At 44.3% G+C, this 71,480-nt stretch overlaps 1 protein-coding gene and 2 non-coding genes across 4 annotated transcripts; 1 reads left to right on the top strand and 2 right to left on the bottom strand.

Annotated features, from left to right (window-relative positions):
• Positions 1–5,350: 5,350 nt before the first annotated feature.
• On the bottom strand, positions 5,351–5,488 carry LOC119948537. Its single transcript, XR_005456927.1, has one exon. It is a non-coding gene; the product is annotated as a small nucleolar RNA SNORA7 (small nucleolar RNA).
• Positions 5,489–11,305: 5,817 nt separating this feature from the next.
• Positions 11,306–69,219, top strand: SMC5 (structural maintenance of chromosomes 5). Of its 2 annotated transcripts, XM_038769900.1 has the most exons (24): positions 11,306–11,454; positions 15,276–15,417; positions 19,142–19,194; positions 21,020–21,182; positions 24,209–24,343; positions 25,394–25,534; positions 26,719–26,880; positions 28,108–28,179; positions 30,747–31,002; positions 32,176–32,330; positions 34,303–34,416; positions 36,574–36,668; positions 37,147–37,279; positions 41,880–42,053; positions 42,189–42,358; positions 47,013–47,136; positions 48,046–48,168; positions 54,435–54,560; positions 60,758–60,853; positions 61,390–61,494; positions 61,743–61,862; positions 66,465–66,644; positions 66,745–66,840; positions 67,754–69,219. In XM_038769900.1, exons 1-24 carry the CDS (start codon positions 11,441–11,443, stop codon positions 67,895–67,897), a joined length of 3,093 nt encoding a protein of 1,030 aa, XP_038625828.1. In that variant the 5' UTR covers positions 11,306–11,440; the 3' UTR covers positions 67,898–69,219. The 2 variants fall into 2 exon arrangements, with proteins under 2 accessions (XP_038625828.1, XP_038625827.1); XM_038769899.1 differs by lacking the exons at positions 11,306–11,454; positions 15,276–15,417; positions 19,142–19,194; positions 21,020–21,182 and adding an exon at positions 22,061–22,210.
• LOC119948385 lies at positions 53,548–53,685 on the bottom strand. Its single transcript, XR_005456784.1, has one exon. It is a non-coding gene; the product is annotated as a small nucleolar RNA SNORA7 (small nucleolar RNA).
• Positions 69,220–71,480: the final 2,261 nt, after the last annotated feature.

Genomic DNA, 71,480 nt, shown 5'->3' with positions numbered 1-71,480 from the left:
GATGGCGTTATGTCTGAAAACTCCCTTTCCCTCTGCCTCCCACCTCTTCCTCATTCTCCACCTTGTCCTTCTCCTCCTCTTCATTCTTTTCCTTCTTCTCCACCTCCCCCACCTCCTCTTGTTCTCCTCCTCCTCCTCCTTTTCCTTCACCTCCCTCCTTTCCCCAAGCTGAAGTCCACTTACTACAAGCCATCCCTATAGAAAGGCTGGAGAGGAAAACACATTCAGAACCAAATTCAGAAAATTAACATAATGACAACTTTGGCTGAAAATTTTGAAGTGAGCCTTACTCCAAGCATCTGTCGCTTCAAGAACAAACAGTTGAGTAGGTGGATTCTTCAGGAATATCTTTCGCTAAAGTTAGAGACTCCAAACGAAAGGTAGGACAACCTCCACCATCATTCTGGAGAACTATCTTGCTGCAGTAATATGTTATTTTGTAGTTTGATATATTTTACATCTTTAAAATGCTTTTCAAAATGCCTACCTAAATTGACCCCTCCATCTGTGACACTGATAGTAGGGATTAGAGGTGGGAAATAAACCACAGAGGTCCTTTTCAGACCTGCAGTGAGAAAGATGAATAGAGGAATATGTTTGCCTTTTATTTTCAAAGTAGTCTTGCACACATTCATTGCCTGAACCTAACACCAGTTCTGTGTGGTCGATAGATGCAATCAATAATCATGCCTATTTTAAAAATGTAGAAACTGAGGCAGGCTGGCTGACCTGTCCAAGGTCCCAGAAACCATAATTATCAGAACTGAGGCTAGTAGTAGCAACAATAGGATTTGCTGAAAGCTTACTATATGCTGAAAACTGTACTATGTCCTGGGAGAAATACAAAATAAACCAATTCAGACCTGGTCCCTGTCTCAAAAGTGCTCACAATCTAGGGGCGGGAAGACAGTTACAAAATAAAGAGAAATAAAGTATAGACATCAAGTGACAGACAATGGGAGCATTTCAAATACCGGAATTGATAAGAAAAAGAAGAGATTGGAAGAAAAACTGATAACAGTTCTCTGAGGGGGTAGTCGTACTGCCGAGAAGCAGCATAGCCTAAGTGGAAAGAGCATGGGCCAGGGAGTCAGAGGACCTGGTTTCTAATCCAGACTCTGCCACTTGTCTGCTGTGTGACCTTGGGCAAGTCATTTCACTTTTCTGTGCCTCAGTTTCCTCCTCGGTGAAATGGGGATTAAATGGCCTGTTCTGCCTCCTACTTAGACTGTGAGTACCATGTGGGACACGGACAAGGTTTGATCTAATTACAAATTGTATCTACTATCCCAGTGTTTAGTACAGCGCTCGGCACAAAGCAAATGCTTAATAAATACCACAATTATGATTATTAGTATGTTCCTAGCTCCAGGGAACATATGTGGTTTCCAGAGTGTAACAGCCCAGTCAGTGTTTCAACAATTTTAAAGGCAGACAAGTTGAATGTAAGTTCTGGCTGTTTCTGGCCTCTGTCTCCTGTGGGGAAGGCGGGGTCCATACTAAACTACAGCTGAAGTCTCCTGCTTTCTAATTCTCTACTCAAAAGAATCTGGTCTATTATCTATATTTATCTGAAACTATAGCATTAGACTCATAGAGCAAGAGAAAGAACGTAATGCAGCTTCCAGTGGCTTCTTCACTGTCCTCCTTTGTGTCTCTGATGGAGAAATTTCTGAGCCCGAAAATGTGACAAAATAAAACTTAATCTATAACCATGGTTTTCAATAAACCTTCTTTAAAAAGTTTTCCCTTTCTTAAGATCAGTGAAATTTCCTGATATTGTAGGTCTGGGGAGGCATTAATAAAACCACATTATTGACTTCCAGTAGCGAGTTGCTGAATCGAACCTAAGTAAATATCGCTCACTTTTTCAGCAAGTTTGATCTTGAACCAAGGCTCACTTCCCCTTCCAGGTAAGTAAGGAGAACTTCCTCTGGCTCATTCCCATATTCTTCCCTGTCACCCTGATGTCTGTCCAAGTGAAGAGGTGAATCAGCTGGCTACCTCTGGCTGCCACCAGCTGGCTGCGGTCAAGCCCCCAGAAGAACCTTAGGCGGGTTCGGTGGTAGGCCTATGGGTGGCACCTAGTGTTTGGTTTGTTTGCCGAGTTCAGGTGAGGTGACCAAATGGTCCAATTTGGGGAGACAGGACAGTCACACATTTAGGCAGGACCATCATTAGCGCTTTAGGCCAGGGTGACATGACAGAACCCCTCTGCTGCGGTCATGATGGTGGTGGCCGCAATAGCTCCATTTGCAGCCACCTTGTAGAAGGAGCAGTAATTGTCTGTAGTAATCATCATCAATTGTATTTATTGAGCGCTTACTATGTGCAGAGCACTGTACTAAGCACTAAGTACTAATGCCAGCAGTGATTCCCCCCTCCCCTGCCTCCTCCTGCCACCACAACTGAACTGGCCCATCTGGACTGCTGATGGAAGTTTCCGCTCCAGCCAGAAACATATCTGGCCATGTCATGACTTGGAGAGCTGTGATTGCAGCCCATAGCAGCGCTGGTAGGCAGTGCCATCCCTAATGTTCCCCTCCCGAAATTGAACCCACAAAAGCCACAACCTACCCCAGCATAGTTAAACAAAAAAAATGAACCAATATGCTAGGAGGTCCAAAGCAATGTGATTTACTGGATACAAATGCACCAGGCCACCCCACAGACAAACCAACCAATGGTTCCCATCCATTAATAATTGTGGCATTTGTTAAGCGCTATGTGCTAAGCACTGTACTGAGTGCTGGGGTAGATACAAGGTAATTGGGTTGGACAGAGTCCCTGTCCCACGTGGGGCTCACAGCCCTAATCCCCATTTTACAGATGTGGCAACTGAGGCCCAGAGAAATGAATTGACTTGCCCAAGGTCACACAGCAGACAAGTGGCGGAGCTGGGAGTAGAACCCAGGTCCTTTTGACTCCCAGGCCTGCGATCTATCCACTAGGCCACACTGCTTCTTACTAGAGTAGAGCTCAGCAGAGCAGAACAAAGATTACTGTTCAACAGGCTTCTTTCACCCCTGCCAACATCCCTCATTCCTCCCAGGGTAGGCTTTTTTGCCTCTGACATGTTTCAGAGTTGCTGGTGTAATAACTGTGGTATTTGTTAAGTGCTTACTATGTGCCAAGCACTGTACTAAGCCTGAGGTAAGCCCCCCTCTAGACTGTAAGGCCCCCTGCCTCGACTGTAAGCTCCTTATGGGCAGCGACTGCGTCTGTTATATTGTTATATTGTACTCTCCCAAGCATCTATTACCGTGCTCTGCAGCAGGTCCATGATAAAGCCGGGATTAGAACCCAGGTCCTCTGACTCCCAGACCCATGCTCTTTCTACTAGGCTTTGACGCTTCCCTATGGTATGATTTCATTTTCCCCCCTCCCTCTCTTCATGGATTCAATCAATTAATCAATCAATGGTATTTTTCAGCCATATCAGGAATAGGTGATGAGATCCTTTGATCCTGGAGTCTTTGAGGTTAAGCTGAAGCTACTTTCTCTTTTCACCTGCTCTGGTTGTTGCTGCTGCTCTCCACTTCATTGTAAGGATGACATGGGTGGAGTGTGCGTGTGTGTGTGTGTGTGTGTGTGTGTGTGTGTGTGTGTAGGGATCTTGGGTGGGTGGTCTAGGTAAGAAAGAGCTGAGTGCATGGGGTAGTGAAGGGGTCGGAGTGATACTTCAGGTCCCTCAGGTGAAACCTTGAACCATAGGGGTTGTTGCTGTCTTCTTGTCTTATGCTATCGAGTCATATCCGACCCATAGCGACACATCTCTCCCAGAACGCCCCACTTCCATCTGCAATCATTCTAAAATAGACAGTAGGTGGGAAGGAAGTGATTCTTCTGCCCCACAAGGAAAAGCCCCATTGAGCAGGCCAGGGGAGTTTTAAGAGAGCTCAGTTTCCACACTTATACAGAGAGAAGTATTGAGCAGGCCTTTGTAAGTTCCCCGGGGCCCACTCATATGTTCTGCACATCGTCGGCCACTCATCCTGATTTATGATGATGATGATGATGATACCTGACTCCCAATCCAATCCTCCTGCATAAAATTATCCTGCCCCATATTACATATTGAGAGTTTTATTCCCGTAGCATTTTTTCAGAGTTGCTGATATTTTCAACAAGTGCATTTCCAAAGGCTTTTCTGTCCTAGACAGATTGCTCATTTTCGTTTCCAGCCTTTACCTAAAGGACTGTGAGTTTATACTGCCATCTTTAGGATAAAACAGTAATGCTCTCCCTTCCATAAGCTTTTCATCCCCTCCCCTTCATTATTATTCAATACTCAGTACAATGAAGTCAGCCTTGCAGGTAATTTTGAAAAATAATTAGGCCTGCAAAAAATTCTATATGACTTCAAATTTCCATTGCCCACCCACACCTGCCAACAGTTTTATCCCCTCATCCAGCACTTAGAACAGTGCTTGGCACATAGCAAGTGCTTAACAAATACCATCATTATTATTATCATTATTATTGCCATTATGAATAGAGAAATTAAGTAGCATCATGACTACCTACTCTATTGGACTGGACTCTTCCAAGCACTTAGTACAGTGCTCTGTATTCAGTAAATACTCAATAAATGCCAATGATTGTTGAAGTACTGAATAAATACAGTAGTTTCTACATAGGCAGAAATGATGTAAGAAACAGTTTCTTTTATCTTTGAATGGTACACTATTTCATATCAATCAGTAGTGTTGATTGGACACCTACTGTGTGCAGAGTGCTGTAGTAAATGCTTGAGAGAGTACAATAGAATAAGAAGACATGGTTCCTGTCATAAATATTAGAGGAAAAATTAGAGGAATTTATATCTGAGGCTCTTTGTGCTCATCTGGAATAAAGAATGATAGGATATAAAATTATTATTTAGAACAAGCTATATTTACAGGGTAGTAATTAAAAATAACATTAATATATGAATTACATTTTTTAACATTTGCATTCAAATTTACAAGCTATGAGCTATGAGTTATTTACGTGCTGTCCAATGCCCATACAATTTTAAGGGGAAAAAATGGAAAGTAAAAGTATGTCACAAATATGACTGAGGGACTGGTGTTTCCCAAACTTAACCTTTTCTCCCCAAAATAGTAACAATGGCAATCTTGTCTTGTCTTATGCCGTCAAGTCGTTTCTGATCCATAGAGACATCATGGACACGTCTCTCCCAGAATGCCCCCGCTCTCCATCTGCAATCGTTCTGGTAGTGTATCCGTAGAGTTCTCTTGGTAAAAATACAGAATTGGTTTACAATTGCCACCTTCTGCACAGTAAACTCGAGTCTCTACTCTCATTTCTCTCCCATGCTGCTGCTGCCCAGCACAGGTGAGTTTTGACTTGTAGCAGATTGCCTTCCACTCGCTAGTCACTGCCCAAGCTAGGAATGGAATGGGTAGGCCTCTGCTTGACTCTCCCTCTCATAGCCGAGGCTGGTAGAGTACTGGAAACTATCTAGGTGTGACTCTGAGAGAGGTAACAATAGTTGAGAAGCAGCGTGGCATAGTGGAAAGGGCACAGGCTTGGGAGTCAGAGGTTGTGGGTTCTAAACCCGGCTCTGCCACTGACCAGCTGTGTGACTTTGGGCAAGTCACTTGACTTCTCTGTGTCTCAGCTCCCTCATCTGTAAAATGGGGATTAAGACTGTGAGCCCCATGTGGGACAACCTAATTACCTTGTATCTACTCCAGTGCTTAGAACAGTGCTTGGCACATAGTAAGCGCTTAAAAAATGCCATCATTATTAATAGTAATACTACTACTACTAATAATAGCACTATAACTCAAGCACTTACTATGTACCAAGCACTGTATTAAGCACTGGGTTAGATACAAGATATCAGGTCAGACACAGTCCCTGTCCCACATGGGGCTCACAGGCTACATGGGGGGAGAACAGGTACTGAATCCCCATTTTACATAAGAGGAAACCGAGGTACAAAGGAGTGAGATGACTTGCCTAAGGTCACACAGCAGGTAAATGGCAGAGCCAATATTAGAATTCAGGTGATCTGAATCCCAGGCCTGTGTTCATTCCAATAGGCCATGCTGCTTCTCTAAAAATTTAAAATCCAGAGTTTGGATGTCAGAATATAATTGATGATATCTCATTACAAAAACAAACCAAAAACCACACAGGAATAGCTACAGTTTTGTATTACTGACTAGGGATGACTATGTAAATTGTACATAATATGGTAACTCTCTCCTTTATTATTGCATATTGCAGATTTAAAATCTCATTCTCCAAATTATGACCCATTGGCCAAAAGATTTATCATGGCTCTGATGTGTTCTCATCCTTTCCCTGACTTTGTTTTCTCCCTATCTTCTGTACCCTTCTAGGGTAGGAGATTATGGGTCAATGATAGCAGGTGGGTGAGAAGAAAGAAAGAAGAGAAAAATCAAGAAATACTTTCACCTTGAAAATTACCTGTGAAGAAACTGCCCAGTTTAGGATGGTTCCGAATATACAAATCAGAACACTGAGCACCGTAGGTGATCTTGGCTAATCCCCTGGGACAGTGGAATAACTAAACCATTCCGTCTCCACATGGAAACTCCATAACGTCCCTTGGAAGTCTATTCCAATAATTTCTTCACACTCACAATGAAAGCATTCTTTATAATATCGAATTGAACTCTCTCCTGCTTCAATTTAAACACATTTTCTTTCATTTGTCCAACCTGATTAACTTGCATATCTACTCCAGCGCTCAGAACAGCGCTTGACGCAGTAAGTGCTTAACAAATATAATAACTATGATCTGTGGAAATGGAGGACAAATGGGGTTACGGCCTCATAAAAACTTTTCCTATATTTGAAGACAGTATTGTTACTTAGGTTGTGAGCCCTCATGGGGGGCTGCAGAGCACGGGCTTGGGAGTCCGAGGACGTGGGTTCTAATTCCGGCTCCGCCACTTGTCTGCTATGTGACCTTGGGCAAATCACTTAACTTCTTTGTGCCTCAGTTACCTCATCTGTAAAATGGGGATGAAGACTGTGAGCCCCACGTGGGGCAACCAGATTACCTTGCATCTACTCTGGTGCTTAGAGCAGTGCTTGGCATATAGTAATACTATATTGTAATAGTACAGTAATAGTATAGAAATATAGTAATAATAGAGAAGCAGCGTGGTTCAGTGGAAAGAGCCTGGGTTTGGGAGCCAGAGGTCATGGATTCTAATCCCAGCTCTGCCACTTGTCAGCTGTGTGACTTTGGGCAAGTCACTTAACTTCTCTGGGCCTCAATTACCTCATCTGTAAAATGGGGATTAAGACTGTGAGCCCCAGGTGGGACAACCTGATCACCTTGTATCCCCCCCAGCGCTTAGAACAGTGCTTCGCACATAGCGCTTAACAAATGCCATCATTGTTATTAATACCATAATTATTATAAAACAAGCAGACTGAGGAAAGTGTCGGGGGGTGGGTTGGTATAAGGGTGGGGGTTAGGAGAGTGAAAGAGACAGGGGGCAAGCGATTTTAGTAGTTAGGATAGTGTTCCACACTTGGACCTTTGTGCCTAGGAGCAGAAGGGTTGTTAGAGAATCCAGAAGAAGCATAATAACTTGGGACAGGTAGAGAGAGGGTCCAGAGACTGTAGGTCTCTGTGCTAGCAGAGGACAGATTTGGGGAGTGAAGGGATGTGGTTGAGGTAGCAGGTCAGAAGGTTATAGACAGAGAATGGAATTTCAGAGTTGGTAAAGGTGAGGTCCAGGATGGGACCATGTGGATGTGTAGCTGATGTGAGGTGACACTGGAGGTCAGCAAAATTGAGTGCAGCGTGGAAGTGTTTCAGCAGGATCAACTATGTAGATGTTGAAGTCCGCAAGGATCAGTGTGCCATGAGTAGGTGAGAGGGGCATCCAATTCTTGCAGAAATGCAGAGGGAGGTGCTAGAGAGCAGTAATAGCTCTACTTGGTGGTAGAGGTGGAAGATGTGGATTTTGAATGATGTAAAGGTAAAAGAAATTGAGGGGCAAAATGGTCTGGAAGGGAAATTGGGAGACAAATGGCAATCCATCAGTGGTATTTATTGAGCACTTATTGTGTGCAGAGCATTGTACTAAGCACTTGTGAGACACTTTCCCTGGCCAAGAGAAAGTTGAGTTAGGGGTAACAAGAGGTGAGGCTACCTCTGGAGAGAGTAGCAAGGTACGGTCTAGTGGAAAGAGCACAGACCTGGGAGTCAGACGACCTGGGTTCTAATCCCGGCTCTGCCATTTGTCTGCAATGTGACCATGGGCAAATCACTCACCTCACTTTCCTCACCTGTAAAATGGGGATTCACTATCTGTTCTCCCTCCTACTTCATTCATTCAATCATATTTATTGAGTGCTTAATGTGTGCAGAACACTGTATACTAAGCGCTTGGGAAGTACAAGTCAGCAACGTATGGAGACGGTCCCTACCCAACAACGGGGTCACAGTCTAGAAGGGGGAGACAGACAACAAAACAAAACATGTAGACAGGTGTCAAAATTGTCAGAACAAATAGAATTAAGGCTATATGCACATCATTAACAAAATAGAATAGTAAATATGTACAGGTAAAATAGAGTAATAAATCTGTACAAATATATACAAGTGCTGTGGGGAGGGGAAGGAGGGAGGGCGGGGGGGATGGGGAGGAGGAGAGGAAAAAAGGGGCTCAGTCTGGGAAGGCCTCCTGGAGGAGGTGAGCTCTCAGTAGGGCTTTGAAGGGACCTACTTAGAATGTGAGCCCCCATGTGGGACTAGGACTGTGTCTGACCTGATTATCTTGCATCTACTCCAGCACTTAGTACAGTGCTTGACACATAGTAAGTGCTTAAATACTACTATTATTAATAAATGAAGTTAAAAGGGCAGGAATAGGTCCAAGATCAAGGGGAGTTTGCCCGTGACAGTGAGGTGATACTGAATGCCAGAAGGCATAGAAAAACAGAGTTCTAGGGGGTGTGTGGGCAGGTAGTAACCCACTGACTAGGAATCAGATAATAATAATGATAGTATTTGTTAAGCGTTTACTATGTGCCAAGCACTGTTCTAAGCACTGGGTTAGATACAAGGTTAGCCGGTTGTCCCACTTGGGGTTCACAATCTTCATCCCCATTTTACAGATGAGGTAACTGAGGCACAGAGAAGTGAAGTGATTTGCCCAGAGTCACACAGCTGACGTGTCAGAGCGGGATTAAAACCCACCACCCCTGACTCCCAAGCTCAGGCGCTTTCCACTAAGCCATGCTGCTTAGGGGGATGTGTTCGGGGTGTTTGTGAGAGAAAATAGGGATATGTTATAAATGATTTATTTACATTAATGTCTGTCTCCCCCTCTAGGCTGTAAGCTCGTTTTGGGCGGGGAACGTATCTGCGAATTCTGTTTGTACCATACACTCTCAGGCGCTTTCAACAGTGCTCTACACATAGTAAGCGCTCAATAAACACTATTGACTGGTGGACTGCTATGTTGAAAGGGTGCCTAGGAGGGTGGAGTGAGTTTGCAAAGTAGTTGAGAAGGACTGGACCACTGATTAGGGATATCTACCAACTCTGTCCATTTGTTCGGTGGAATTTATTGAGCATTGGGTATTTATCTACTAAGCATTTGGGAGAGTACGATGTAACAATGAGCAGACACATTCCCTGCCGTAATAATAATGATAGCATTTATGAAGCGCTATGTGCAAAGCACTACCGTACTCTCCCGAGTGCTTAGAAGAGTGCTCTGCACACAGTAAGTGCTCAGTCAATATGACCGATTTATAATTGGGGGAGGGCCAGGATGACATAATAATAGTAATGAAGGCATTTCTTAAGCGCTTACTATGAGCCAAGCGCTGTAGTGAGCACTGGGGTGGACATAGTCAAATCGGGTTGGACCCAATCCCTGTCCCCCGTGGGGCTCACAATCTCCACCCCCATTGTGGCTCAGTGGAAAGGGTCCGGGGTTGGGAGTCTGAGGTCATGGGTTCTAATCCCGCCTCTGCCACATATCTGCTGTGTGACCTGGGGCAAGTCACTTAACTTCTCTGAGCCTCATCTGTAAAATTGAGGCTTAAGACTGTGAGCCCAACCTGATCATCTTGTATCCCTCCCCAGCGCTTCGCACCTAGTAAACGCTGAACAAATGCCATCATTAGTATTATTTTACAGACGAGGGAACCGAGGCCCAGAGAAGTGAAGCGACTCGCCCAAGGCCACACAGCAGAGAACTGTTAGAACCCATGAGCTCAACAAGTACCATTATTATTAGAAGCAGCTAAGCTGCTTCTCAGCAGTTGGTAGGCACGTTCCCTGCCCACGGGGAGCTTATTAGACCCCTTTGAGCAGAATCTGGCTGGTGGCAGTTGAGAACCGGCGAGATCCTTAAGTCAACTCGGCCTTCCCCACATGTCCTAATCCTCTCGGCTTTCTGTGGGATTTAGTCCAAGGCACTTGGGCTTTCCTGACCTTTGTCTTCAGGTATTTAGGGACCCTGTTGCTATTCCCAAATAAGAACGCTCCCCCTCCATTTCCCCCGGGAAGGTGGAGTTTTGTACGTCAACAACCCTTTGGCACCTGTATATATGTATATATGTTTATACATATTTATTACTCTATTTATTTATTTAAATTATTTATTTACTTATTTTACTTGTACATATCTATTCTCTTTATTTTATTTTGTTAGCATGTTTGGTTTTGTTCTCTGTCTCCCCCTTTTAGACTGTGAGCCCACTGTTGGGTAGGGACTGTCTCTATATGTTGCCAACTTGTACTTCCCAAGCGCTTAGTGCAGTGCTCTGCCCACAGTAAGCGCTCAATAAATACGATTGATGATGATGATTTTGTTAGTATGTTTGGTTTTGTTCTCTGTCTCCCCCTTTTAGACTGTGAGCCCACTGTTGGGTAGGGACTGTCTCTATATGTTGCCAACTTGTACTTCCCAAGCGCTTAGTGCAGTGCTCTGCCCACAGTAAGCGCTCAATAAATACGATTGATGATGACAGATGGGCAAGGCGAGTCCTCCCACCCTCCCCGGGTCGGGTCCGGCCCGCCTCAGCTCCCTCCCCCTCCGTCGCGTCGCCCCGGGAGGCCGTCGTAGTTCCGACGAAAGCGAAAGCGGGCCGGACAATGGAGCCAGGGCGGGGCGGCGCAGGCGCACGGCGAGCCCCGGGGCCGCGCTTTTTCTGCGCGGGACGGAGTGGCGCGGGCGGGAGCGCTCACGGGCCGGTAACCATTGGCGGGCGGGCGGGCCGGCTGATGGCGACTCCGGGCAAGAGGAAGCGCGGCGCCGGGCAAAGGGCCGCGGAGGAGCCTCGCGCCCACCCGAGCTCCCGCAAGCAGCAGGCCCCCGAAGTCGTCGACTCATCTTCGTCGTCGTCGGGATGGGGCCAGTTCTCCAGGGCCCAGCGCCCCCTGCCCCCGAAGTGGCTCGTGGATGGCTCCATCGTCCGCATTGCCATGGAGAACTTCTTGTAAGTGTGAGGGGGACGATAATGAGAATAGTGATTGTCGCTAGGGCATTGGGTAAGCGCGCTTACCGTGTACCGGGCACTGTTAGCACTGGGGTAGGTACAAGCCAAACGGGGGTGGGGGGGTGGGCGGGGACCCTGGCCCAAGTGGGCTCACAGGCTCCATCCCCGTTTTACAGATGAAGAAACTGAGGCCCAGAGAAGGGAAGTGACTCGCCCAAGGTCACGCAGCAGACAAGTGGCAGAGGCGGGCTTAGAACCCGTGACTTTCTGACTCCCAGGCCCGGGCTCTGTCCACTACCTCATGCTATTCAGGTGACACAAACCACTCTCCCGTCTCTCAGTCCATTTCCTCATCGAGATGGGCCAAATCCTCTTAAACCACGACATCCCTCCCTCTTAATTGGTCACTACCCCTCTTCACAGAGAGATCTGGCCGCTTCACTCAAACTGTGCTGCCCTAGGGGTCCTGGTTTTCCCCCATTTCTTCTCACTCACGGGGAAAGGGAGAGGAACCGCCCCGCCCCTTGTCTTCCTGGGGCACTTTTAAACCATTTTACCCCCAAATCCGATCAGTGGTATTTATTGAGCGCTTACCGTGTGCAGAGCACTGAACTGAGGGCTCGGGAGAGTAAGGTCTACCAGAGTTGGTAGACACATTCCCTGCCCACGAGGAGCTCATAGTCTAGAGGGAGCCCCAACTGCAAAGCACTATGGTAAGTAAGGGGATAAATACAAGATGATTTGAACCACCGGAGGTCCTGAACCCCACAGGCTCCTAGTCCAATTGGGTGAAGACAGATACAAACAATACCAAGAGTGAAGTTCCAAAATAAAAAAGTTACAGATTAAAGACTGAGATCGCAGTGGTACAATAAAACAACTGACAGTTATTCCAATAAGTAAAATAACAAGTCCTGCTAGGGAGGATTCAGTCCTTAGCTGCTCCAGGCAAGAGGTTTTAGTTCCAGCTCATGCAGGCTCTCCAGAGTTTTGCCCACCATAAACGCCCAATAAATACGATCGATTGATTGAAAAGGTCCGAAGGTATGTCCTCCAGTTGATGATCATAACGTTACTTGGTAGGCGCTTACTATGTGCCAGCACTGCTCAGAGCGCTGGAGTAGATACAAGGTAATCAGGTTGTCCCACGTCAGGCTCACGGTCTTAATCCCCATTTTCCAGATGAGGTAACTGAAGCACAGAGAAGTTAAGTGCTTTGACCAAAGTCACATAGCTGATAAGTGACAGAGCCAGGATTAGAACCCATGACCTCTGACTCCCAAGCCTGGATTCTTTCCACTAAGCCACGCTGCTTCTCCAGTTGTGCTGGTCTGCAGCCGGGTGACTGGTTTGGGCATGGGGCAGACCTGGCTGGCCTTGCGACCTGCAGATTTTAGCAAGGGGCCAGACTATTTGAGTCCCTTGCCCTTTCTGTCCATCCACCACTTTTCAAGGGCCAGGGCTTCCATTGTAGTGGTCTTCGCAGTAGCCCTGGAGCTCCTGATCTTGTAGGACCTTTGGCCTGATGCGGTTAACTCGATATCTGCACCATCTGTTTCTAAATGATTGTCAGCGCAGGGGGCTCTTTAGTGCCGTGGGAATCTGGCATCCTGTTGATGGAGTTTTCCTCCAAAATCTCCCCGTCTAGACTGTAAGCTCGTTGTGGGCAGGGAAGGTGCCTACTAACTCTGCCGTAGAGAAGCAGCGTGGCTCAGTGGAAAGAGCCCGGGCTTGGTAGTCAGAGGTCATGGGTTCTAATCCCTGCTCCACCCAATGTCTGCTGTGTGACCTTGGGCAAGTCACTTAACTTCTCTGGGCCTCAGTTATCGGTAAAATGGAGATTAAGTCTGAGCCCCACGACGGACAACCTGATCACCTTGTATCCCCCCCCCAGCGCTTAGAACAATGCTTCGCACATAGTAAGCGCTTAACAAACGCCATCATTATTATTATTACTCTCCCCAGTGCTCAGTACAGTGCTCTGCACACAGTAAGTGCTCAAGAAATAACATTGATGATGGTGACTCGTTCATTTTGCATTGCTTACTCTCTGCCCCAGTGGAGGGGTGGTTAAGGGAGGGATTTAGCAAACTGAAGGGCTTGATTGGACTGTCGGGCCCAGTTGGGTGTATGAGTCGGGGGGCAAGGTATTAAATGATACATGTTGTTTTTTGGGGAGGTTGTAACCCCGGTATGTCTGTTTACCCCAAGGACTACTATATGATTCCTGTTATGCAGTTGATGTTCATCTCTTCCAGGAGCTCTGGGTAATGTTAAATGTCAGAGTAGTGGCATTTATTGAGCACCCAACTGGGTACCGTCCACTGCACTAAGTGCTCAGAAAGTACAAAACAAAATGATATTTTCCCTGCACAGAAAGAGCTTACATTCAAACTGGGGAGGCAGCCGTAAACAAAGGGGAGGCAGCTGTAAACAAAGTTTCAGAATAATCAAAATGATCAGATATACCATTGAATAATGATATGTACCGAAGTGCCAAGGGTGGGTGTAAATCAGGGATTTCCAGTTTCCTTGAGTGCATTCTGTGTTACAATCATGTTCCTCTTCTGTCCGCATTCAAATCCCTTTATACCATAAGACGTTAAACTCTTTAGAAACCCATTTTCCACTTCCTCCCAGAATCCTTTATGGCCTATGTCCTTTGCTTGTGGCATCTGTATTCCTGTCAGCAAAGTGTGAGATCATTGTGACATTAAATGTGTAGGATGTGTCGCATCTTAAAGAATTGATGTCACAATTTTTTTATCAGTAGCCCTCTGTCTGTCTTTATAATAAAACAAACCCCTCTGGGTCTACCTCAGTTGTTGTCCTTGTTCCTCCGAATTGATTGTTGTTCCCCTGGGCAAGAAGATGTTTGGAACCCTTTGTTTTGTATATTCCAACCGTGTTTGCTTTACCCTAGTCCATATCTACCGGGACATTCATTCATTCATTCAATCGTATTTATTGAGCGCTTACTGTGTGCATAGCAGTGGACCAAGCGCTTGGAAAGCCCAAGTTGGCAACGTATAGAGATGGTCCCTACCCAACAATCAATCAATCAATCGTATTTATTGAGCGCTTACTGTGTGCACAGCACTGCACTAAGCGCTTGGGAAGTCCAAGTTGGCAGCATATAGAGACGTCTGATGAAAGAGTTGTGTATTATGATTCGCCTTGAACAGTTTGATTTCTTTGGCTTTATTCATTGCTTCAGTGCTGCCCAGGTGGTAGGCTTTGCTTGGGCCCTTGTTTATGCCATTTTGAGCAAACTTTGTGGCTGCTATACCCCCTCCATTTCAGCCAGGTTGGTCCTTGAATGACAGGGGCATTATCAAATGCCCCTTCTACCCTGGTCTCTACGTAAACACCTTCAGAGGTGGTCAGGCCCTACCAGAGAATGCACTTAATAATTGTGGTATTAAGCACTTACTATATGTCAAGCACTGTTCTAAGTGCTGGGGAAGAGGTAATTAGGTCAGACACAGTCCCTGTCCCACACAGGGCTCACAGTCTAAATAGGAAGGAGAGCAGGTGTTGAATCCCCATTTTACAGATGAAGTAACTGAAGCACAGAGAAGTCAAGTGACTTGCCCAGGGCCACACAGCAGGCAAGTGGTAGAGCCGGGATTAGAACCCTTGGCCTCTGACTCCTGAGCCTATGCGCTTTCCATTAGGCCACATTGTCTCACCTTCACTTGGAGGGTGAAAATGTTGCATGTCGCTGTGGCACTTTTTGGTGCCATCTAGGACGTGGTCATTGAATCACGTCTGTTTTGTTTCATAATGGCTGAAAATGATCTTGGGATGTTGTTTTTCAGAACATATGATATTTGTGAAGTATCTCCAGGGCCTCACTTGAATATGATAGTTGGAGCTAATGGAACAGGAAAATCCAGCATTGTTTGTGCTATTTGTCTTGGATTGGGAGGAAAACCATCTTTCATAGGACGAGCAGATAAGGTAAATTGACATCATCATGTACTTTTAACATCATATCGGTTTCTGATTATTTTTCCTATGGGTCAGGCGCACATATTGAACAGATATAAAAGTCTTCTGAGTACTACAAGCCCTTAAATTGCCCTTTTGGATTAAGAAGTTACTAGATCACTTATAGGCAATAGAAGTCTGGAGAACATTGAACTTGTGTTTACAAACATCAGGATTTTGAAAGTTAGTTTCCATGTTTACATAGCTAAGCGCATAATATTTACCCAACCTGTATTTAGAGTGTCTATTGAGATTAATACCTGCCCTTGCTTTCTCTGCCTTTAGCCTGCTCACCTCAAACTTCCAGGTAAACCCCAGGTTCAGGGTGGGAGGGTGGGCTACTGCGCTTGGGACTGAACTTGCTGGTTTGGGGGCCCAACAACAGCCTTGTCACGGATCTAATGAGGCTAGATTGCTTCCCTGCTGCAGTCACTCATTCAGTCAGTGGTATTTACTGAGCCCTTACTGGGTGCAGAGCACTATATTAAGGGCTTGGGGAGAGTACAGAGTAAGTAGACATGATCCCTCCCCTCAAGGAGACTCCCATTCGGGAATCCATCAGTGGTATTTATTGAGTGCTTACTGTGTGTACAGCACTGCACTAAGTGCATGGGAGAGTACAAACCAACAGAATTAGCAGACGGGTTCCCCGTCCATAATGAGCTTATGGGAGGCTTAAATAGGTTTGGGAATCTGGGGTACATGGCTCTGTGTCAGTGCTGGGCTGGGGTTTCTCTTGCTCCTGGCTTATTGAGCGGCCTTACCCCCAAATTTGATAGAGTGACATGAGTGTGCAGCAGCAGCAGCCATGCATACCCAAGCTCTGGTTTGGGGCTAGGCTGCATCTGGATGCAGAAGTTTGGGAGTGGAGCCAGGAACAGAGCCCAGTCTGAAACCAGTTGGGAGCCAGACCACAATCAACATGCAGGGCTCCCAGACTTCGGTTTGTACTTCAGGGGGTTCTCTGACTTAGAGTAGGCCGATCCACGTTGGATGCTTCATGGGGGCAGGGATGGTGTCTTCATTGTTAGTCTGTAAGCTTGTTGTGAGCAGGAAATGTCTGCCAACTCTGTTGTGTTGTACTCTGCCAAGTTCTTAGTACAGTGCCCCACACATAGTAAGCATGCAGTAATTACTGTCGGTGAGGATGATACCCTCCCAAGCACCTAGGAAGACGCTCTGCACCGAGGGGCTCAAGAAACTGTGATGATCGACTGACCTGTCTTTTAGCTGATTGTACAGTTCCCCACTCATGGAGAGACTGGTGTGGTTCTCAGCCAGTCCTTGGAGGGCAGGGCTGGTGGAGGCGGGACTGTGGAGCTCTGCTCTGCCCCATTCTTGACATCAGAACAACCTGGCCTGTTCCACACATGGAGCATAGCCCCTCATAAGTGGTTGAAGCAGCTGAGAGAGAACTGTTTCCGCATGCCAGCCTCGTTGAGTGTGCCAGGTACCTTTCAGCAGAAGTGAAACTCGTCGTTTGCCCGTGAAACTGTTTGCTCATTAGCAAGCTCAAGATCTATTTCAGTATTTTTTTATTCTGTCCCAAGCCCACTTGTGGTTTTATTTTTCTGATGGAAATAGTTGCAAGCACTAGATATAGTGGGGGGCCCAGACTGAGCTCCCTCCTTCCTCTCCCCCTCCTCCCCATCCCCCTGCCGTACCTCCTTCCCCTCCCCACAGCAGCTGTATATATGTTTGTACATATTTATTACTCTATCTATTTTACTTGTACATATTTAGTATTCTGTTTATTTTGTTAATATGTTTTGTTTTGTTGTCTGTCTCCCCCTTCTAGACTGTGAGCCCGCTGTTAGGTAGGGACTGTCTCTATATGTTGCCAACTTGTACTTCCCAAGCGCTTAGTACAGTGCTCTGCACACAGTAAGCGCTCAATAAATACGATTGAATGAATATATTTTTGGATACTGAGGTTGACAGGATTCTTGTCTTTGCCACTTTATTCACTGTGAGACCTTAGGTAAGCCTCTGCTTCCTCATCTTGCAAACCTCAAGTGAATGAGAACATCTGATATGTGCTTAGTACAGTGCTCTGCACACAGTAAGCGCTCAATACGATTGAATGAATGAATGAATCTGATAGTGTCATTCATTCATTCAGTCGTGTTTATTGAGCACTTACTGTGGGCAGAGCATTATGCTAAGCGCTTAGAAAGTACAATTCCTCAGTAAAGGCAGTCCCTGCCCACACCGGGCTTACAGTCTACAAGGGGGAGGCAGATGTCAAAACAAGTAAACAGGTGTCAATATAAATAGAATTATAGATATATATACACATCAAAACAAACAGGCATCAATATAAATAGAATTATAGATATATACATGCGTGCTGTGGGGCAGGGAGAGAGTGTCAGTAGTGCAGATGTTCAAGTAGAGCCATACTGAATTTTCCCTCACCTCACTTTTCCTATATATGTGATTTCCCAGTGTCCCAATAATAGGGTTAAAACAAATGTCATTTGGTCACAGTCTGATTCCCTTACCTAGGTCCTACCTAATTTCTTTCAAATGCCAGACCAGTGCGTCCATCCTAATTGGCGTGTACATGTATTTAGTTTTAGAAAATAGGCATTTTGAATTAGTTTAGACACTAGAAAAAAATGTTATTCTTTAAAACAGTAGCTCAATCTTTTCTCCCCTCAAGATATTGGGTTTTTTTCCCCTTTTAAGGCACATCTATGAATTTTAGTAATGTCTAGTGATTTTTCAGGTTCGAATCACATTTTCCATAATGAACATTCAGGATCATCAAATTTTAAAAGAAAGTTAAAGTCCATTTGTAAGTAGTACTTCAGTTGAATGAGTAACTTGAGCTTGAAGGCCCTGTTAGGGTGGGAGAGAGATAGAAACACTGAACCAAGAAATAAGGAAAGGGTAGATGCCTTCATCCAGTCTGTGTCACGCTTGATGGATGTTGCAGAACACTAGTTGAGGAACTCTGCTGCTTTGAAGGATAAGAAGCTCACTGTTGGGGATAATCTGAACCAAATGGCAGGCTACCAAAACTGCTTAACTAACAGCTAGTCCTTATGGAGGGAGCTTATCAATTTGTGGGGCCTTTGAAAACCTTTGTTTACTTTATTATGGTATTTAAGTGCTTACTGTGTCAAGCACTGTTCTAAACACTGAGGTAGCTACAAGTTAATCAGGTTGGACAGTCAAAGTAGGAGGGAGAACAGGTGTTGAATCCTCATTTTACACTTGAGGAAATGGAGGCACAGAGAAGTTGAGTGACTTGCCCAAGGTCACACAGCAGACAGCTGGCAGAGCTGGGATTAGAACCCAGCTATGAAGCCTTGTCGTAGCTCTCTTGCTTGATATTTGAGCCCGTTGCTGGGTAGAGACAGTCTCTATATGTCCCAAGCACTTAGTACAGTGCTCTGCACACAGTAAGTGCTCAATAAATACGATTGAATGAATGAATGATATCCTAAAAAAATAAAGATTTCCTATGTCCAACCCTTCTCCACCCTCTGCCCCAGGAACCATCAGTGTCAGGGTGTAGTACCTTTGTGGGATCCTAGAGCACCTGGAGCATGGTGCCTGTGAAAGCATTTTTGTCCATTTGGGTACATCCCTGTAAAATAATGGTAATAATTTCTGAATTTATTTGCCTTTCAATTGACCCATTGGACCTGATTTAACCACTCATTTGACATTTTTGGTTCCATAGGTTTCCTCCTTTGTGAAGCGGGGATGTATCAAAGGCCTGATTGAAATTGAATTGTGAGTATTGAAAAGGTCCAAAGTACACTTTTCCATTCAACCTCTTAATTTATGTTCATGGACTGCAGTGCACTACAGGTGTTGGCTTTAGCGAGGGCTAGCAATGTGGATCATATTTTGACGGTAACAGTTTAAAATAGTATGTCAGTATATAGATCATTTTTCTTTATGATTGATTACACCACTTACTTCTCAAGAAATACCAATTGAAAGCTTCGGTTTTTGCCCCAGTGAGTCAAGGAGTATTTTGTTAGAGGAAAAGCATATTTTAAAAAAGGGTACATCATCTCCTTTGGCAAGCATAATTTCAGCTGCCGTTGCTATTGCCGACGTCTTTTCTTTCCACTAGGTAAGCTTCCAGAGAAGATAACAAGTAAAACATTCCATCATTGTTAAATATTTGAGAATTTGCAGTTTGTGTGGTGATGTGCCACCCAAAGAAATAGACATGATCTTCAGTGCTGACCTTACAAAATAGGTAGTGTATAGACTGGACATGAAGAAGCAGTGTGGTCTAATGGAAAGAGCACAGTCCTGGGAGTGAGGAGACCGGGGTTCCAATCCCAGCTTTGCAGCTTGCTTGCTCTGTGACCTTGGGCAAGTCATTTAATTTCTCTATGCCTCCCTTTCCTCCTCTATCAAATGGGAATTCCTCAGCAGTTCTCCCTCCCCTTGGACTCTGAGTCCCCTGTGGGATAGGGAAGGTGCTTGGCATATAGTGAGTACTTAATAAATACCCCCCTCATTATTAGTTTGCTCTGTCAATCTGTGGGGAAGCCCTGAGGCAACTGGGCAGGTTCATAGCCTGGGCTTCCAAAGGAAGCCATTGCTCTAATGCCTGTACACCTGCAACCTGCCACTCTTGGGGAGATCTCCAAAGGGAGTTCCAGGTAGGAGGAGGGATGTGGAAAAGGGGTCTGCAGTGAGATCGAGGTAGCTGTTAGAGGAGTGAAGATGAGCAGGGCAGCAGAGTGAAATGTGGACTGGAATGGGGAGAGACAGGAGGTGGGGAGGCTGACGCAGTAGTCAACGCGTGACAAGATAAACGCTTGGATCAGCATGGTAGCAATTTGGATGGAGAGGAAAGGGCAGATTTTAGCAGTGTTGTGAAGGTAGAAAGGAAAGAATTCGGTGACAGATTGAAAATGTAGGTTGAATGGGACTCAGTCTTCATCCTCATTTTACAGATGAGGGAACTGAGGCCTAGGGAAGTGACTTACCCAAGGTCAGTTCGGCAGAGAAGTGGCAGAGCTGGGATTAGAACCCAGGCCCATGCTCTAGCCACTAGGCCATGCTGCTTCTCATGGCCTATGTGTTCCAGCTCCTTCCTTGGCCAGAGCTCCACCTTTGGATCAGCCTCGCTTTGTCTGTTGGCAGCAAGGGGCCTGGCCTCGGGCGGGTTGGTGGGGGGTGGGGTACTGGGCTGGGGGCCACCCTCTGGCCCGCTCCCACCTCATGGTGGAATCAAAGAGCTGCGTCGAGTAATGCCAAGGTTATGGGCTTGTGAGTCGGGGAAATGGTGGTGTTATCTACAGTGATGGGAAAGCCTGGGGGAGGACTGAGCCTGGGGAGATGAGGAGTTCTGTTCTGTTTTAGGTCATGTTAAGTATAGAAATATGGTCTTAAATTAGTTAAATTGAAGTTTTCTCAGTTCATGTAAATATAATTAAGGTAATTGTATAAAAATAATCTTGCAAGTAAACTTTTTAAAATATCAAAATAATCAAAACTAAGGTAACTGGAAAGAGTGAAAATTGAGTTAAATTCTGTTGAGTCTTTTCTGTGGTTTCTGGCCCTTGTAACTAATTACTTTTTTGTTAACTAGGTTCAGGGCTTCCGGGAATGTTATCATCAAACGGGAAATTCACAAGGCAGCCAATCAGTCTTTCTGGTTCATTGATACAAAGTCCGCAACTCAAAAAGTAGTAGAAGAGCTGATTGCAGGCCTAAATATCCAAGTGGGCAATCTTTGCCAATTTCTACCTCAGGTATGAAGTAATTGTAAAGATTGAAAAATGATTTATGTAAGAAAAAAATGCGTATAGTTTTGTAGTAGAATATTTGTTAATCGGATAGGATAGTATAAAATGTGTTCTTATTGAAATTTGGTAGATATTGCTAATAATTCTTACAACTGTCTAGTTTTTAGGCTATGATTTTAAATTACAGCTGCTATCGTTAAAAATTAAAAACTGTTCGTTTGCTACTTTCATTTTTACTAACTTCATAGATTTTAAAAATAATGAAGACTATCTTTTTTTATTTTTATGGTATTTAAGTGGTTACTATGTGGCAGATAGACACTGTACTAAGCAGTGAGGTAGAAACAAGAGCATCAGGTTGGATGCAGTCCCTGTTCCACATGGGGCTCAGTCTTCACCCTCATTTTACAGATGAGGGAACTGAGGCCTAGGGAAGTGACTTACCCAAGGTCAGTTTGGCAGACAAGTGGCAGAGCTGGGATTAGAACTCAGGTCCCTCTGACTCCCAGGCCCATGTTCTAGCCACTAGGCCATGCTGCTTCTCATGGCCTATGTGTTCCAGCTCCTTCCTTGGCCAGAGCTCCATCCTCGGATCAGCCTCGCTTTGTCTGTTGGCAGCGAGGGGCCTGGCCCCGGGGGGGGATTGGGGGTGGGGCGGGGTACTGGGCGGGGGGGCACCCTCTGGCCCGCTCCCACCTAATGGTGGAATCAAAGAGCTTTAAGAGCTTATTCCTCTGCTCCTCCCCTGATGCTAGTAGTTTCAATGGGGGAGGGGGGAAGGGGGACAGATTTGCATAATCTCTTAAAAGAAATTTTCCAATGTTTTTATTTTTAAAGATGGTGATACAAAGATTATAAGAAAAATTCAAATTCTTTTACAGTGGATTAAATATTTCAGGAAACAATCATAATTGAAAGGTATAGTGAGAGACTTTGAGTCGGATGAAAATCCTCCCCTTATAAGAAAGAGGCTCAGAGGAAAGTGCAGCGAACTCTAATTCATCCAAAGATAATGAGGAGTCAATAATAACTGGGTAATTGAATTCGCACATAATCCTTAAAATTCTCAAAAATGTATTCTAGTTTTTCAACTGCTTTTCTCTTTTTTTTTTTTAATACCCGAATATCTTGCCAGTAATGAAATTGACTGATGCGAGTTTCGGTTTGAACTTCCTGCCTCTGTTCAACCTCTGGTGGAGGAGCAAAGCGTAACTGCCACCAGGTGGACAACAGGAGCAACCCACAGACTGTAGTTGAAACAGTGCTACTTGCTTTTCTCAGTGATTACAATATTTGCTTGTAGCATTTATCGTGACTTGTATTAGGCTTAAATTTGAATATTATAGAAATATACATTTTAAATTGTTACTTTTTGGTTTTTGTAATTGATAGTAAAAGGCAAATAAGTCTTCCAGGGTAATGAAAATGTATGTGGTGAGCTACATAATTCGGTCCGATTTATTGAGCGCTTAATGTGCAAAGCACTGTACTAAGCGTTTTTACATAAGTAAAATGTGAGCTGGTTGTTACACTGAGTGATTTGACTTTGCCATTAAAATAGCATATTAATTACATGTGGTAAGCACCGAATACCTGAGAGGCCTAGAGAACTCATCAGAAGAAAAGCTTTTAATTTAATCTTCAAGCTACTGATTTTTTTAGGGTATTTGTTAAGCTCTTACTATGGGACTCACAGCTTATGTAGGCAGGAGAGTAGATATTTAATCCCCATTTTACAGTTGAGGAAACTGAGGCGCAGAAAAGTGAAGTTACTTGCCCAAGGTCACACAGCAAGCAACCGGCAGAGCCAGGATGAGAACCCAGGTCCTCTGACTCCCAGGCCCAGGCTCTTGCCATTAGTTTGCGCAACGTAGTGGAAGTATAAATATATAGTGTTCTGTGACCATGGGGTTTTTTTAAAGGAACATTTTAGACAGGTTTAACTTTCAAATATAACAGTTTGTTTTTAGTAGCTTCTTATGTTCAAAGCTTTCCACCTACTAGGCTCATTTTGTCCTTCTACTTCTAGCACAACTAATATTCATTCACAGATTGACCTGAACGAAGCAAGTGTGGGTGGCTCAGTGGTCGAGCAAAGTCCACTGTCCATTGCAATTTAGTTGGTTTATGGTTTTTCTTGCTTTGCCCTCTTTCTTCCTTCGTACTATTTTCCTTTAAGCAATTTCACTCATTACTTGCGTCTCCCCCAGAGCTCCGCTTCACGTTAGCAGCTCTGATAACGTGTTTGGTGGGAAGGGTACCAAGTGACTCTTAACTAAAAATGACTGTCCATTTCATTTCTCTGTCCTTACGTGTTGTGTCCTAGTTGACAGCTTAGGCTTCATAAGAATTCTTAAATTGCTCCATGTTCTTAACCCAACCTCAGGCAAATTTCCAAGAGCGCTAAGTGATGAAACACCTTTACATCTGCAGTGCCGTGTTTCAGAGCTCCTTTACAGAAAGTGGCAGAACGCAGCAAAATAAAAAGGATGGAGTTTGGAAAGGGGATTGCCTTATCGGCGTCCTTCTTTACTTTCTGAGGAGAACTGTGGGGCAGGAAGCAGTTGGCCTTAGTCTCAGGGAGTGTTGGGGACGATGCAGGTTGGGAAAACGTTGATTCTGATTCAAAGTAATAATAATTATGGTATTTGTAAGCGCTTACTATATGCTAAGCACTGTTTCAGCACTGGGGTAGATATACATTAGCATAGACATTTGATTGAATATATGACCACTTGTCTCCTTGACTTAGTTTCAGTCTAAAACTTAGGTGTTTTAGTTAGGTAGTCAGAGTGGTTAAATCTTGGACTAAGTGGTTCTGTATTTGGAACTTCTTTTTCTGGATTAACTGTTGTGCTCTGCCCCTTAGAAAGTATCTATTTCTTTGTCCCCATTTTCGCTTTTGAAAGTCATGAAAAATCTCTCTGTGATCCTTGGAGGGAAAAACGGTAGAAGGGGTGACGTGTGATGTTCATGTGTGCTGTGATGTTATATTCAAGTAATCATACAGATGTTTAATTCTGATCTTCTAGGACAAAGTTGGGGAGTTTGCAAAACTCAGCAAGATTGAGCTTCTTGAAGCTACAGAGAAGTCAATTGGCCCTCCGGAAATGTATAAATTTCACTGTGAACTCAAAAACTTCAGAGAGAGAGAAAAAGAACTGGAGGTATTTAATACTAGTAGTACAGAGAAAGCTATCATTTTCAGTTTCTGGGATTGATCTTGCAGATGGGTGTGTCTGTCATTGAGAACATGGCTCAATTGGTACAGCTGTGGGCGTGAATAATTCTTTGGTTTTGTTTATTTTCCCACTCCCTAGAGGCCTCCAGTCCAGCATTGGTAAACTCTTGTTGGGCTTGCAGTTCAATTGACATGGCATTCTGTAGAATTCAAAGTCAATTCTGTGTCACTTAAGGGTGTTAGCCGGATTCACGGCCAGTTTTGAGGCTAGACGAGTCCACCCAATTCACCTATAATGCAAGGGTTGGGGTTTTTGAGAAACCTCGCTCCATAACACTCTCTTGTTCCGGTGCCCTACACTCTCGTGCACAAATAGTTTCTTTAAGAACGAGGCCCACCGAGTCCAAACAGGCTTGTGTTGTCCGAAGAAGAAGAGTTGTGTTTAACCACTTACTATCGTATTCCAAGAGCTTCACTAAGTGCTGGGATAGATATCAGATGATCGGGTTCCACATGGAGCTTATAGTAGGAGGGAGAACAAGTATTGAACCCCCATTTTCAGATGAGAGCACTGAGGCCCAGAGAAGTGAAGTGACTTTCCCAAGGTCACACAGCAGGTGAGTGGCAGAACCGGGATTAGAACCCAGGTCCTGTGACTCCCAGGCCTGTGCTCTTTCCACTCGGTCCCGCTGCTTCCGTAATTCCCTAATCAATCATTCAGTTGTATTTATTGAGTGCTAACTGTGTGCAGAGTACTGTACTAAGCGCTTTGGAGAGGACAATACAGCAGAGTTGGTAGACACGTTCCCTAATCCCATTCTAGCCAAAACACAAGTCAGAAACCTGCATTGTGGCCAAATTGAGTTATTTCTGGGTTCCTGTAATTGGCTTTTGTTTTGCTTTAATATCCCATCCCTTTTCTATGCATAACTTTTGTGTGATGTATTGTTTAAAACTCTTACATTTTGCCCAAGGTAAATGGAGAATTAGAGCTCTACATTTTAATCAATCGTATATTTAATGTATGTTTGGGTAGAATTCATGTAAGGAGAAAAGCAACTTCCTGGATAAAATGAAACATCAAAATGAGCGGTATAAACAAGATGTGGAGAGGTACTATGAACACAAGCGTCACCTGGACTTGATCGAGATGCTTGAGGCAAAAAGGCCATGGGTGGTAAGATTTCTTTTTAGAGAAATTAAAAGCCCACATCCTCCGTTTCAAAAAAATTGATATATTGGCTAAAACCTGTCACCATTTGGGGGAATCCTCTACGGGTCATATTTGCATCCTTCTCTGTTTTTTTGTTCCCCCAGTAGTCCTTGTATGTCTCTAGATTCTCTTTTACATTTTGAGCTCAATTTGAGCCCCTCATCTTTCTTCTTAACCCCTCTGAGTCCCTGGCCTTATCTTCCTCGCTGAATCTCCTAATTTGCCGCCTTTTGGTGCCTTAAAATCCTTCAATTCCCTCCTGACTTTTCTGTGAGCTCTGGCATCTCCTACCTTTCTTGGCCACTCTGAGTTTCTCCCCATCCCCCACGCTTCTCAGTTCTGCTTGTCAGACTCACATGCCCAGCTAACTTTGCAGGGCTAACAAGATAGATTTAGGAGTCTTCCACATAGAGTTGGTAGCTGAAGCTATGGGAATGTTCTCCAAGGGAGCGAGTATAAAGTAAGAAGAGTAGGAGACTATGAGGGCCATCCACAGTTAGAGCCCAGTAAGTGCTTAATATGACTACTACTACTTCTGGAACTAGAAAAAGCAGCCAGAGAGCTAGGAGGAAACCTAAGAGGGAACCGTGTCATTTGAACCAAGATTAGGTTGCATTTTCAGGAGAAGGAAGTGGTGAAGGAGGGAGTAGAAGCCATTAGAGTTGGTGAGGAATTGGTTTTTTGGGCACTTTGGAGAGCGCAGTCTCGGTGGAGTGAAAGGGGGAGGAAACCAGATTGTCGTGGAGTAAGAAGGGAGTTGGAAGAGAGGAAGTAGAGGCAGAAAAGGGTATACAGCCAACTCATTCCAGGAATGAAAGTAGGCTAATTGGGCAGAAGCTGGGGGCTCCAAAGGGATCCAGAAGAGGCATTCTTAGTATGGGGGAGAGTTCATCGTAAGCGAGGTTGAATTTGAAGTAATCAGGGTTAGCCTGGTGCTTGGATTTCCTCCAATAGCGCTCTGTGGCAGGAGTGACCAAAGCATAAGCTGATCCGGGAGTGGGGGTTCCTGGTACGAGGTGGATGGAGGGGTAGAGGAGCAAGGAAGTTGAGTTACATGGAAGGGATGGAGTTGAGTGGGTGGATTTTACAAATTACACTGTTCGTTTTTTTAAGACCACATTAAATCCCCTTTTCTGAATCCTTTCAAGGAATACGAACATGTTCGCAAAGAACACGAAGAGGTAAAACAAAACCGTGACTCCAAAAAAGAAGAGATTCGAACATTTAAAGAAGCACAGGTCCCCTTAACACAGAAAATCAGTGAAATTGATCAGCACCATAAGAACCTGGAAACCCAAATCAAAGAGACGGTACTGTGTTTAATATGGATTTCTAGCTAGATACTTGCTTGTAAAGCAAGGCTAAGACTGAATGTGGTGCATGGGTTGTGCTTCTTTTACCACTGTACTCATGTGCCAGCCGGAGTTTTTGCTGTGGTGGTGATTATTTGCCCTGAGCCATCCACGTTCTCTCGCCTAATCACTTAATGCCCAGGCCTTTTTTTTTTTCATTTATGATATTTGTTAAGCACTTACTATGTCCCACATGGGGCTCACAGTCTTAATCCCCATTTAGCAGATGAGAGAACGGAGGCAGAGAGGAGTTAAATGACTTTCCCCGGTTCACACAACAGGCAAGTGGTGGAGCTGGGATTAGAATCCAGGTCCCTCCGATTCCCAGGCCTGATTATTTGTCTGCTGTGTGACCTTGGGCAAGTCGCTTAACTTCTCTGTGCTTCAGTTTCCTCATCTGTAAAATGGGGACTAAAAACCTGGTCTCCCTCCTACTGAGATTGTGAGTCTCATGTGGGACAGGGACTATGTCCAGACTGATAAGTGCTTAGTACAGTGCTCTGCACACAGTAAGCGCTCAATAAATACGATTGAATGAATGAATGAATTATCTTGGACCTACCCCAACCCTTAGTACAGTGCCTGGTACCTGGTATGGGCTTAACAAGTTTCATAAAACAAAAAAGCAAAACTGATCAGTGTTATAATTAGAAAATTTTCTTCAGATAATGTTTTCTGTATGCCCACGGGGTCACCTAGCCATAGAACCATATCCATCCAAATCTGTCGTGCGTGGTAGTGAGACAATTAGATTTCTATCATCCGTGTTCATTCAGAATCCTTATTTAAGTCACTGGTTTCAATCTACTCACCCACCAACCTTTGTCTGTAAATTGTCATAAGTAGCAAAGGAGTTGAGCTTTAGTTTGATTTTTTATTTTTTTTTCCCTCCTGGGTACCCACTGGTCAAGGTGCTCATAGGAGTGAGCTGGCCAAAAGCAGGCAATCAGAGGGAAAAAGAGATGATGACCCCAAATGTCTGGACAATCTGTAGACTGGATAATCAGCCCTTGAATCATCAGGTGTTGGCCGAGTATAAGCATTTTGAGAACATAAGCTATAGGTCCAAAGATAGGTGACGTTTTGCTATTATTTCAAATTTATGATATTGCCCTGACATTTTAAAAATGGAAGTTAACTCATTGAAAGCAATTTGCCTCAATCTCTTTTGGCTTAACCTTACAGACAGCAGCTGCCAAAGAAACATCTCAAAAGTGCAAAGAAAAGCAAGATGCTGTGGAAAGGAAAGATAAACAAGTAAGAAAACATAATGAGATGTTGCTTCTGTAACTTGATGATACAGGTATTGTGACCTCACCCTAGAGTATGGACTCCCTGGGAGTGTGGGGACCTACCTGGAAACCCCTGTACCTTTGGGGGCTATTGCAGCAATTCCCTGAGCCTTGCCAGGTAATTTCACAGAGTCCATGAATTCCTTTTGAGCTGGTTCTGGGCCGGGCATTAGGTTTAGGCCTGCCTAACTTGAGTCAGGATGGACTGTGGAATGGTGGGGTCTAGGCTTGGTATTTGTTAAGCGCTTACTAGGTGCCACGCACTGTGCTAAGTGCTGGGGTGGATACAAGCAAATCAGGTTGGACACAGTCCTTGTCCCATGTGGGGCTCACCATCTCAATCCCCATTTTACAGATGAGGGAACTGAGGCTTGCCCAAGGCCATACAGCAGCCAAGTGGCAGAGTCGGGATTAGAACCCAGGACCTTCTGGCTCCCCGGCCCATGCTCTATCCACTACATCACACAGTCAGTGGTATTTATTAGCACTTGCTGTGTACTGAGTGCTTGGGAGAGGACAGTGCAACCGAGGTGGTAAACACGTACCCTGCCCACAACGAGCAATGTAGTGTTTCCCCTCCACCTGATCAGGGCTCTCGATGGTACCAAGCTAAATGCTGAGCCTCATGATTTTGGCTCACGTGTAGCCCTCTAGCTCCTTCTCCTTTATCAGGCTTCTGGCCCATTTAATTTGGGCTCTGCCTTGTCTGTATTTGGCAAAGTGCAACAAAAGTCATAGAGGAGACCGATTTTCAGAGAGGCTCTGAAGATTCAGAAGGATGTCATCTGGTTTATTTGAACCGTGAAGCAGGAGGCTTGACAGGGAGATTTAGTACGGCGGTTAGCTTGGGAGGAACGAAGGGTGAAGAGAGCAGATACATAAGAGAAATGTCACTGGAGAGCCTTAAAGTCAGGAACATCTCTTTGGGCAGGGAGTTGGATGGCCCCTGGAGAACTTTTGGTGCACAGCGTGATGCGTTCTGAGTGCTATTTTAGGAAGAAGATCTGGGCACCCGAGTAGGGTAGATTGAGGTGGGAGAGACAGGAGACCATTGAGAGGGTCCATAAATTATGTCCATAAATTATTCATTTATATTAATGTTTGTCTCCCCCCCTAGACTGCAAGCTCGTTGTGGGCAGGAAATGTGTCTACTGCCTCTTGTATTGTATTCTCCCAAGTGCTTAGTACAGCGCTCTGCATTAAGTAATTGATTGATTGGAAAATGCCTGGAATTTCCCAATATACTCAGCTTCTCAAATTCTCAGATACTAGGATTTTTTTAATTGTGTTCTTCCAAGCACTTAGTACCACACTTTGCACACTGTAAGCACTCAGTAAATGCCATTGATTGGTGGACTGATGATTGGAAGATGTCTGTAATCCTCCATATACCCAACCTCTATGTTCCTCGGCTACTTAGACCCCAAGGAGGAGGGCTGGGCTAGCAGTGCTCATGTTACTTCATTCATTCATTCAATCGTATTTATTGAGTGCTTACTGTGTGCAGAGCACTGTACTAAGTGCTTGGGAAGTACAAGTCGGCAACATATAGAGACGGTCCCTACCCAACAAGGGCTCACAGTCTAGAAGGGGGAGACAGAGAACAAAACAAAACATGTGGACAGGTGTCAATTCATCAGAATAAATAGAAGTAAAGCCAGAAGCACATCATTAACAAAATAAATAGAATAGTAAATATGTATAAGTTGCAACTGCTCCCTTTCCCTTGTTGTTTCATCCCAGCCAATATCTAAAGAAGTCAGAGTATTTTCCTTCTTGGAGAAGCAGTGTGGCATAAGTGGCAAGAGCACAGATCTGGCAGTCAGGGGACCTGGGTTCTAATCCCAGCTCCACCACTTTCCAGCTATGTGGCCATGGCCAAGTTCCTTCACTGTGCCTCAGTTTCCTCGTCTGTGACATTGGGAGCTCTTCCTTATACTCAGACTGTGAGCCCTTTGTGGGACAGGGACTTGAAGTGTCTGACCTAATTATCTTGCAGCACTCAGTACTGTGCTTGTCACATAGTAAGCAATTAACAAATGCCACAGTTATTATTATTACTATCATTATTGTAGTTGTTATTATTCCCCCACTATAATATCTTCCTCTAAAGCTATGGCCCTATCTGTGACATGGGGAATTCTTCAGTAGTGAAGCTTTCACATTGTGACCCTACTGTGTCTGTTTTGCTACTCGAAGTATAAATTCAGCGACTGTGAAGAGTGATTATGCGCTTTCTGTGTTCTTTTCAAAAAGCTTGAATCAGTCAATCAGTGATATTTATTGAATGCTTACCGTGTGCAGAGCACTGTACTAAGCACTTGGGAGAGTACATTATAACAGTTGGTAGACACCCTCCCTGCCCACAACAAGCTTACAGTCTACAGTAGTTACTGTCTCCTTTAGTTGCTGAGGCATAAACAAAGCCCTTGGATACTTTTGTTGTTTAACTATTTTAATGTTTCACTAATTTAGAGCACAAAAGATACAGATTAAATGATAGCCTGTGGAAAATATTTCTCTTCTTAATAGATTGAAGAAAGTCAGCAGGCCTTAAAAGTGAAGCAAGTTGAAGAAATGGACCGTCAGAAGAGAATCAGCAATACTCATAAAATGATAGAGGACTGGAAGAGTGAACTTAAAAACACGGGAGACAGTGAGAACCTTCAAGCCCAAATTGATTTGATTAATAGCGATTTGAGACGTTTGGAAGCGGAAAAGGCAACAATTGATGGTGAAATAGCTGATCAGCAAAGTGAGAAAGAAAATCTAGAAAGAGAAAAACAGAGTAAGTTTTCTTCATCCTCTCTTTACTGGGCAAGCATGGTGTCTCTAAGCATCCTAAATTTTTATTGATGCCAAAGGTGAAATTTGGATGCTGAAGAGGGATATCATCTTGAGCCTGCTTGGCTCTGAGTAGGGTAGGGGAAAGGATGACAAAAAAAAAAACCCAAAACCACATTGCTGGGGAAGGGAGGGCACTTTTGAAGTCCAGAGGAACACTGCCGGCAGGGGTTACAGGTTTCTATCATCATGGAGGACGAAATAATTCTCACAACCCCACCCCAGTCCCCAAGAGTCCTTGCTTGGGTATCCTGGAAGGTATTTGAGCCCACGTAGGCCAGGAGAGGATCCTAGCCCATATCTTTCTTAGGGCTTCTCTGAATATGGATGACTTTATAGTCCTAAATGATTAACCAGCCTTAGACAGCCCCCTTTCCCGTATATCAGATGAGTACAAGCTCCAGCAGAGAGGTAGTACCTCGACTCTAAACTCTTGTTCATACCTGGCACAGTGCTCATAATGAGAGAATGTAGGAGTGCGAAGTTTGGCTCTCTATCTAGAGACCTATATTTTTGGACTTGGGATGACTCTAAAACTGGTTAGACTTGGGTCCTGGGGCTGGCCAAAGCATCAGCAATCCTTGTTCCTCACTACCTGTTTGTCCCTGCTACAATAATAATAATAGGTATTTGTTAAATGCTTACTTTGTGCCAAGCACTGTACTAAGTATAAGGGTAGATACAAAATAATCAGGTCTCACAGCCTAAGTAGGAGGAAGAACAGGTATTAAATCCCTTTTGCAGATGAGGGAACTGAGGCACAGTGAAGTGACTTTCCCAGGATCATACAACAGACGAGTTGCAGAAATGGGATAAGAACTCAGGTCCCCTGACTCGCAGACCCAGGCTGTATCCACTAGGCCATGCTGCTCCTATGCTAACGGCCTCACTTTCAGGGACTAGAGAAAGCAAAGCTGTTTGATTTACTCTATCCTTCCGTACTTGGTGGGGTTTTTTTTGCATCCTTGATGACTTGCTGCGTATACACCTCAGACAGTAACTGGGTTGACATTTCATAGTTGCATTAAATACCAAGGTCATCTAATTCTCCAAACAAGGTTTTCAAAGAAGGGTTGTTGTGTTGTTGTTTTTTTTTCTCCAAAAAACACCACCAAAGGTATGACTGATCATATTCAAAGTTTGGAAAACCTGATGAGTCTGAAGGAAGAGAAGTTAAAAGGGAGATACCCGGACACATATAATGCTATAACGTGGTTAAGAAAGAACAAGGACAGGTTTAAACAGATGGTCTGCGAACCCATGATGCTTTTGGTAAGAAAAATGGTTTCCTTTTTGCAACAGCAGCTAGTTTTTACCTCTACAGTCACATGCCCGTTTTGATGGAAATTCTTACAACAGAAATTCCTCAACTTCCAATCATTTGAGTTATGACAAACAGCACAAATGTCATTTTTGAATTGGCACCTTTGTTTCAAATTTCCAGCCCAAGAGTCAACTTTACAACTTCAAATTTGAGTCTTAAACTCAGCCCCTCCTCTGATGGTTTTCCTGTCTCCACCCGCCACCCACTCCCTTGTGGTCAGTGTAGTTTTTGGCCCTCAGTTCCCTTGCTGCCATCATCACACCACTCCCTCCTCTGCTGGTGACAGCTGCAGCAGGGGCTGCCATGCAACAACATCATCCAGCTCCTCCATTTCCGTCCTTCCCTGCCATCGCTACCACACAGGCCCTGCACCAGTCAGGCCCTGGAGGCCGAGAAGGATCCTGGGGTGGTGGAAGAGCTGAAGGCTGCCAAATACTATATGTTGTTTAAACAGTTTAAACTAGTGTAATTGAGGGGGGTGGGGCATGGGGAGACAAGGGGCTGCCCTCTGGGTGTGAGGAGAGGAAACAGGAAAGGGTGGGGGGAGAGCCAGTAATTGCTGCACCAAGCTCCTCAGCAAAGCTGTGTGAAAAAACTAGGTCAGAGTTCAGATGGTATGTACAGTTCTGTATTTTTGACTCTTATGTGATTTTGATGGCAAGAGGATCACTCTTTATAATACAGAATTCATTAACGAGGGTATATTGTTCACCTGTAATCACCTGAGCACACAATTCTGAATCATTTTGGTAAAAAATAGGGTGCCTGATCTTGGTTCGTGAACCAATACCCCACACATAGTGTTGTCCCTCAGGAGAAAGTTGACTCCTACTTCCAACATTCATTTAGTCGTATTTATTGAGCTCTTACTGTGTGCAAAGCACTGTACTCAACACTTGGGAGAGTACCATATAACAATAAACACATTCCCTGCTCATATTGAGCTTACAGTCTAGAGACTGTAACATTTAGACTTAGGACTCAGTTTTCAGGAGCCAATTATGCCGTAAATCTGAGCAGCATCTATATACCAAAGCTCAAAAACTTTTACGTATATGAGGTTATTGCACACGTGCTTAATGCACATTGCAATTCAACGGCCCGAGTGAATATTTTGTAATAGCTATAATGTGGTATAGTCTCTTGCTGTCTCTGATGTTTCAGGTAATAAAAAGTGTTCGATGCTGTCTGTGATTGTTTTCTAAAGTACTTATCGAGCTGTGTCTGTCAAAGACTGGAAAATAATAGTCATAAATGCTATAAAATGGTGAAAAGGATGAAAAATGTAAGAGGAGGCTCGTGACTAAAAATTGACAGTGATGCAAGAATGATTGACAGCAAATTCTGAACTAATGTAAAATCAGACGGAAGTAATGTTTTTTGAAGAGCTGTTGGGCTTCACCCCTATTCTTTTCTGAGAACTGTTGACTTAACACCTGGAGCTTCTGTGAGCTTCTTCCTAGAGCTGTTGTGCCGTTTGTTGCATTTAGGATGTCTGGCATCTACTCTGAAATCACAATCTAAGCCACTTAAAAAACATGAGGAAGCGTTAAGAAATTAGACCAAATGGGGAGTGGGGAATTTTTGATGATCTATATCTATTTTTGATGAACCAGATAGAGTGAGTTAGTGCATTTCTGAGTGTGACCAATTTGCTTAATCAAAAAACACCACCTTAGTTCCCATTTAAAACCCTGAGTTTTAAAAATGCAAATGTAGGGTTGACTGTATCTGGACCTTCTTTGGAGAGTGTGTATTCAGCAAGGATTGTTTTCTTCATTTTGGGCCTCAAGGTAATAGCAGTTTTCCAGCTGCCTTTGATCTATAAAGATTTGCATTTCATTTGTAACGAACACTTTTTGGGAAGCCATTTGATGGTCATAGTAATAATTATCTGTGATGTCCTTTTTATCCGATTAGATCAACATGAAGGACAATAGAAATGCCAAATATGTTGAAAATCACATTTCAGCCAATGATATGAGAGCCTTTGTATTTGAAAATCAAGACGATATGGAGACATTTCTCCAAGAGGCAAGTATTTATTGATGTAGCATATTCAGGCCAAGACTTCCTAGGCTCCACAAACCTCCCTGTAGGAGGGGCAGGGAAAATTATTCTTTCAGGGCTGTATAGTCCTGTAGCTGAAGAGGAGAATTTGGGAATCAATCATATGTATCAAGCACTTACTTTGTGCAGAGCACTGTACTAAGCATTTGGGAGAGTTGAGTAAAACGGTAGGCAAAAGGAGCGTACAGTCTAGAGGGAAGAGGATGGATGGGTTTTTCTTTAGCTGTTTCTGTCTTTTCCGCTGCCTACTTGGATGGACGGGAGAGCAGGGTGAGCAGACAAGGCAACTTGTGTCCCTAGGCAATAAATAGACTAGGTGGGCATGGTCCCAAAATGTATTCATGAGGCTGTAATCCCGTGGAAGGCGGTCACTGTTGGGCAAATGGCAGCTAAAACCTGACTCTGTTGTAACAAAATAATTACAGTAGACCCCAGTTTGACAACTTTGATTAGGCTGCCACCCTAGGTGTAATACTACTAAGAATTGTGTTTAAGTGCTTACTATGTGCCAAGCACTGTACTAAAGCGATGGGGTAGATACAAGATAATCAGGTTCCACATGAAACTCACGGTCTAAGTAGGAGGGAGAACAGGTACTGAGTCCCCATTTTGCAAATGAGGGAACTAAGGCGCAGAGAAATTGTGACTTTCCCAAGGTCACACAGCAAGCATTTGGCAGAGCTGGGATTAGAACCCTGGTCCTCTGAATCCCAGGCCCATGATCTTTCCACTAGGCCATTCCGCGTCTCATGCTGCTTCTCCTCCATTGAGAGTGAGCCATGTCTGGGATTACAAGCATGAGTGGTTGAACAGCTGGAACAACTGGGAAAGGAAAAAAGAGGCTGGGATTCTGCAGCATGGGAGCACCATACTAAGTGCTTGGGAGAGTACAGTATAACAGAGTTGTCGGACACATTCCCTGCCCACATTGAGCTTACATCTAGAGGGAGCAATCAATCAGTTGTATTTGAGTGCTTACTATGTGCATCACACTACTAAGCGCTTGGGAACGTATAGTACAATAGAGTTGGTAGACACGCTTCCTGACCACAAACCGGGGACAGACATTAACATAAATTCCAGACAGGGGAAATGACAGAGTATAAGGTCATGTACATAAAGTGCTCTGGGACAGAGAATGGGGCGAGTGTCAAAACGCTTAAGAAATAGAGATTCGAGTGTCTAGGCAGCACAGAGGGGACAGTGGGTAGGGGAAATGAGGCCTTAAGTCAGGGAAGACCTCTGGCATGTGATTTTTTTTTAGGAGGGCCTAACAGTAGGGAACACTTCTCTAATTTGCATTGCATGCATTCATTCATATGCCACAGCACTTGCTTCTTTAAGAGCAGATCCACCACCTTGTGGATCTTCCTTGCTCCACAAGAGTGTTTGGCCTACCTTTTTGGCTGACCACTGTTGGAGATGAGAAAGCAAAACAGTTGATAAATTCCCGAGGTCCAAAGGAGGTAATCAAGAAGATACAATTCTGAGGAGTCTTTGAAGAAGAGTATGAAATGTTGGACTTAAGGAGCTGGTCTCTACCTTGATTTTTTTCGCTTGCCACAGACTAGTGGGATTTGCCTGCGTACGTGTAAATAAATGTTTCTCTTAGGCCCCCAAAGGAACTGGAAGTATGATACACATTTCATATTTGATTTTAATAGGAGTTAGTTTCTCTTGATTTGGGCAGGTATCTAAAATGGGAGGAAACAGCATGGCTTAGTGGAAAGAGCACAGGCCCAGGGGGCAGGAGACCTGGGTTCTAATTCCCATTCCACCAGGTGCCTGCTCTGTGATCTTGGGCAAGTCACGTCTCTCGTGTTAAAAACGGGGATGAGATACAAGATGCCTGCTCTCCTTCCTACTTAAACTGTGAGCCCCATGAGGCCTAGAGGCTGTCTGATCTGATGGCAGCAGCCTGCACTCAGCACAGTGCTTGGCACAGTCAGGGCTTAACAAATACCGCAGTTATAAGCAGAAAGATAATGTAGTGAAGGTTCCAAACTACTAGAGATAACGGTAGCCTTATGAATTCTTCCCATGGAAATATTTACTTTAGTGATTAGCTTTTAAAACCTAATTTTTCTTTTATGTCATATGGTTTGGTTTCCTTGCGTTTAGGTACGTGACAATCAACATCTGAGAGTCAATACTGTAATTGCTCCCAGTAGCTCACATGCATCCAAAACGCCATCAAGATCTCTGGAAGAGCTGCGGTAAGTAGTAAAACTATTGCTTTAAATTCCTTACTATTGTTGACTGAGTGATATTTTAGATTTTCAAGTCCACTCAGTTCTGCCGTACCACATAATAATAATAATGGCATTTGTTAAGCGCTTACTATATGCCAAGCAATGTTCTAAGTGCTGGGCACATGTTTTCACTATGCACTTTGGCTAGAATGTTGTTAGGGAACTGGTGTGTTTGGATATAGCATGCTGAGATGTTGGAAAAAGCAGTTCTGTATCAGATAGGGTGAGTAGCCTGGATTGTCCTTGATGTGGGATTCTGCAAGTATATAACTGACACATTATGGGAGAGTGGGGGGTATGTTTTATATATCAATATTCCTGATTATTCTTGTGTTAATAGTGTTGGGCTGGTCTTTTTATGTAGCCTTTTGAATGTATCAAAATGCTGTAGAAAAGATGGGCTCATCTGTATATGATGTTCTTTTTTTATTTCCTCCCTCAGGCGATATGGATTTTTCTCTTTCTTGCGAGAATTATTTGATGCTCCTCAGCTTGTGATGAGTTATCTTTGCTTCCACTATAACATTCATGAAGTCCCTGTCGGAACAGATAAGACCAGGGCTATGATTGAACAGGTGGGGAAGTGCTTAATCTTGACTAGCATTACGGTTTTGTGGGCACGCCACTTTAGGTTAAAGTCTAAGTAAAATTGCCAGGTGTTAGGATATGAAGGAGAATTTGTGCTCTCCCTAGGCTGAATTTGGGGCTGTTTCTCCATATACCCATAAACCAGGGATCAATCCCAACAATCTTCTATTTATAAGAATCGAAGGAAACTAGAGATTTAGAAATCCCATCCAGGATTCCATTCATTTAAACAACAACAAAAAAAATTGCACTTAAGTCTCTGCTGTTTTCCTCTGGCTGCATACAACAATGTGATTAGGGGAATGTTGTAGCTTCGTGAAGGAATCTTTTTATAGTAATGGGGTGGGGGTGGGGAGCTGATAGGCTCTAAGATTTTCTTTTGCCCTTTGACTATTCCATTCCCTGACCCATCCAAATATCGGGCAGGCAGTTGCCATGCAGCCTTCCCTTGCTATCCTCTCTTCAGTCTAGCCTGCATAGAATTGTCTGCTGCCCAGATCAACCAGTGGTATGTATCGAGTGCTTGCTGTGTGCAAAACACTTCAGTAAGCGCTTGGGAGAGTACCATACAACAGAGTTTTAATTGCAAGCCCTGCCCGCAAGGAGCTTACGGTCTTCATCCCATCCACCTCCGCATCAAACAGAAACTCATCGGCTTTAAAGCGCTGTCACCTTGCCCCTGCTCACCTCACTACTGTCCTACTACAACCCAGCCTGCACACTTTGCTCCTCTAATGCCAACCTACCCATTGTACCTCGGTCTCATCTAGCCGCTGACTTCTGGCTCATCACATCCCATGTCCTGACTCTGGCTTGGAATGCTCTCCCTCTTCATATACAGCAGGCGATCACTCTCCCCACCTTCAAAGCCTTATTGAAGGCACATGTCCTCCAAGAGGCCTTCCCTGATTAAGCCCTCCTTTCCTCTTTTCCCACTCCCTTCTGCATTGCCCTGATTGACTCCTTGTATTCACCCCCCCCCCAGTCCCACAGCACTTACATACATATCCGTAATTCATTTATTTATATTAATGTCTATCTCCCCCTCTAGACTGTAAGCTCATTGTGGGTAGGGAATGTGCCTACTGACTCTGTTGTACTCTCCCAAGCACTTAGTACAGTGCTCCTCACACAGTTAAGCTCCTGATAACTACAATTAATTGATTGATACAGGGGGAGACAGGGATTAAAATAAATTACAGATCATCTTCCTAAAATGATATTAAGAAACTCCCGATCATCCCTCTACACTGTGAGCTCATTGTGGGCACCAATTCTCACTCTTTATTGCTGTATTGTACTTTTCCAAGTGCTCAGTACAGTGATCTGCACACAGTAGGCACTTAATAAATATGATTGAATGAGTTAATTTCGCTCTAGGCTCTACTCCAGGTGTCTCTTCCTCACCTTTCCCCCACTTGTCTTCCACTGCATTCCAGTTCGTTCTGATCCCTCCTCCCAAGCTAACCTCACTGTCCAACACTTTCACCTCCATGCCCTCTCCGTGCCAGAAACTCCTTCCCTCCACGAATCCACCAAACCAGGTCCCTCCCCACCTTCAAACACCTCCTGGAAGTAGTCCCTGACTAATCCCCACCTTTTCCCCAACCATGACATTCCATAGTACTAATATAGATATACACTTATTTAGTCCTCGTTTACTTGCATTGTTAGGAATTATATGTTTCACCCTTGTTCTTACGAAAGATATACTATCTGTGTCTGTGTGACTTTCTGCCTTCTATCTCTAATACATTCTGCTGTCCAGATCATCTTCCTAAAACATCACAGGCCTTGCTGTTGACTCTCCTGCGTAAACAAATCTTTGCTCACAGTCTTCCCCTCCCTGGAACTTCCCTCCATTCCGAATCCTCCAGACCAGATGACAGCCCTCCCAATCTTCAAAATCCTCCTGAACTTCCACCTCCTCCTGGAAGTATTCCCTGATTAATTTCCACCAATAGGTAGTGTTAACTGAACAACCTCTCTTAGCACTTATATCACCCTATGTATTACACTAATTTATTCAGTACTCTTAGCATTATTATTGTTGTTATTGTATTAAGTGCTTACTGTGTGTTAAGCCCTGTCCTAACTGCTAGGGTGGATACAAGTTAATTAGTTTGGACATAGTCCCTGTCCCACATGGAGCTCACAAGCTCACAGTCTAAGCAGGAGGGAGAATGGGCATTGAATCCCCATTTTGCTGATGAGGAAACTGAGGCTCAGAGAAGTTAAGTGACTTGCCCAAGGTCCCACAGCAGGTAACAGGCAGAGGAAGGATTGGAGCCCAGGTCCTCTAACTCCCAGGCCTGTCGTCTTTCCACCAGGCCATGATACCTCACCTCTTTCTTGCCTCAGCATCACTGGTTGTAAATAATGTGTTGATATGTCTCCTCTGATAGAGGGTGTGCTTATTGAGGACAAGTAGAGAAGTAGCGTGGCCTAGTGGAAGGATCATGGCCCGGGAGTCAGAGGCTTTGGGTTTTAATCTAGCTCTGCCATTTATCTTTTTTTTTCTTTTTAAGTGCTTACTATGTGCCAGGCACTGTACTAAACACTGGGTAGATACAGGCTAATCAGATGAGTTAACAGAGAAATAAAGTCACTTGCTCAAGGTCACACAGCAGACAAATGGTGGAAATGGGATTAGAATCCAGGTCTTTACTCCCAGGCCTATTCTCTTGTCACTTGCTCAAGGTCACACAGCAGACAAACGGTGGAAATGGGATTAGAATCCAGGTCCTTACTCCCAGGCCTATTCTCTTGTCACTAGGCCACACTTTTTTGTTTTACCTGCTGTGTGACCTTTGGCAAGTCACTTCATTTCTCTGTGCCTCAGTTTCCTCATTTGCAAAATGGGGATTCGGTGCCTGTTCTCCCTCCTATTTAGACTGTGAGCCCCATGTGGGACCTGATTATCTTGTGTCTACCCCAGTGCTTAGTACAGTGCTTGGCACCTAAGAAGAGCTTAACTGATATCATTAGTATTATTACTAAGTACCCTGTCTCTTTCTTAGATTGTATGCTCACAAGCTCTACTAAGAGGAGGAGGAGGAGGAGTTTTCATTAAGCACTTAGTGTGTAGAGCAGAGCACTAAGCACTGGAAAAAGAATATACAGGTGGAAATTAGACACAGACCCTGTGCCTCAAGGGGCTTATAATCTAGGTGGGGAAAAGGACTGGAGACAAACGCATTGGGATCAACAAAACATTAAAGCAGCAAATACGTAATAAACAAAATAAAAACCAAAGTCTGTAGGGCCTATGGTTAGAGGAGCAGAATTCAGAGCAATTCAGAGTCCACAGCATACCTGTATCCACAGCAACGGCTACCACAGCCACTAGCTTTCCTGAGGCTGTCTGAGGTCTCGTGCTGCAGGTGCTGTTCACATTCCCACCAGGGCAGTGGAAAGTAGGGTGGGATGGGAGTCTCCTGGATGGGGCAGAGGGGAGCGTGGGGGAGACAGTGTGGCTGGGGTACAGAGCGGGCTGGGGACAGGGGCCCTGGGTGGTGGGGAGGGAAGACAGCTCGGATGTGGCAGTGTTGCTGCTGGGGCGGGCGTGCCGAGGGTGCCTCAGGACCCAAGGCTGGAGTTAGATGCTTCGCGGAGCTGAAAAGCGGCTTTTAATAATTATGGTACTTGTTAAGCACTTAGTATGTGCCGAGCACTGTTCTAAGCGCTGGGGTAGATGCAAGTTAATCAGGTTGGACATAGTCCCTGTCCCACTTGAAACTCACATTCTTAATCCCTGTTTTACAGATGAAGGAATTGAGGCACAGAGAAATGAAGTGACTTCCCCAAGGTCACACAGCAGACAGGTGGCAGAGTCGGGATTAGAGCCCAGGTCCTCCTGCCTCCCAGGCACATGTTCTATCCACTAAGCCATGTTTCTTATCTGTCCTGGGGCATGCCAGGGCAGGCAGTTCACTTGGCTGCCATGGAGTTGGCGGGCGAGAGTGCACAGAGGCTAAACTGCAGAATCTGGATGTTTCACTCAGCCATGGTGGTGAAGAGGGGCTGAGAAGGCAAGGCAACTGCTTTTTAGACCATCAGTTAGCCCACTGCTATTCAGACAGGGGGAGCTCAATAAATAACTGTTGACTGAGATTGTAAACTCCTCGAGGACAGGGACTCTGTCTTCTGATTTCAGTGTAGGCTCTCCAGCACAGGATAGAGTGCTCTGCACACAGTAGGAAATCAGTACATTCTGATGATTAATCAATTGTTTGATATAAAATGAATTGACTCAGAAAGCATAACAGTTCTGTAGATGAACTGGAATTAAATTCCTAGTTCTGATATTTCTACTGAAACTTAGAAGCTCCAGGGAATGCTATGACTTTCTCCAAATTGCATGATTTTAAGATAGAGCAGAATTTTCAGGTCTCCTTTTGAAGCCCCCCCAAATTTGTCCTAATCTTGGCCAAGATGTCTCCAAAAATACAAATGACCTAGGGATCTTGGCTAGTTGCAGTTCATACCTCCAAAACTTAGTTACTAATTTTTGCTCTTTACATCATCCTTTTAAAATATGCACAAGGCATAGTTACATCTCTGTTAATCTTTGTTTTTCACTTATAGGTTATACAGGAAACCAACTTGAAGCAAATTTATACAGCTGAAGAAAAGTACTCACTGAAGACTTCTTTGTACTCAAATAAAGTTATTTCCAGTAACATAGCCCTAAGAGGGGCACAGTTTCTCACCGTTTCTGTGGATGCTGAGAAAAAAAAATATTTGGGAAGACAATTACAGGTTGGTGTTTCTGTTTTGATTATTAGAGAAGGACATTCAGAACAGCAATTGGTAATAAAAGAGATATTGTAGGTGATGGAGCAAAAGGAACTCCTTTTAAAATGTTTTTAAATTTTTAATCTCTCCTTTTCGCAGGAAATTGATAGAAAATTGCAAATACTAGATTCAGCAATAAAAACATTGCGGGAGAAGCTCAGTTGTATGGAACCCAGAGGCAATGAACTCCGGTTGCAAAAGAAAGAACTTCTTGAAAGAAAAACAAAGAAGAGACAGCTGGAACAAAAAATTATGTCCAAGCAGACTAGGTATTTTCACCAGAAACTCTTAATTCCCTGAGTCAAAGGTTTTCGTGAATGATCTTAATCCAATGCCTGTGATTGATTGCTATTTCAAGGTTTTATTTTCGCAAAGTGCAAAATGTCATGCAAGTCACTGGTGAAGTTAACTTAGAAACTTTAACTCTAGCCAGGGATTAGCTACCTGGGGCCTAGCGGGCCAAATCTGGGTGTGGATCTTGGATGTGAGTCTGCTTTACCTGAAAAAATCCAAGGGGCCATGTGCCCACTAGACAACCAGGTTACAGTACTTGAAAATGTGGTTGCATCATGGGTGATGCTGTGCTTAGAACAGTGCTTGGCACATAGTAAGAGCTTAACAAATACCATCATCATTATTATCATAAAATACAATTAGGATCTGTTCCAGATCCAGCCTCAGTGTGGTGGCCGAATACTAGAGGGAAATAAAAATTGCTCCCCCCCCCCCCCCCGACCCTTCTTATCCTTTTGCTTTTTTTATGATATTTGTTAAAGCGTTTACTATGTGCCAGGCACTGCACTAAGCACTGGGGCAAATACAAGTTAATCAGGTCCTTGTCCCTCATGGGGGCTCACAGTCTTAATCCCCATTTTCCAGATAAGGGAACTGAGGCCCAGAGAAGTGAAGTGATTTGTCCAAGGTCATACAGCAGATAAGTGGCAGAGAGGGGGTTAGAACCCAAGTCCTTCTTACTCTCGGGCTCTGGGCTGTATCCACCAGACCACACTGCTTCTCATCCCTTATCCAACACTGTTTTCCTTTCCATTCCCTTCCTAGATCCCGGCCTTGATCTCTGTCTCCCTGGTCCCCATCACTCCCATGCTCCAGTAATTTTCTTTTCTTTTGTTAAACTGACCACAGTGACAGCTATTGCTGCAAACAAGGCCCCCATCCCCCCCGCCCCACACTTCTTCTCACCTGCGACACCACTTCCTCTTTACCCTCTCCGTGGGAGGAAGGAGGGGGAGGAAGAGGAGAAAAGTCAGAACAAGATAACTCAGCAGAGACAGTCTCATGCCAAGAGTAGAAAGTAGTAGCAGAAAGCACTTGAAACAGCACAATGCAACAAAACAAAAGACACATTCCCACCACAACAAGCTTACAGTCATTCATTAATTCATTCAATTGTATTTATTGAGCGCTTACTGTGTGCAGAACACTGTACTAAGTGCTTAGGAAGTACAAGTTGGCAACATATAGAGACGGTCCCTACCCAACAGTGGGCTCACAGTCTAGAAGGGGGAGACAGACAACAAAACAAAACATGTGGACAGGTGTCAAGTCATCAGAATAAATAGTAAAGCTAGATGCACATCGTTAACAAAATAAATAGAATAGTAAATATGTACAAGTAAAATAGAGTAATAAATCTGTACAAGCATATATACAGGTGCTGTGGGGAGGGGAAGGAGGTAGGGCCGGGGGGATGGGGAGAGGAAAGAGGGGGCTCAGTCTGGGAAGGCCTCCTGGAGGAGGTGAGCTCTCAGTAAGGCTTTGAAGGGAGGAAGAGAGCTAGCTTGGCGGATGTGCGGAGGGAGGGCATTCGAGGCCAGGGAGAGGATGTGGGCCGGGCGTCGATGGCAGGACAGGCGAGAACGAGGCACAGTGAGGAGGTTAGCGGCAGAAGAGCGGAGGGTGCGGGCTGGGCTGTAGAAGGAAGGAAGGGAGGTGAGGTAGGAGGGGGCGAGGTGATGGAGAGCCTTGAAGCCGAGAGTGACGAGTTTTTGCCTGATGCGTAGGTTGATTGGTAGCCACTGGAGATTTTTGAGGAGGGGAGTAACATGCCCAGAGCGTTTCTGCATAAAGATGATCCAGGCAGCAGAGTGAAGTATAGACTGAATTGGGGAGAGACAGGAGAATGGGAGATCAGAGAGGAGGCTGATGCAGTAGTCCAGTCGGGATAGGATGAGAGATTGAACCGGCAGGGTAGCGATTTGCATGGAGAGGAAAGGGCGGATCTTGGCGATGTTGCGGAGGTGAGACCGGCTGGTTTTGGTGACAGATTGGATGTGAGGGGTGAATGAGAGAGCAGAGTCGAGGATGACACCAAGGTTGCGGGCTTGTGAGACGGGAAGGATGGTAGTGCTGTCTACAGTGATGGGAAAGTCAGGGAGAGGGCAGGGTTTGGGAGGGAATATAAGGAGTTGAGTCTTGTACATATTGAGTTTTAGATGGCGGGCAGACATCCAGATGGAGATGTCCTGAAGGCAGGAGAAGACACAAGCCTGAAGGGAGGGAGAGAGAGCAGGGGCAGAGATGTAGATTTGGGTGTCATCAGCGTAGAGATGAGTTGAAGCCATGGGAGCGAATGAATTCACCAAGGGAGTGAGTGTAGATAGGGAACAGAAGGGGACCAAGAACTGACCCTTGAGGAACCCCTACAGTAAGGGGATGGGAGGGGGAGGAGGAGCCCGCAAAGGAGACTGAGAATGAACGGCTGGAGAGATAAGAGGAGAACCAGGAGAGGACAGAGTCTGTGAAGCCAAGGTTGGATAGCGTGTTGAGGAGAAGGGGGTGGTCCACAGTGTCGAAGGCAGCTGAAAGTTCGAAGAGGATTAGGATAGAGTAGGAGCCGTTGGATTTGGTAAGCAGGCGGTCGTTGGTGACCTTTGAGAGGGGAGTTTCGGTGGAATGTAGGGGACGGAAGCCAGATTGGAGGGGGTTGAGGAGAGAGTTGGCTTTGAGGAATTCGAGGCAGCAGGTGTAGACGACTTGTTCAAGGAGTTTGGAAAGGAATGGTAGGAGGGAGATAGGGCGATAACTAGAAGGGGAGGTGGGGTCAAGAGAGGGTTTTTTTAGGGTGGTGGAGACATGGGCATGTTTGAAGGCAGAGGGGAAGGAACCAGTGGAGAGTGAGCGGTTGAAGATGGATGTTAAGGAAGGGAGGAGGAAAGGGGCGAGAGATTTCATAAGATGAGAGGGAATGGGGTCAGAAGCACAGGTGGCCAGAGTAGCACTTGAGAGGAGGGAGGAGATCTCATCTGAGGATACTGCTGGGAAGGATGGGAGAGTAGCGGAGAGGGTTGAGAGCAGGGGGGTTGGAGAAGGGGGAGGAGTGACTTTGGGGAGCTCAGACCTGATGGAGTTAATTTTACTGATGAAGTAGGAGGCCAGATCGTTGAGGGTGAGGGAAGGAGGAGGGGGAGGAACAGGGGGCCTGAGAAGGGAGTTAAATGTACGGAAGAGAGACAGTCCCTGCCCACACCGGGTTACATCATAAGCGTGTAACGAATATCATTATTATTATTGCTGTTAGTATTCTTATCATTAGAGAGGGCTTTTTTCCATTAAAGAAAGGCTTGAGCATTTTTTGAAGGCAGAGGGGAGAAGTGAGGGGTTGAAGATAGCAATGAGAGTGGGAGCAAATATTTTAAAAAGGTAAAAGGGCATGGGGTCCAGGGCACAAGTCAAAGGGGAGCAATTTTGGGAGCAGGCTAAGAAACCTCTTGAGGCAGTTGGGAAGGAACTGTCTACTTGTTCTGTGTTGTCTGTTTCCCCTTTCTAGACTGTGAGCCCATTATTGGGTAGGGACCATCTCTATATGTTGCCGATTTGTACTTCCCAAGCGCTTAGTACAGTGCTCTGAACACAGTGAGCGCACAATAAATACAATTGAGTGAATGAATGAATAAGGGCATAAGAGGGCACTGATGAAGAGAGAGTTAGTACTTGGGGAAGATCACTCCCAATGTAAAGCAGCAGCATGGCCTAGTGGCAAGAGCATGGGCTTGGCAGCCAGAGGTCGTGGGTTCTAATTCTGGCTCCGTAACTTGTCTGCTGTGTGACTTCGGGCAAGTCACTTCACTTCTCTGTGCCTCAGTTGCCTTATCTGTAAAATGGGGATTGAGACTGTGAGCCCCATGTGGGACAACCTGATTACCTTGTATCTACCCCAGTGCTTAGAACAGTGCTTGGCACATAGGAAGCACTTAACAAATACCAACATCTGGAATAGTTTGGGGGCTACAAGCATCAATGACAGATGTGTAGTCATGTGGCTGAGTAAAAGAGACGGCTAAACAGTAGTAGACCAGGGTGAATTGAAGCAGCAGGGCTGAGCCCCGCAGTACTTACGTTAAGTGTCCTCATACTCTACTGTTTCCACTGGCTGTAATTTATTTTACCAACTCTAGTGTACTTTTTTCCAAATGCTTAGTACAGTGCTCAGCACCCAGCAAGTACTCAGTAATGAATACCATTGGTGGATGGATTGAGCTGGTTTCTGGATTCCCACCAAGAACGTTCTGCTGCACACATGCAGCAGCGGGGCAGCAGACTTGGGAGAGTGATCCAGAGCTGGTGGTTGGTGGGGCCAGAGTGACCGGGGGAAAAGGAGAATGAAGGAATTGAGTTTAGCAGAAAGGATGGTGTTGAGGGCATAGATTTTAGCATTAAGGGAGGATGGAAACTCTAGGAGTATAATACTTGTGGTTTCCTACCGAAAAAATAGCCCGTACTTAATTAAGAATTTCCAAACAATTGTGAAGCCCTTTATAGTATGAAAGGAAAATTCAAGGTAACAATATTTCTACCCTTTTTTAAAAAAAAACCAATTCTGTTAGTGGTAATTTATGATAGAGTTACTGCTAAATCCTTTTGTTGAAGCATTTCATGATCACATTAACGAGGCTTCTCATATAGTTTAAGTCTGATGGAACAGGATGTCTTCAACCTTGAAGAGGCGCAGCAGGAGACAAATGCCAAAATCAGAGAAATTAACGTCCAAAAAACAAAACTCGTTTTTGAACAAGCACAGTTGATTAAGGTATGGCTTTCTCTTAACTTCTGTGTCTTCTGAAAAGCAGTGGGGCCTAATGGATAGACGACAGAACTGGGAGTCATCACACCTGAGTTCTAATCCTGACTCTACTACACGTTTGCTGTGTGACCTTGGGCAAGTCAGTTGACTTCTCTGTGCCCCAAGTTCCTCATTTGTAAAGTGGGGCCTCAGTACCTGTTCTTCCTCCTACTTAGACTGTGAGTCCCAGGGTATCTCAAGGGTATCTTGCATCTACCCCAGGTCTTAGTACAGTCTTGGCATATAGTAAGTGCTTAACAAATATAATAATAATAATACCATAATAATTAAACAGGCTTCAGTTTGTCTAGAGAAGCGCATGACCTAATGGATAGAACACGAGCCTGGGAGTCAGAAGGACCTGGGTTCTATTCCCGGCTTTGCCACTTGTTTGCTGTGTGACCTTGGGCAAGTCACTTCACTTCTCTGTGCCTCAGTTACCTCATCTGTAAAAGGGGGATTAAGACTGAGTCTCATGTGGGACTTGGACTGTGTCCAACTTGATTATCATATATCTATCTCAGCATGTAATATAGTGCCTGGCACATAGTAAGTGCTTAACAAATACAAGAAAATTAAAAATATAAATATTTTTGTGGATTTTTGCACGGGTACGTATTTTATAACTTGAAACGGCTGGTGTTTAGTCTTTTGATTTCATATATGTATCTCTTTGAGAGTTAATTCCCTAAAAAATATGTCCTTTAAAATTTGGTTGCAAAAAGCAGTTGTGTGGTCAACCACAATGAAGTTCATTGTAAAAATAATTCATTTGTTTTGTTTGATTCCTGAGTTCACCATGTATAAAAGAGGTAGAGGTAAGCCAGGATGCCTTTGTCAAGTGTGAAGACATTGTTTTCTGGTTTCCTTTTCTAGACGTGCTTGAAATTGAACATCCGTAAGATAAACTTGTTTCTTCAGAACACGAATGTGATCTCTGAGAAAAATAAAGTGGAAGCTGAATATAAAGCAAGAAGCTCACAACTTTATACATTAGAGGTAGGTTTTGACCTTTCATTCATGAAAAGGCACATTAAAATTCAGCAGGTTAAAATTTCATTGTGCAACTGGCCACTGGTTGTTTACTCAATCAATCAATCAATCAATCAATCGTATTTATTGAGCGCATACTATGTGCAGAGCACTGTACTAAGCGCTTGGGAAGTACAAATTGGCAACACATAGAGACAGTCCCTACCCAACAGTGGGCTCACAGTCTAAAAGGGGGAGACAGAGAACAGAACCAAACATACCAACAAAATAAAATAAATAGGATAGAAATGTACAAGTAAAATAAATAAATAAATAGAGTAATAAATATGTACAACCATATATACATATATACAGGTGCTGTGGGGAAGGGAAGGAGGTAAGATGGGGGGATGGAGAGGGGGACGAGGGGGAGAGGAAGGAAGGGGCTCAGTCTGGGAAGGCCTCCTGGAGGAGGTGAGCTCTCAGCAGGGCCTTGAAGGGAGGAAGAGAGCTAGCTTGGCGGATGGGCAGAGGGAGGGCATTCCAGGCCCGGGGGATGACGTGGGCCGGGGGTCGACGGCGGGACAGGCGAGAACGAGGTACAGTGAGGAGATTAGCGGCAGAGGAGCGGAGGGTGCAGGCTGGGCAGTAGAAGGAGAGAAGGGAGGTGAGGTAGGAGGGGGCGAGGTGATGGAGAGCCTTGAAGCCCAGGGTGAGGAGTTCCTGCCTGATGCGCAGATTGATTGGTAGCCACTGGAGATTTTTGAGGAGGGGAGTAATATGCTCAGAGCGTTTCTGGACAAAGATAATAAGCACTTAAAATCAGAAGTGAAATATTGACCACTTTGCTCAAAATGTGGAAATTTTGCATCCTTTATTAAAAAAACAACACCACTTGATAAATAACTAGATCGTTATCTGTGTTTACATCTCATCCCCTGGATACTGGAGTCTCTGTAATCAATATGTACTACCTGATAATGTATTTGATTGCTGTTTCTCTATCCTGTAATTGCAAGTGAACTGTAAATTACTGCCTATTTTTCAGCAGTACCTTTTACTGCCTCCATTGGCTTGTTTCAGGGGCTTTGGTGTAGTATCAGTTTAAATCCATTTCTTATGTTTACTGCGAAGATATAATAAAACCTGGGAAAATGTACTAAAGTAACTCTAGATAAATCATTATCAAAATTCAGAGATGACTGTCATCTCCATTGAGAGTTTTTAGAGGATAAAATGTCCTTAAAGTCTTGGATTATATTCTGGGTTAACTGCTTTAGGTGATTTCTAATTTTTAAATTTGCACCATTATTTTATAAATTTTAGAAGTGAGATTTTACAGGATAACGTTTTGTTGGTTCTCTAGGAAGCACCAAACCGAGTCAGGCCTGAGTCTCATTATTAACTCAGCAACTCACTGATTCTGGGGTTTTGAAGAATGCATTCCATTCTGTGTGGGTTTAACTTTTTTTTAATAATTGTAAGTTCACTGTGGGCAGGGAGCGTATTTACAAACTCTGTTATATTGTACTCTTTAAGTGCTTAGTGTAGTGCTCTGCACACAGTATGCCCTCAATAAATAAAGTTGATTGCTCGGTAACTGTTGTACTAAAGATTCCAATGAAAAATCAAGGTTGTGGATTACACAGTCCTGGGTGGTAATTAGCAAACTCAGTGGTGTGAGGTTAAGAAATCAAGTCAACCGTAGTAAAACATTTAGGCGGTTCACATAGGCAAAGCCCAAAGCATCTGTCAATGGTAGGATCTCCCCCCTCCCTGACTATATACGTCTTGTGGGCAGGGAACGTCTCTACCAACTCTGCAGAACTCTCCCAAGTGCTTAGTACGGTGCTCTGCATGCAGTAAGCACTCAGTAAATGCCATTGATTGACAGGTGAACTAAGCTAACATTTACTGGGCCCCATTTAGATTTACCATTGAGTTTACTGGGAAGGTTGCTCAAGAATCAGTGGACTCATTGTATAAATGCCTTAGTATTGCACCTGTCAAAGGAAAGCTGGTTTATAGGAAAGCTGGTTTATAGGGCTGAGCTGAATATGCCTCAGAAATGAGGGTTGATACATGTATTCTCGATAATAATTATTATTATGGTATTTAAGTGCTTACTTTGTGCCAGGCACTGTACTAAGCGCTAGGGTGGATACAGTCAAATCAGGTTGGATGCAGTTCCTGACCCATGTGGGGCTTACGGTCTCGATCCCCATTTTACAGGTGAGGTAACTGAGGCACAGGGAAGTGAAGCGACTTGCCCAGCAGACAAGTGGTGGAGCTGGGATTAGAACCCATGACCTTTTGACTCCCAGGCCCGTGTTCTATCCACTATTGCCAGTTTCGTTAGGGAGGAGGCACCCTGGTCCAAAGTTCCAGGCCCTGGGCTCGTACCCCACAAAGTGCCGGGAGTGGGCCATATCCAGCCCTCCAGTTGGTTTCATCAGCGTGGCTCCGTGGAAAAGAACCTGGGCTTTGGAGTCAGACATCGTGGGTTCGAATCCTGGCTCCGCCACGAGTCTGCTGTGTGACCTTGGGCAAGTCACTTAACTTCTCTGAGCCTCAGTTCCCTCATCTGTAAAAATGGGGATTAAGACTGTGAGCCCTACCTGGGACAACTTGATCCCATTGTATCCCCCCCAGCGCTTAGAACAGTGCTTTGCACATAGTAAGCGCTTAACAAATGCCATTATTATTATTATTATTATTATCAGGTTCATGGGCCAGGTCTGGACCACCCAATCCTTTCACAGAATTGCAGCCGCTTCCACCCGTGGTGGCTCCTACTTGAATCCAAGCAGCAAGGGCTTCATCCAAACCCACACACTGCTACTCGCAGCTTCAGGGTTACGGCAAGCCCGAGTAGCTGACTGCATCCGTGGCTGATTTGGAGCCAGGTAGAAGCCACTGTGGCTAGAAGCAGCTGCAGTTTAAGCCCCCTCCTTCTACCCCCTTGAAGCCCTTCACCCTGAGAGGCCAGGAAGGCAAGTGGGATGTTGGGGAGAGGAAACCGTTTATAGTTGAAAGATGAAACTGCTTTAGAGGTTGGGCACTAGGATGAGCCAAAAAATCTTTGACTTGGCCCTCTCCTGACACACCCTAAATTGAGCCCCACACCTTGTATCCCCCCAGCACTTAGAACAGTGCTTCACACATAGTAAACCCTTAACAATTGCCATCATTATTAATCTGGTCAGGATTAGAAGGAGGCCAGACCTCTCTTTCCAGAAATATGGAAGGAGGGTCTCCTTAAGAGAAGCAGTGGGAGCTTATGGGGAAGAGCATGGGCCAATTGCTTGCTGTGTGACCTTGGACAAGTCACTTTGCTTCTCCGTGCCTCAGTTTCCTCAACTCTAAAATGAGGAGGGGTTAAATCCTACTCCCTCCAATTTAGACCGAGTCCCGTGTGGGATAGGGACTGTGTCCACCCTGCTAAACTTGTATCTACCCCCAGCGCTTAGAATAGTGCTTGACACATAGTAGGCGCTTAACAAATACCATTAAAAATCAAACAAACAAGAAAACCCTTCATTTTGAGTGTAGGGTGAAAAGGCGATGGGGATTTTAGGAGGCTAAATTGGGACTCAGCTCTTACAAGCCTGTCCCCTCTAACAGGCTGGATAGCCATCATTTTGCACCTTCTCAGAGACAGGAGCTAAGCACGGCTGAGTGTTGAGCTCAAAAAGATGTGGGGGCCATTGTCCCCCATGGAGTTGGCATTTAAAGTCTGAAGACCTGCACACCAAAAGTTCCGAATATGCCAGACTTGGGGAGCCTAATCCAATGAGTGCCCCAACCTTCCCCTTTCTCCCCAAACCAGGGATATTTTTTTCATTTAGTTGTGATGTGGCACCTTTCCACAAATCAGTGGCATTCATTGTTTACTGCATGTAGAGCATTGTACTGAGTGCTCTCAATGGATGAGAAGCACTGATTACATGGGCAAAACTGGAATCTTTTAAACTGACCTGCATAGCATGCTACACTGAAGTACCCTCTGCATATATCTGTTAATCCTCCTCACCTTTTCTTTCTCCAGATTTGTCTCTGAACCACTGTCCTCATTAGTTAAAGCAAAAATAGAAAGTAGAAACTGATTGATGCTATGGTTACATTTGAAAACATTCAGAGAAGAATACCTGTATCTGCAGGTGCAAGTGAAGCTTGGAATTTTCAATTTCTCAATTCTTTTGGTTTACTGTAGTACACAGAGATACAGATTCCCAGTTTGGACCGTAAACCTATGTATCAGAGCTCAGAGTTGAGAATCTTTGTGTTTTTTTAATGGTTAAATGCATTGTTCATGTGCATCACTTCAGCACTGCTATAACTGAAAAATTCAAGCTCATTTGGGAAGTGAATTTGAACAACTTTGTCCTATGAAAAGTTTTCTGCCCAATTAAGGTTTGTAGCAAATATTTTATTGCAGGCATTTAATCGTTCTTCCACCAGAGGGCTCCCAAAGTGTAGTTTTTTTCTCTCTTTCATCTCAAACCCTCCTGCCCACGATATTTAGTAAGAATTTTTGTTTTTCCGAGAGAAAACAGTAGTAGCCGAGAGTGAAATCCAGAACTACAGGGTTTCACATAGTGGGATCATTTAAAGACACCCGAGGTGGGTGGGGAGGGGGTTGTCTCTGGAGAGTCTCAGATCTCCCCCATCCCTGGGTGATAGTTCACGGGGATGAGAAGCGGCGTGGCTCAGTGGAAAGAGCACGGGCTTTGGAGCCAGAGGTGATGGGTTCAAATCCCGGCTCCGCCAACTGTCAGCTGTGTGACTTTGGGCAAGTCACTTAACTTCTCTGTGCCTCAGTTACCTCATCTGTAAAACGGGGATTAAAACTATGAGCGCCCCCCCCCCCCCCTCCGTGGGACAACCTGATCACCTTGTAACCTCCCCAGCGCTTAGAACAGTGCTTTGCACATAGTAAGCACTTAAATACCATTATTATTTTTTATTATTATTATTATGCTACAGTCCTGTGAGGGCTGCCTTCCCAGCAATATATGCTTACCCCATTTTACCAGTATGATGGGATTATGATAAATTATGATGTATGATCAAGCGATATGTATGTATTTTAGAGAGGTGTTCCCTCCCATGCTAATCACAGTTCTTGTCCTTGGCTTGCTGTTGCCAGTTAAAAAAAAAAAAAAGACCACTTGAGACATCGTGGCTTATGCTGTCGAGTCATTTTCAACCCATAGTAACTCCTTGGACACATCTCTCCCAGAATGCCCAACTCTCCATCTGCAAATCGTTCTGGTAGTGTATCCATGGAGTTTTCTTGGTAAAAATCCAGAAGTGGTTTACCATTGCCGTCTTCCGTACAGTAAACTTGAGTCTCTGCCCTCGACACTCTCCCATGCCGCTGCTGCCCAGCACAGGTAACTTTTGACCTGTGGCAGATTGCCTTCCGTTGGCTAGCCACTGCTCAAGCTAGGAATAGAATGGGTATGCCTCTGCTTGACTCTCCCTCCCTTAGCCGAGACTGGTAGAATACTGGAAACTCTCCAGGTGTGATCATGAGAGGGAAGGCGAGACATAGTACAAAGCAATCTGAGAGATGTTTTTTCTCCATGTAGACAAATAAGCACAAGTAGAGGATGAATTTATGGCTGTAGGTAGTTTGCCACATTCTGAGCCAAAAAGTTCATGCTGAAAACTCCCATCTTTCCAGAGTGTATGTACTCCAGCAGTTCCCATTCTTTGGGGCTGCTGCCGTGCTTTTCCCTGCTTTCCACTTGTGGTGACTTTGCCCGTCCATTCCTGAGCTGGAAAAGCTGAGTCTTTGAAAGACTCCTGGGTGCACAGCTCCTTGACACTCAGAAAAAGGCCTCCCAGAATTGAATTTAGAATTCCCTTTTTCCATAAAACACATTTACTTGGAGTGGTTTCGGTCCTGACCCATTTTATTAGTGGGGTTTGCATGTACTATATGTTGAAGTCTTTTCCTGATAGGTGCTAATGTTTATCTATGATTCTCAAAAAGGCCAGAATTCAAATTTTGCCCCCATTCCCACGTAAACATTGGAGAAATGTCTATGTAGTTATACCAATCTACGTAGTGAAATATAAATTTCAGCTATATGTTGAAATACTCTCTCTTTCTTTCAGAATTGCCCCTTTCAGTAGCTTTTTCTTTTTCTTCAGTAGTGTTTTGGCCAAGTAGAGTCCTGGATTTCCTGTACCTATTGAACAAGAAGGCCTTTGATTAAAAAAGGGGCTGCAATCCAAATCTCCAAAGCAATTTTATAACGTTCAGATTTTTCTTTTGATTACAGCGACAGTATGTTGTCTTGGAAGACAAGAAACGAAAATTATTGGAAAAGTGTAGGGAACTTCTAAGGAAAGCTAAGAATGTGTGTAACCTCAGCCCGGAACAATCCATTCCTGTGGAATATCAGGCAGTAAGTATCTATAATGCATAATGCAAAATAATGGTGTGACGATGTTACTAAGCCCAATCACTAACTTAGTTTACTTAAAAAGTTGATCTCCTCCTTCCTAGAATGTAGATGGCACTGATGTATTTTATTCCTACCCTCAGCACTTATGTATGACACTTATGAATAACTGTTTGAATGTTCAGTTGCATATTCAGTTATTTCATTCTGACATACATGAACACTTTCTGTTATATCCTCCTACTCACACTTTCATTTGTGTCTGTCCTCTCCTATTCGACTGTGAGCTGTTTACTGTTTTATAATCTCCTAAGTACTTAGATCTACTTACACTGTGAGCTCCATGTGTGACAGGGACTGTGTCCAACTTGATTATATCTACTTTAGTGCTTAGTACAGTGTTTGGCACATAGTAAGTACTTAACAAATACTACTATTATTAGTGTCATCAATCGATGAATGATATTTATCGAGCAATTCTTGTGTGCAGAACGCTGTATTAAGCACTTAGGAGTTGGTAGACACAATCCCTGCCCACAAGGAGCTTACAATCTACAGGAGGAGATAGACATTAAAATAGACTAAGGATAAGGGAAATAGTAGAATATAAGAATATTTACGCAATTACCTTGGGGCTGGGATGAGTATCAAAGTGCTTAAGTGGTACACGACCAAGCGCGTCGTCGACTCGGGAGGATGGATGGGGAGAAAAAGGTGCCTGACTGCATTTTCATGGGCGCATTGTGCAAGAGGTTCTGTCTCCGAAACACTCACACTCATGGATGTAGTTTTACCATCAGCAGAGTAATCTAAACATCTACAAAAGGAGGCAGTGCTGCAGTTCTCAACGGAAACAGAGTTAAACAGAGTTAACGTACCCAAGAAATATTTTCTTTTGCCACTCCTTTCAGAATGATTCATTTCACTCCCCAACTGTGTAATTTTAAAAATTCAATTTTTTTCCCACCAAAGAGGTTCACTTTATCTTAGTATAAATGACTGTTTTTGCTAGAGTTAAAAAGCTGGGGATGGTGTTTTATCAAGCCGGGGGTTGGGAGCCCTAGGGTCATTGCCGGGGGATTTGAAAGAGGTCACAGAGACTAGAACTACAGAACCCTAAAGAGCGACAACAGGCAGGAAAGTTGTGCATGAGGTGAGTGTCTTTCTCTGGGCACCTTCCTCCTCCACTCTCCTCCAGCCTTTAATTCTGTAATGTGAGTAATCAGGGTGGGGATTTTGTTTTGTTAGTGACGTTGTGGAATGTGACATGTTGGGATTTCCTCAGTCTTCTCCCAGCTAAGAGAACCCCAAGTTCATGGGAAAGAGAACTCCTGGTTACCTGGAATCTACCAGTGTCCAAAAGCCTTCCGGATTTGTCCCTTCCTGGAACAGAATCAGTCTTCAGGAGTCCGTGGCCCATACCTCTGATTTCACAGTCATCACCAGCTGGACTTTTCAGTTAGACCGCACAAGCCAAGTCAAAGTCCAGCCAGCACACTCCTAATTCTAGAATGCCACTGGTGGTAGCTCACGGGGATTACACACATTCCCCAGTAGAGTTCCAATAGAGCATGTCTCTCCACAGTAAGTTTGGGTCCTTTTTCACTTACCTGATACATCCACAACCCCAGATGAGTTACATTAACCAGTTTTGAGTGTATAATGTGCAAAGAGCCAAATAGCAATGTAAGAGAAATCAGTTGCACTCTACCTTTCCGTAAGTTTAGACAGTTCCTATTGCCACTTCAACTTTCCCTTTTACCCCAGCACCTTTCTTATGCCCCACTGCAAGAAATCTGGGGTTGTCTGTGGTTAGTCCATATCTGCAACTTGGCAATTTCATTGGCAACTTCCAGCTTCTTGGGGCAGGTTTCTTTGGCTCCATCCTTCCAGAGGACCAAAGGAGGTCAGACTTTCCATTTTTCTGCTTCTGTTTCATACAGTTGTCTTTTATCCTGACTGATTCACTCCCCTCTTTCCAAATCCTCAAATTGGTTTTCCATGCAAGCTCTAGACTGTAAGCTCCTTTTTTTTTAAATGGTATTTAAGTGCTTACTATGTGCCAGTTCTTGTACTAAGCACAGGTGTAGATGTAAGCTACTCAGTTTGGACACAGTCTTACTTGCCATTTAGCAGCTGAAGTAACAGGCACAGTGAAGTTAAGTGTCTTGCTCAAGGTCACACAGCAGACGAGTGGAGGGGTTGGAATTAGGACACAGGTCCTTCTGATTCGCAGCTCTATCCGGTAGGCCATGGGATCGTCTATGCATATTCTTTTGTATTGTTCTCCCAAGTGCTCAGCACAGTGCTCTGCACACAGTAAGCATTCAATAAATCTACGTCTCTGCACCAAATCTACATCACTGCCCCTGCTCTCTCTCCCTCCCTTCAGGCTCGTGTCTCCTCCTGCCTTCAAGACATCTCCATCTAATAATAATGGCATGTATTAAGCGCTTACTCTGCGCAAAGCACTGTTCTAAGCGCTGGGGAGGTTACAAGGTGATCGGGTTGTCCCACGGGGGGCTCACAGTCTTAACCCCCATTTTACATATGAGGGAACTGAGGCCCAGAGAAGTGAGGTGACTTGCCCAAAGTCACCCAGCTGACAATTGGTGGAGCCAGGATTTGAACCCATGACCTCCGATTCCAAAGCCCGAGCTCTTTCCACTGAGCCACGCTGCTTCTCTGAGTCACACTGCTTCTCTGGACATCCATCTGGCTGTCTGCCCGCCATCTAAAACTCAATATGTCCAAGACTCAACTCCTTATCTTCCTTCCCAAACCCTGCCCTCTCCCTGACTTTCCCATCACTGTTGACGGCACTACCATCTTTCCCGTCTCACAAGCCCGCAACCTTGGTGTCATCCTCGACTCTGCTCTCTCGTTCACCCCTCACATCCAATCCGTCACCAAAACCTGCCAGTCTCACCTCCGCAACATCGCCAAGATCCACCCTTTCCTCTCCATCCAAACTGCTACCCTGCTGGTTCAATCTCTCATCCTATCCCAACTGGATTACTGCATCAGCCTCCTCTCTGATTTCCCATCCTCCTGTCTCTCCCCACTTCAGTCTATACTTCACGCTGCTGCCCTGATCATCTTTGTGCAGAAACGCTCTGGGCATGTTACTCCCCTCCTCAAAAAACTCCAGTGGCTACCAATCAACCTACGCATCAGGCAAAAACTCCTCACTCTTGGCTTCAAGGCTCTCCATCACCTCGCCTCCTCCTACCTCACCTCCCTTCTCTCCTTCTACAGCCCAGCCTGCACCCTCCGCTCCTCTGCCGCTAACCTCTTCACTGTGCCTCGTTCTCACCTGTCCCACAATCAACCCCCGGCCTACGCCCTCCCCCTGGCCTGGAATACCCTCCCTCCGCACATCCGCCAAGCTAGCTCTCTTCCTCCCTTCAAAGCCCTACTGAGAGCTCACCTCCTCCAGGAGGCCTTCTCAGACTGAGCCCCCTCCTTCCTCTCCCCCTCCCCATCCCCCCGGCCTTACCTTCTTCTCCTCCCCACAGCACCTGTATATATGTATATGTGTTTGTACATATTTATTACTCTATTCATTTTACTTGTACATATTTATTCTATTTATTTTATTTTGTTAAAATGTTTTTGTTTTTTTGTCTATCTCCCCCTTCTAGACTGTGAGCCCGTTGTTGGGTAGGGACCGTCTCTATATGTTGCCAACTTGTACTTCCCAAGCGCTTATTACAGTGCTGTGCACACAGCGCTCAATAAATACGATTGAATGAATGAATGAATGAATAAATACCATTGAGTGATTGATTGTCCAGATAGAAATGTTTGACTCCTGAGGCGGCTTTCTTTTCTTATAGGATGGCTATTTTCCTGTCCCGCAGTTTGGGTGTGGGAAATAGACTTCACATATCTCTTCTAACCACTCTTCTATCAATACCTGATTTCCTGGTCTCAGGGAATTCCTTGCTCTCTTTCTCCCAAGCCATTTTGGCTTTTACTTCCCACATTGTGACCTACAGTTAAATCAGGCTGGCCACCACATAGTGGTTAGGGATGCTTGGAAACCTTGAGCGGGTTATAGGTCAAAAAAGTTGAAAAATTGCCAGTTTAAGGGTTACCATGTGTAGTTTACCACTCAAAATATAATTTAAGGAAAAGTTGCTATTTTCCCAAAAGTGAATACAGCTGGTTTGTTTAAAAAAAAATGCAGTGCTTCTGAGGGATATTAAACAGGCTAATGAGATTAGATTTTTTGAGTCTTGAAACTGAGATTCATCATTCGTTCAATCAATCGTATTTATTGAGTGCTTACTATGTGCAGAGCACTGTATTAAGCGCTAGGGAGAGTACAATATCCATTTACTAATTTAACCATAGGGTCCTTCACAAAAGTATGAGGAAAAACATTACTGAGTTTAATTCATAATGCCATTTTAGGGCCTTTTTGAGTTTCAAGTGTAATGGGTCAGTATGTTTTAGTATAGCCCCAGAAGGAGTTATTTTAGTTTGATAACGCTTTACTGAATCGTGTTACTTTCCTGCCTTAGTGTCCACTTCATGGGGACAATAGGCGGGGAGAGTAATTGTCTGTCGGATCACTCCTATCCAACCCCTTCCTTGGTTACTAGTCCATCCAGCCCCTTGGTGCTGGAAAAAGACCTTCAAAAGGCCTTCCCTGACTAAGCCCTCCTTTCCTCCTCTCCTCCCTTCTATGTCACCTTGACTTGCTTCCTTTATTCATCCCCCTCCCAGCCCCACAGCACTTATGTACACACCTATAATTTATTTATATGAATGTCTGTCTTCCCCCTCTAGACTGTAAGCTCACTGTGGGCAGGGATGTTCCTGTTGTACTCTCCCAAGCACATAGTAAGCGCTCAATAAATACGATTGAAAGAATCAGTGAATTACTGGAGGTGGAGCCAGCAGGACACAGCTACTGGACTGGTCCAAGAATCGTGCACATTAAGACTCTTTAAGGCACTTGCTATTCACCTCCACCCTCTAGCTCCACAGCACTTAGACTGTAAACTCGTTGTGGGCAGGGAATGTGTCTATTATATTGTGTTGTACTCTGTCAAGTGCTTAGTACAGTCCCTGTCTACACACAGCACTCAATAAATACCAGACTGATTGATCCAAAATTTATTTTAGTGTCTGCCTCCCCCTCTAGACTGTAAGCTCCTTGTGGGAAGGGAATGTGTCTGCTAACTCTTTTATTGTACTCTCCAAGCACTTAGCACAGTGCTCTGCACACAGTCATCATCAGTGGTATTTATTGAGTGCTTTTGTGCAGAGCACTGTACTAACCAATTTACAACACACAGTAAGCACTCAAATGCCTCTTATTGATTGATTGAACCTGTGGTGAGCTAGGACTATTCGTCCCTCCAACACCAATGCCCCTGGGAGGCCAGCCTCCTCCGCCAGTGTTGGGTTGGCAGAGCTGGGACTGGCACAAGGAAGGGGTTGGCTCGGCCCCATGGGCAGTAGAGCGGCTTCTGGCCCGGGGCGACCAGTTAACCTAGGGAAGAAGGAAAGGGAGGGGAAGGCAGAGGATGCCAGTGCCGCATTTTGGGGGTCTCTGCAGGTCCTCCACAAGGAGAATCCACCCACCTGGCTCCATCCTGAGCAGCTCGTGCTGGCCACTGGGGCCCCGTGCTCTGCTCCCACCATATTCTGGATCCCCTGCTGCTCAATGGGCCACGCAAGTCAGCGTGGCTCCTTTCGAATCAGGGCAGACAACCCCTGCCTGCAGGAGGCTGGAGTAGTGCGGGGGTTGCAGGGAGGGCAAGATAAATTGCCACTTCTAGGCCGAGCGCACCCGAGCAGCCCTAGAGCGCCAATATCAGGCCCTTCTCCCATGGGCCACTTGCACCCAGACCCAGTTGCCCGGCAGTGGAAGAAGGGGAGCGGCTCACCCCTTCACTGTGGCCTAATGGAAAGAGCCCAGGCATGGGAGGCAGAGAACCTGGGTTCTGATTCCGGCTTCACCACTTTTCTGTACCTGTTCTCCCTCTTACTTAGACTGTGAACCCCCATGAGGGGCAGGAACTGTGTTTGACCTGCTTATCTTGCATCTGCCCCAGTACTTAGTAGTGTGCTTGGCACATGGTAAGTGCTTAACAAATACCCCAATCAATACTGTTATTATTATTTAATAAAAGTTGACTCTCCTCTCTTCTAAAAGGCATTTTTTTCTTTCTTTCTTTCTTTAGGCTTTCCAAGATCTCCCAAACACATTGGATGAAATTGATGTTTTATTAGCTGAAGAGAGATCAAGAGCTTCCTGCTTCACAGGCCTAACTGCTTCGGTATGGTTTTTTTTATCCCCACCCCTCGGCCCCCTCCCCACCACACACACACACACACACACACACACACACACACACACTCTCTCTCTCTCTCTCTCTCACTCTCTCACTCTCTCTCTCTCTCTCTCTCTCTCTCTCTCTCTCTCTCTCTCTCTCTCTCTTTCTCGTACTTACCTCCCACTCTGTACTAGAGCTTTTGGTAATAATAAGCTAGACAGCAGGGACAATGTGCTGTAAATGCCAGATTCTGAATCTATTAGAATTTTAAATAGATTCTTCCAAAAGAACAGAATGTTCTGTGCCTTTCCTTTTTATAAAGAATAGTCAGGCTAACCTGAAATACTGAAATGTCTAACTTTTTTTCTTCAAAAGACAGAAATGTCTTGTTTTTAGTACATAAGGACTGCATAAGTTAATTGCATGTAAACAAATGCAACCCAACTGGTCATTTTTCAGTTAAGATTTTAATTGATACACATTTTTGTCTGATGTTTTGTACTCTGAAAGACTTGTCTTAAAGTGCTTTTTGCTGCTAGGTTGTTGAAGAATACAGGAAGAGAGAACAGGAAATACAGCAGTTAACTGCACAAGTGAAGAAATGTGAAGGTGAATTGGATGATTATAGGCAAAATATTACCCAGGTAATAATGCACACTCTCACATTTTCCCATAACGTATTGCCATCATTAATGTAAATGCAAAAAAATGCATAGGTGGAGTGATGTGCTGTACTTGTAAATGGAATTCAGTATTTCAAGGCATACTGATTGTTTATAAAAAGAATCACACAGTAAGCGCTCAATAAATACAATTGAATGAATGTAGACATTGTTTCATATAAAGGTTGCTATAATAGAATCATGGTTCTTCTTGATGTTGTTATTTTCAGGTTAAAGAAAGGTGGCTTATTCCTTTGAAACAACTGATAGGAAAAATAAATGAAAAATTCAGCAACTTTTTTAGTTCCATGCAATGTGCTGGCGAAGTTGATCTCCATACAGAAAATGAGGTATAATTCACTCGATAGGTTTTTAAGTGTTACCTTTGTAAACTGAAGTTCTACAAAGGAGTTAGATGATAATATTCTTCATAATGTAGTATATAAAATTATATATATATATCCATTATATAAAATTATGGAAAACTATAGTTTATGTTAAGGTCTCAATTCTTCCATTGACAGTTATTGTAAATTAATGGTAATTTAAATATATATATATATATATGTTCTTGGGTTTAGTCAGCTGCCTAACTGGAGATTTTTAAAGACTAGTAAGTGTGTAACAAAGAAAGTTGGGTTCTCAGGCATTTCAGTCTCCAGAAGCACAGTTTGGGTGATGACAAAAATTCCTTTACTTACTTGCTGAAACTTGGAAAGGTGGTTCTTCCCACTATTATTGCTGCTCCTGCTTTCCTCCGAGCCCCAGTTTCTGCTGGGAACGTGGTGGTAGTCAGAGTATTCGGCTGACACTTGCATTTGCTCTGCGATTCTGGGAATTGGCCCCTACCTTGTGTCTCCAATGAGGAGAAGGTAGTAATAATAATAATAATAATAATGGTATTTATTAAGCACTTACTAAGTGCCAAGCACTGTTCTAAGCTCTATGATAGCATCTTGAATGAAGTTGGGGAGAGATGAGTTCCACCAGACTCTTGGGCAGCTGCAAAAATTTCAGGAGATAGCCAGTGGGTTATATGTCAATGTACCAAAACAATATGGAGCTTTTGCAAATGTGAGCCCCAGGAGGAGCAGGAACAGGGAAAATTCCCACCTGTGTATTTTCTGCCAGCGCTTAGTTCAGTACCCTGCACCCAGTAAGCACTTAATAACTACTGTTACTACGACTGTTACTGCATGGGATTTGGGATGTGGTAGTAGGTAAATGCCCATTTTCCAAGATCCCCGCCACTCTCTGTTGTACTACCACAGTTGCCCTTGTTGGGTTTCAGATCTTCAGCCCCAGCTTTTTGGAATAGCCATCCAATAATGAACATCTTCAAGTTTATTAGTGCCAGTTTGAGGGGGCTGGTCATGGAGACCTGGCCCTAACATCTTTCCCTCCTCTCTCCTGCAACAAAAAAATCCCATGTACCTTGTGTTTAGCCTCACCCCTCGTAGCTTTTTGGGCAGAGCAGGAGCAAAGGCAGCGTGGCGTAGTGGAAAGAGCCTGGGCCCGGGAGTCAGAGGACCTGCGTCCTAATGTCGGCTCCGCCGCTTGTCTGCTGTGTGACCTTGGGCAAGTCGCTTTACTTCTCTGGGCCTCAGTTTCCTCATCTGTCAAAAGGGGATTTGATACCTGTCCCCCACTTCCTCCTTAGGTTATGAGCCCCATGTGGGGCAGGGGCTGTATCTGATCTGATCATGTTGTATCTACTCCAGTGCTTAGCACATAGGTGCTTAAATAGCACAGCAACAATAATAATAATTATTAGTAGTAGTAGGATTCTTAGTATCATTATTAGCAGATAGGTGTAATTAAACCACTAATGAGGTTGTCTGGAGTAGCACAGCTGAGATAGCTTAATTTTCTTATTTTATTGATTGCATTTATTGAGCACCAAGTGCTGCAGAAAAGCACAAGGGTGAGCCCCATGTGCAACATGGACTGTGTCCATGGACTGATTACCCTGTATCTACCCCAGTGCTTAGAATGGTGCCTGGCATATAGTAAGTATTTAACAAACACCATTTAAAAAAAAAAGTGGTAATTTAGCCATGTCCCTGGCCTACAAAAGGCTCACAATCTTTAAGGGCAAGGAACTAGAGACACACAAGGAAAGAAATAGCATAATAAATGCAGAAAAATAATAAATTTATAGCAACAGTGACTAATCAAAGCCATTCAGTATCGTCCTGTAAAAGGCACCGCTTGAAGGTTTCTCGTTAGTCCAGCAGGGCTGTATGAAGTCCCGGCCCTCCCAGTATTCCAACGCTCCCCCCGTGGCTTCAATACCACTTCTAGGCGGGTGACTCTCAACTCTACCTTGATAATCCTAACCTCTCTCCTCTGCAGTCTCACATTTCCTCTTGCCTACACATCATCTCTATTTGGGTGTCCTGCTGCCACCTTAAGCTCAATATGCCCCACACGGAACCACCCCCAGCTTCCCTCCCAAATTCTCTCCTTCTCCTACCTTTTCTGTAACTTTTGACACTGCTACTATCCAGCTATCTCTTAAATCCATAACCTAGGCATTGTCCTTGACTTCTCCCTCCCTTTGAAGCCCCAAATTCAATCTGTTGCCAAATCATGTTTTCCACTATATTTCTGGCATCCATCCATTCCTTTCTTTCCAAATGACCACCACTCTGGTCCAGACATTTGTCAGGTCCTTCACGATGCTGCCCAGATTATTTTTCTGAATTGATGTTCTGCATCTGTCATCCCAACTCCTCAAACACCTTCAACGATTGCCTGTTCTCCACATCGAGCAGAAGCTGCTGACCGTTGGCTAAAAGGCAGTCACCTACCTCTCTCCCTCCTATTTATTCACTCTTTTCTTATTACACATGAACTTAGTCTTCTCTCATCTCAAGCCCACCTGTTCACTGTGCCTCATTCTCATATCTCTTGAAGAGGTCAGCCAGTCAATCAATTCATGGTATTTATTGAGCGCTTACTGGGGCAGGGCACTGTACTAACTGCTTGGGAGAGTACAGTGTAATGGAGTTGTTAGGATCCCTGCCCACGGGGAACATGCAATCCAGCTCCTGCCCTCCGTGGGGAGAGTGGTGTCCTGTCACTTCCAGCCAGCAGGCTGCAGCTCCAGAGGTGGACTGGAAGTTTTTCTCTTCGGAGGCTAGCCAGGAGCCCAGCAGGCCTTTTCCAGATTTGGCCTGAGTCATCTGTGTACCAGTTGCCCTGGCCTTTGCTCCGTACCCCCTACTGTGTGCACACACACAGTAAGCACTTAACAAATACAACTACTACTATTGTGTCTTCAATCTAAATCAACTTTCTTTTCAACCCATGGTCTGAAAGAGTGGGTTGGGAGGGGAAAATTCCTTCCATTTGAAGTGGTAAAGGATTTCCTTTGCTATCCCTTGGGCGGAGTCTTATAATTAGAGGACTCTCAGAGTAGAGAGCGCAGATTTTCAAGCTTCCTGAACTCTGGGTGGGGTTTATGGGATACAGGGCTTCCAGGGGCTGTTTTAAAATGACCTGTTCTCCCTTGTAAAGTGATGATCAAAGCCTTACAAGTTCTTAAACTCTCTTCCCTAGCCTTTTTTTTCCTCCCCTTCCGCTCTCACTGTCTCACTGTTCTTATTTTTTTCCCCACTGCCCCATTTTTCTCGTTTTTTTCCTTCATTTTCATGACTCGTCTCCCAGTCCCTCACTGCTTCCTTCTCCTTCTCTTACTTATTCTCTTCCTCCTGGGCCCTCTCCTCACATCATCATCATCGTCAATGGCATTTGAGCACTTACTGTGTGCAGAGCACTGTACTAAGCACTAACACAACAGAGTTGAGCAGACACATTTCCTGCCCACAATGAGCTTATCGCCTAGATGGGGAGACATTACTATAAATAATGTATAATATAGAATTTGTAGATATGTACAGAGTGCTGTGGGGCTGAAGGTGGGCCGAATATCAGATGCCCAGAGGTCAGAGATCTGAGTGCACAGGCGACACAGAAGAGAGAGGGAGCTGGTAAAAGAGGGTTTAATTGGGGAAGCCCTCACCCTTGGTTTCCCTTTCTGGTTGCTACCAGGCCATGCTGCCTCTAAGCAGGGTCCAGGTGGTGGTAGGGGCTGGTGTGGTCTGGAAACCCCAGACACCAGCATGGCCCAGAGAGGTGGATAGTACGTCAGCATTCTGAGGCTTCCTGAAGGGCCAGGCCAGACAGAGTATTAGTAGTACTGGTGGTAGTAGTAGTGGTAGTAGTGGTGTGTTGGTGATGGTGGTAGGAGTAGTAGCAGTGGTTGTGGTCATGGGAAGTAGTAGTAAATAGCATTTATTGAGCACACACTGGGTGCAATATATTGGAAAGTACAAAACAAGTGACTCATTCTGTGCCCCCAAAATACTTATCCTGTAATAGGGGAGGCAAAAAATATATATATTCAATTGTACAGTCAATTATTTTACATATACTCACATGCTGAGGATGGCTATAAATAAATACATAAATGTTAAGGAAGGCGGATGAGTTGATGAAACATGGGATGCTGGGAATTAATTGGGGAAGGCAGATTAGGGGAGGTGGAATTTTAGAAAGGCTTTGAACATGGGTCTGAGGCAGAAGTAGATTCACTGTTGTTTAATTCTGTCGTACTCTCCCAAGTGCTTCGTACAGTGCCGCACGCAATAAATACTACTGGTTGGGTGGTTGATTCTCTATCCCTTCCCCACTTGCAGATCAGAAAACTGGCCATTAAGGCTGTGGGTAGCATGTGCCCCTCGCTGTATAGCTGCATTAAAGTTTTCCTGGTTCTTGGGGAAATGTACAAATTGAATGGACGGCTAAAAGAAAAAAAGGCATTCCCTGAGAGCTGCCTCTGGACCATAATAGCTCTGATCATTCCAGTAGCAGTCGGCAGTCCTTGAGGTGCCTTGATTGCTCCTTAGTTGAGAAATATTTTTCACAAAAGCCTGTCTGCTTTTCAGGAAGACTACGATAAATACGGAATTCGAATTAGAGTTAAGTTTCGCAGTAATAGCCAGTTGCACGAACTGACTCCCCATCATCAGAGTGGAGGCGAGAGAAGTGTTTCTACCATGCTGTACTTGATGGCCCTGCAGGACCTCAATAAGTGTCCATTCAGAGTGGTGGATGAAATAAATCAGGTACGGGCACTGTCTGATGATATAAGAGCCTACCCTCTAAAGAGCTATCGTGCAGTACAGTCAGGAGATTTTTGAAAATTATTTTTTTGTCATTCGTAAGGGAATGGACCCGGTAAATGAGAGGAGAGTATTTGATATGGTTGTGAAGACTGCCTGTCAGGAAAGCACCTCTCAATACTTCTTAATTACCCCAAAGGTAAGTAATGGGTGGCGAGAAAGTGCCTCATTTCTCCCCAGGGAGTAGCAGGGAATGTCTTGATGGAGGAAAGAAATATGAGAACTCATTCTTATTGTCTTGAGAATTCTAAAAGGGTGTTGAAATAGGGAATACTTAAACTTGAGGGTCTGAGGGGCCCTATTTAGTCACATGCCCTTCCAATCTAATTTCTATTTTCCTAATTTCAGAGTCTGTGGGATTAAGCAGAGCCCTTTTGTCCCCATCCTGCGCCCCACCCACCCACTGAACTTTGGCATACATTTAATTCAGCTTTCAAAAAAGGAGAGGGTTGAGCCGAGAGTGAGAGATGCACTCTTAAAAGCGTCACCCACGGGAGCTAGGTTGCGCTTCCGTGTGTGAGGTGCAACATTCAATGCCAAATGACTATGATCGTATTTTCCTTTTTAGCTCATTTACCTCAAGTACAATTACATTATTCAAGTTACCACTCAGGCGTGTTTGTCACCATGGCTGTGACTAGATAAGTGGCAGACAAGAATGGGGAAGCTTGTTGAGGCTGTCACGCGTAAGTGTATGGTAGATGTTCATCCGTAGTTCATGTGTTAATAAGGTGCATATGTCAGGGGCAGCAAAAATGATACTCTTTTTTGTTGTTGCTTTCAGCCACAGCTGGAAAAAAACAAAAACTTCCCAGTCCATTTGGGCTGTCCCTAGCCCAAGTGAACACTACCAGATCAAAAAATTATCCCAAACCAAATGCCCAAAGATCATTTAACAACTCGGTTTTCTAGTGTTCAGTCGTCAACCAGTACTGGAGAGGAACCTAGAAACAAGTTTATGGGTCCTCAGTGATAAATACCATAGAAATGTGGCAAAAGAGAAAGGCGGACTTCTATTACGCTAATGTTGTGTATGTGTTTCAACATTTCAGCTTCTGCAGAATCTCACTTATGCTGAGAAAATGACAGTGTTGTTTGTCTATAATGGTCCTTACATGCTGGAGCCTAGCAAATGGAATTTAAAGGCTTTCCGTAGAAGGCGAAAGCGGATGGAAGGTAACCCACTGGATCAGTAATGAAATCCGAGGCTTTTGGACTTTTGCCGTAAAACTGTTTCTCATTCAACAGCTCTGTAATTATAAAGAGGATGCTTGCTTAGATGCAGTGAGTCATTTAGTTTTGGAAACCTCATGTCAAATAGAGTTGGTTTGATAAATTTGAAACTTTGGAGTTAATATTCCTTCTCTGAAAACTGGTGGGTAGTCAAAATTCTTGTTAAATCTGGTTCCCTAATGCCATGGTGTTGGGTTATTGAGTTTTCCCAAGGTATTATATCAGGTGATATAACCCATAAATTATCGAGGGGGTGGTTGGGGACCGTCTTCAAGAATTTTGATTAACTTGATAACCTTGAGAAATTAGTGTAGAAAAGACTTTGAATCACTGTTTGAACTAGAACTGCCTCTAAACTTTTTACCAGTAATCATGTTTAATTGATAAGGAAAGAGTCGAGGTAAAGGTTTTGCCTTGAATATGCTAACATGACTTTGTACATCTACACCTGTATATATATCTTCCCCCCAAAATTTGAGATTTGGGTCTGAGGTCTCCGATTTCTGACAGAATGAAATATTCTGTTTTGAAAATCATAGAGGAACTTTTTTTAAAGAGCCACAAGGTGGCTACTGGGGGTTGAACAAAACAAGACTAAAAAGGACAATTCTTTGGACTAAAAAAAGCAAAGAAGAATTATGGGTGTTTTGTACAAAATGAACTGTTTTTCATCTTCTAAAATTGTTTAGTTTTTTTATAAGAAATGTATATTTTTCTAACTCCTGAATAGGAAGGTTAACAAGCACTCATTCTCATTTCTATCTGCAATTTCTCAGTACTTTAAAACTCATTAGTTTAAAACCTGAAGACATTTTTTAAACTTCCAATTATGGTATTTCTAGAACATTTTCAGTCAGTCCAGTGCACTTGATATCTACAGCATCTAATCATTCCTTTCATTTTTGTTTTCCACTAAAGAAATCAGTTCATCATTAAACTCTTATTCCAATCGATAATATGAAACAAATTCTGCCCCATTTAAAGTACATAATGTAAGGAACTAAGTTTACTCCAAAGACTGCCCCTCCTTTTTTTTTTTTTTTTCCCCCTGACTGTAGGTTTGAATCTGGCAGCAGTGGCCAAGTTCTCTTCTGATTGGCCTGGCCTGTCTGAAATAAGTAATTGAACTGAGTCTAAAATATAACCCACAGAATTAACATTCTCCCTAAAAGGCTCAAAAACTGAGTTTATCCTGTTTCTTAGAGGTTTTCTTTGGAATATAACCATTTGAACATATTAAATGTGTTACTGTTAAAAAAAATTATGGGAAGCATCTTTTTTTCTTCAGCCCAATAAAATAACTGGAAATCAATCTATCAATCAGTGGTATTAAGCGCTTTCTGTGTACATGCACTATACTAAGTGCTTGGGAGAGCATTTACAAGAGTTGGTAAACATGTTCCCTGCCCACAGGGAGCTTGCAGTCCAGACAGGCATTAAAATAAATTATGAATACTCATTCATTGTCGGATTTATTGAGCGCTTACTGTGTGCAAAGCACTGAGAAGCAGCGTGGTTCAGTGGAAAGAGCATGGGCTTGGGAGTCAGAGGTCATGGGTTCAAATCCTGTCTCCGCCACTTGTCAGCTGTGTGACTTTGGGCAAGTCACTTAACTTCTCTGTGCCTCAGTTACCTCATCTGTAAAATGGGGATTAAGATTGTGAGCCCCACATGGGACAACGTGATCACCTTGTATCCTCCCGTGCTCTTAGAACAGTGCTTTGTACATAGTAAGCGCTTAACAATTACCAAAATTGTTACTATTATTATTATTATTAAATAGAGACAATCCCTGCCCACAACAGGCTCACAGTCTAGAAGGGGGAAGACAGACATCACAACAAGTAAACAGGCAGGATACGTGCATTAGTGCTGTGCGGCTTAGGGTGGAGTGAATATCAAGTGCTTAAAGGGTACAGATCCAAGTGCAAGGGTGACACTGAAGAGAGAGGGAGTAGGAGAAATGAGGGCTTAGTTGGGGAAGGCCTCTTGGAGGAGATGGGAATTTTAGTAAGACTTCTAAAGTGGGGAGAGTGAAGGGAATCAGTGAAGTAAGTTATTATGAATATCTCTTTCCAGAATGTTTTGATATTTACCTGCTCTCTATCCTTTCTTGCCTCCGTCATACCTTAATGGAGTGCGATTTCATCAGGAAAGAATTGTTCTAATGCTGCTAAGTAGAAAATTCAGAATTTCAATATTCATTATCCTATGAGAAACAGCATGGCCTAGTGGCAAGAGCATGGGCTTGGGAGTCAGAGGACGTAAGTTCTAATCCTGGCTCTGCCACTCGTCTGCTGTGTGACCTTGGGCAAGTAACTTAACTGCTCTGTGCCTCAGAACCCTCATGTGTAAAATGGCGATTAAGACTGTGAGCCCCAAGTGGGACAGGGACTGTGTCCAACCTGATTAGTTTGTATCATGTATCCCAGTGCTTAGAACAGTGCTTAGCACATAGTAAGCACTTAACAAATACCATAATTATTATTATTATGTAAAGCAAATAGGAGTTTCTGGTGGGTGGTTAACCGCTGGGAGGCTCTTGAGGAAATGGGGAGGCTTGGGGTGTACTTTTTTAGAAAAATGATCCAGGGTGCAGAGTAAGGATTGGAGCCGACACTCTGCTGAGTTGCCTCAGGTGGTCCGAGGCCATTTTACATAGGAACTACTGGCTACTGTCCACCGGGACACAAAGAACTCATTCTCAGCTGGAGCTGAGGAGGATCCATTTCTCCAGCGACCATCCCTTCATTTTACCTCTCCCTGTGCCTACTCTGCCTTCGGCCGTCTGAGGACACAGTGAAAAACACAAGACAGGTGTGACTGTCTGACACCCTGGTGACCGAGACTGGCCTTTCTACTTGACATTATCAACAGCTGCCTGCCTTCAGATCAACTCAGCCACCTGTTTACTCCTAAATATTCTCCCCTTCCTCTCAAAGACCCAAGGACTCACATTTAGTTCAGGCAGTTAATCAACAGAACCCCCATATTAAGCTGTTTTTGCTGCTGATAACCTTTCTTATAACCCATAACCTCTGACCTCACCATGTTCCCTCAGTTACCCCACTCTAATCATCACATCCCTGTCCTTTCTTCCCAGCACCTCTCCCCATTCCCTCCCCCACCCCATTCCTGTCCTCCTTTCCCAGTATCTGAAGTCCTGTGAATCTCCAGGGTAAGTTTTTTATTAAAAGTTGTAACATTTCCATCTTTGCTGAGTGGGCAATTAATACAGGTGTTAATTATGTTTACATTAGTGCCAGCTATTGTTTTATTATTTTCCACTAGGGCTTGAGGGAAGATCAAAAATGCAAAATAAAGTGGTCAGTTACATTTCAGTTACTTATGAGAACTGCTTCTTCATTTGTAAATATTCAGATTTCTGAATTTAGCAGAATGTTTTCTTTTTTTTCCCCTGAACGCTCAATAAAGAATGGTACATTTCGTATCATCTTAGCACATCATTGGAAGGAGAAAAATAATCTAAGGGGATTTACCTGATGTGTCACTGAAACCATTCCTTAAGTCTAGCTAGCACCAAAA

Source organism: Tachyglossus aculeatus, chromosome X4, assembly GCF_015852505.1.
Source record: "Tachyglossus aculeatus isolate mTacAcu1 chromosome X4, mTacAcu1.pri, whole genome shotgun sequence".
Classification (NCBI taxonomy): domain Eukaryota; kingdom Metazoa; phylum Chordata; class Mammalia; order Monotremata; family Tachyglossidae; genus Tachyglossus; species Tachyglossus aculeatus.
Note: the sequence above shows the minus strand (reverse complement) of the source record. Positions and strands in the feature narration are given on the sequence as shown.

Excerpts from the sequence above, each read along its gene's own strand:
- SMC5 (XM_038769900.1), top strand. Across the intron at positions 26,881-28,107 it reads AAACCCAAATCAAAGAGACG|ACAGCAGCTGCCAAAGAAAC; the intron begins GTACTGTGTTTA and ends TTAACCTTACAG. Across the intron at positions 60,854-61,389 it reads TCACAGGCCTAACTGCTTCG|GTTGTTGAAGAATACAGGAA; the intron begins GTATGGTTTTTT and ends TTTTGCTGCTAG.